At 38.7% G+C, this 72,089-nt stretch overlaps 1 non-coding gene across 1 annotated transcript; it reads left to right on the top strand.

The window, feature by feature from the left end:
• Nucleotides 1-67: 67 nt before the first annotated feature.
• Nucleotides 68-199, top strand: LOC115031389 (small nucleolar RNA SNORA17). The gene has a single exon (XR_003837029.1). It is a non-coding gene; the product is annotated as a small nucleolar RNA SNORA17 (small nucleolar RNA).
• Nucleotides 200-72,089: the final 71,890 nt, after the last annotated feature.

Below are 72,089 nucleotides of genomic sequence, written 5' to 3'. Positions count from 1 at the left end.
GGATATTTTTAAAAGTCATAAGGAAAAGTACTATTCTATAAGTTCTCTTAAAAAATATGTGCATGTCTTTTCCCCTAGAGGCTTCGCAGGTGTGACTACTGTGCCATATGTGTGTCAGTAGGTGACAGAGAGGAGAGAGGCTATGCCTACACTCAGTGATCTGACCTATGAACATCTGAATGATTTACAGCCTAACATTCTCTGGAAAAAAAATGAGCCTGAGAAGACTACCAGTCTGGCAACTTGAAGGCCCAGATGGGCTCCCAGGATGGGGAGCAAGGTGGAAACCAGAAGACACAGCCTGTCTCAGTGAGCCTGAGACAGACAATCCTCACCACTCAGGCAGGCCAGATAGCAAGCCCCAGACAGCTACCTGGCCAGTGCTGGTCCAGATAGAGAGGTAGCCACCAGTCCAGCATTGCGCAGTCCTCTGAGGGTAGGCCATTCCCAAGATGACACCTGTCAGGCACCGTAACTCACAAGCAGGGTATAGTACTTCTGAGACCACGCCTGAGATGAGAGCAGATACTCAGAGATCCCAGTATCCCCTAGGAGGAGAAAGGAAGTAGTAGAGAAATGGAAGAGAAAGAGAAGCAGAAGCATGGAGGCACAATAAAGAGAGGCAGAAGTGGGGACTCAAGGGTAGTGAGGAATAGCTGTTGATAATATCTAAGATCATGGTGGGGTTCTGGCCTGTGCTGCCACTGAAGTGGGGGGGGGGCACATCTGGATCTGTGGCCCTACAGTAGCAGGAGTTTGTTACTACCAAAGACCAGGAAGATATCCTGGTCTGGAGACATGTGACATGTGAGGGCTGTGCGGAACTGGTCCACCCCTCACCTGTTCATTGTGGGAGAGCTGACCCTGCCCTCGGCCAGCTTGTGGTACTCCTGATAGCAGGCTCTGAATATTGTAGCAATTGCTGGTCACTAGGCCCCAGGACATGAGCACGGGAGAGCTGGTGTTTCCCATGTGGTGGAGTAGATGAGGGAAAGATGCCCTCTTTCCCCCATGACCGTTACCACCTATGGTAGGTAGACCAGGCCCTGGAATCATGGGAGAAGGAGAGCTGTCCCTGCCCCTCACTAGCTGCAGCAGTGTAGAGAGAAAACTCTGTACCTCTCCTGAACAGCACAGTATAGCTGACACCGGTGGCAGGGTCGCTGGTGAGCTGCCCCCTGACACTTGTCTGCTTTATAGTGACATGAGCAAGGGACACATGCCCCTCTCCTCACCCTTTGCTACCTATGTCAGAAGGAGAGCAGGTTGATAGGTCCTTAGACTAACAAAGCAGACCCTTCACCTCATCTGGGCCACAGTAGAGCTGGACCTGAATTCAGGGGTTGTGGGTGAGCTAGCCCTGCCTGTTGTCTGCTGTGCATTGGTTGGGAGAGATCCCCTCCCCTCCCTTTTGCCCTTGCCACCAGCAGTGGGTGGAAGACTTGGCTCCAATGTCATGAGAGCTGTCCCTGCACCTCACCTGCTGCAGCATTCAGGAGAGCAAGCCCTACCTATGGCCTGGGCAGCACAGGAGAGCTGGCCCTAGCTGTGGGGTGTTGCAGGAGTGTTGGCCCCGAGGCATGAGTACTAAGAGCCAGTGCTGCCTTTTGTCTGCTGGGCTATGTAGATGCCCTCCTCTCCTCCCTTGCCATCTATGGAAGGCAGGAGAGTTGGTCCCAGGGTCATGATATTAGAAGAACTGGTGATGTCCCTTGCAAGTTGCAACACTCAGGAGAGCAGGCCCTGCTTGGGCAGTAGGATAGAGCTGGCACTGTTTGCAGGAGTTGCTGATGAGCCTTCCTTGAGGTCATGAGAGTGGGAAAGCCCTGGATCCAGGTCTTTGAATTGGTCTGGCCCAACATCTACCCCATTGATGAGCCGTTGGAATGCATGAAGATGTGGTCCTACAGATATAAAACTTCAGTATCTCCATGACACAGGGCAACAACAGAATATCCAAAAGAAGTCCCAGTGAGGTTCCAATCATGAAACCTTAGATAGGGTAGCAGAAGCCAGAGGCCTTGTACCAAATCAATGATACCTTGCAATGAAGATTTGTAAGCAAAGAAATGTAGACAAAGGGTATAGTAGGATATACTGTGCCACACTACTGTTTCCCCAGTTGGAGGAGAGTTGCAAGGGAGGGATGAGGGAAGGGAGAGATGAGTAGGATTGGGGTATATGATGTGAAGTCCACAGAGAATAAATAAAAAGTTAAAGAAAAAAAGAACAGAAAAAAGATGCATAGGTATGTATATATACATATATAGACACTTTATATAAATATATATGTCTGTTTATGTTTGTGTAAGTATGTGAGAGAGAAGAAGAAGAAGATGAGGAGGAGGAGGAGGAGGAGGAGGAGGAGGAAGAGGGAGAGAAGGAAAGAGGCAGTGGGGTTGGGATGAGACTATCACCTATAGTCTCAGGCATTTGAATGCTTGGTCCCTAATTAGCCGTGGCACTTTTTGGATATTCTTAGGAAGTACAGTTTTGTTTGAGGGAGTATGTCACTGTGGTGACTTTGAGATTAAAAATCTCAGCATTCTCAGTTCAGTACCTGTGCTCTCTGTTTGTAGTCTGAGATGTGTGTCTTCAGCTGCAAGATGCAGCTGCCTCCACTCTACCCTTATGCCACATGAGCTGATCATGCTCTCCCTAAAAGCCATATAGTATCTGGCAAAGCTCCCAATGTCAGGCAGGAGCCTTTGACTTTTTGGTCAGAGAAGTCTAAGAGACACCACAACCAATATAAGCTATTGTCATTTCCCTTGGATGCATTCCAAAACTAGATGGTCAAGTTGATTGATGAAAACACTGTACATTTGTACATTTTGAACACAGGACTTGGGATTTAGCTGTAACTAACATGGAATGTTTCCCTGTGAGGAATAGCTGTCACAGTATTGGAAGTTATTTAATCTGCTAAAGGAAAGGAGAGTCAACAGTCCCACTCATGTGAACCACAATATGACTACCCATGAACCACAGTAATGACTGCTCTGACAAGATATCTACAATTGTGTACTAGAGGCACTTTTTATCCTGAGGAGAACCAAGAGCTGTCAACTAGAGTTAAGGCCCACATTATGGTAGACAATTTATGCCTGTTACCATAAACGTAGGTAGATATCTATTTGGAGAGGTTATAGACCTGAGGGTAGAACTTACTACTGCCATTTTACCAAATCAATATAATGTGGTTGCACTCTAAATACTTATCCTTATAACAACAGGTAAGTGTAGCTCTCTGCTTCTCATCAGATTCTTTTTGCAACAGATAAGACACAATTCTACAACTGATAAAATGACTAAAAATGAGTGGCTGTGGGGTACAGAATCCCAGTCAACATAATTACAATGCAACCTCTACATATACTTAAGGCTCAGTGAAATTTGAAGATGCAGAAGATGGAAAGAGTGTAAGAGCCAGAAAATGTGACATTTGCTGGTGTTCTCAGGACATGACAGTGAGGTTGAATTCATGAAACAAGCCAATATAGTTGCCTGAACAAGACATGCTAGTATGGGTGGGAGAAACTTCTCAAGGTCCAATATTTTGATGAAGAGCTACAGGCCATCAATGGCTACAAGAGAATGAGAGTGATTCAGTTACTTTTTTTCAGAGATGATGTCTCTGGTAGATTATCCAGTTCCATTTGAACACATCTCAACACATATGCATGGAAAAAGACTAAATTGGCTCAGTGCAGCATACATACATATGTATATATACCTATGTGACTATAATAATTAAAGAAGAGGTCACACATTTAGGAGGGAGTTTGTGGACATAGGAGGAGTGTGAGTAGGGAGAAGGAAGGATGCAATGATGCAACTACAGTATCATATATGAAGTTCTCAAAGAATTAAGTGACAGCATGGACTTTGGGGGCTACTTTTCGTGCATGTTTCAGTGGCTATTTTTTCCCAACAGAGGCATATCTTCATTTTCAAAATCTAAGGTTCCAAAAGTTATTTTTAACCTATGGGTAGGTATTACTCTTTGTCATTTTACTTCATATTAATTTTTAAAAAATGAGCACATCACATCTCACTTTTTCTACCTATTATTTCTACTGATATCCTATGGCTGACATCCCATTCTCTGCAAGCTACTTGATTTGGATTTCTGCAATCCTCTTATATTATGACCAAATATGGTGGCCTGGAACATATCTAGATTAAACAACCCTTTAGCTCCTCCTGAGACTAAACACTGATTGCTTATATGAGTGAGCATAAATGTGTACAGTGAAGATTTTGGCATATTAAAGGTTTCCTGTTAAAATTTATCCATAGGATTAAGATAACTAAACCCTTAGTTCTGAATTGAAAAAAAAAAAAGTGAAAATGGGAAGAAGAAATATTGCTCAATTTCCCACTGAATATTAACTTCAAATAAAATAAAAGGCATGTTGATGCAGGACAGATACTTTTAGTTAATGGCTCATGCTTTTTGATTTGTATTAGTAATGTGGAAATCATGGTGGACAGGCAGAGAGAAACTCAGGGTGGGACATTGCTATGATATACTACACTGTCTCTTTAACCTTCAGAAAAACAAGCACCGCCCCCCCCCCCAACATGGGCACTAATACCATACTGCAATTTATGTCCTCATCTTAATTTTACAAAATCATTAATTTTTTATTTATAAATATCAGCACTGATTTTTTTAGCAGCCCATTCAATTGTTTTCCAATAGGTTTGCACATTACAGTAGTTTAGGGAAATGAAATGTTTTCTATCATGAAATATTATACTTCTCTAAATCAAGATTTATTACAGCTACAGAAAACCTCCACCTGGGGGAATTTTTCTGTCACACAAGTCAAAGAAGTTCTATTTGTTCTGCCTAGTTTAGCTTTTCTCTCTACTCTGCCGGATAAAAAAAAATGAGGTGACAGGAGAAGACATTAATACTCACAGATCCATTTCCCTATAAGTGGAAATTGGTAGCCGTTATGTTCCTTTGGAAAGGGAATCCTTTTTTTAAAAGGTGACAATAATAAATAAGACTAATAACAGTAACAGTAGCTCATTTGTCTTGTATTTTTATGTACTTTAGTTTTATTTATAGTTGAATGAATCAAGAAGAAAAGGTTCATAATGTCTCTGCTAACATAGGTTAGGTAGGAAAAAAACTAAATTATTTAATTGCTTATTAAATTTACCATAATCGACCCCATTAATAATTAGCCAAGCTTTAATATTCTTAAAGCTTCAAATTTGTTGTTTGATTTAGAGCAATGACCTTGGGAGACAGTTTTACATGACAAACAGTAACAGATGAAGAAACCCCATCAGATACAGTTTTTCTTCTGGGTATGTAGTCAGTCGACTGAAGACCAGTCCTTTTTAATTTGACCTTAAGGAATAATTTCTCTAAATGGAGAGAGTAGAGTCCTGACTACCAGAGGCTGAGAAGGGTAAGGAGGCTGATAGGAGCCACATTCATATTTACATAAGAGGATTAAGTTCTTCTATTCTATGGCACAGAAGGGCAACTATATTTAATGATTTACTAAAATGCATCACAATACCTAGCAGAGAGGATTTTGAATATTCCCATTACAAAGCAACAGTATATGTTTGATATGATGGATATGCTAATTACCCTGAATGGATTGTGCAACGTGAGTGCACGTGTCAATTTATCACACTGAAGTCCCATGACTGTATAATTATTCTATCAATTAAAAAATGCAAATATTTATATATTTATCTTAAAATAAAATGTATTAAAAATCTCAGTGGAATGTCAACAACAATTTTGATGAAGAATATAAAAGCTTTAATAGAATAAAAACAATTCTAAATGACTTAGTATATTCGTTGTTTTCTTATTTGTAGTGTTTGGGTACATTTTAGAAAAGCAATATGGAATGAAGTGGAGTTTCTGAGAAGTGATGACAGTATTGTTTTAAAGTCAAGATGAAAGTGAATCATACCTGCTGTGAGAGATTGCACTGTGTCTCTTCAAAGGACAAATTCTGCTAGGTAAGAATGAAAACAGTAAAATAGTAATTAGTTCAAATGTCCCTGTGTCTCCTATATGCTTTGGCATACTTACTATTTTTAAGTAATTGTTTCATGTTATATAATTTAAGCTACTATAAGGCACTCCATATTTAAGATGATAGATAATTAGAAATAGCAAATATTTCATAATTTTTATGAATGTTATATCCCAAGTGTATTTTCCTGAATTTGGTAAAACTAGCAAATGAGAAAAATCAGATTCCACTCTCTCCACAGTTTTGACCTACTTGTTAATGGTCAGTTCAGGATGGGCTTCCTCTTGCACTATCCGCATCCTGTAGTTCTTGTTTATCTGTAAGCCCTCCTCTGCAGATTTCAGGCTTGCTACCAGAGATGAGATCTGATTTTCATTCTATTTTTATTTTGACTTCTCAGCCAGATCCACGGTTATGTTAGTGTGTTTATCTTGCTTACACAGCATTTTCCTCTCTCCCTTGATAGTTTTGAATCTTGTCAAACTAGTATACATTCATCAGTCCTCAGATGAAAATCTTTCATCTAGTATTCAAGACATTTTACAACATAGACTAAAGCTAAGTCATTTGTTGATTTCTTACGTTTTCTTACATTATATTCCATCCAACTTTGTCTTCCAGTGGACAAAGAAAATGGAGTCTTTTCTTTTGGCAGTTTTTCTTTCAATTGTCTCTATGTTTCTATTGACCAAGCCCTGCCTCTGAAGCCTTGTAACTATTAAGTCATATGTTTGCAGAACTGTCCCTGCTTTTGAATTCAACCTGTCTTGTCTTATGGTCTCTACTTCACTATTAAACTATGTATTTTGTTAGTTTTTTTTTTTTTGAAATTATAATTCGATTATAACATTTCCCCCTTTCCTCCCTTCAAACCCTGTTGGGTCTGGCATAGCCTTGTTGAGGATAGAGGACAGAATGACATGGTACCTGCCCCTGGGACTGGGCCAGCAGACATGGGCCTCCAAGAGTGTGGTTGGCTGCCATGGGCATAAGGCTTGTTTGTATAATAATTTATATATTTTAATTCTTCCTTTAAGAAATGTCCTCCGTGTTAACATTGATGACTCCATGATAATCAGAGACAGCAGGAGTCCAGGAGGTGAAGGTGTGGCTAATGTCCTATGAAAATCATAAACGCTGGGACCTTTAGGATAGCCCTTAAGGCTGTGGAAAAGAACTCTAAAAACAAGTTTGAAATTATATAATTTCTCAGCTATGAAAAATATAAGGGTGCAATATGAATTATATGAGGGGCATTAGGAGTCTGAAAAAAAAAAACAGAGGCAACTATACCATGAGCCAACTTGTCAGAAAGATAATAAGGAAGGAGATAATGAGGTTTATGGAGTGCTGATCACATGAGATCCCATTCAGTTAAGGTCTTTTCTTTTCTTTTCTTTTCTTTTCTTTTCTTTTCTTTTCTTTTCTTTTCTTTTCTTTTTTTTTCTTTTCTTTTCTTTTCTTTTCTTTTCTTTTCTTTTCTTTTCTTTTTTCCTTACAAAGGCAAACAAATTGTTAAGTTCAGGATCAGCCTGGGACAGAGCAAAGTTAGACCCAGGTGTTGTAGAAATGGTAATTTCAGGATAGGATCCTACCCAGCTAGCTTATTGTCTGTGAAGAACAGAGGCAAGCAGACCTCTTTTGCAATGTTAAAAGAAAATATGTGCTTGCTGTTCCCTAAGAATTAAGGGGCTGGGGTCATGAGATGCTGATTCATAGGATAATCAAAAAGGGAACCTGGAGTAAAGATTGAATTGATATGTAAAATAAAAAACTCGACTTTTGATCTGCAAGAGATGAGCTATCCAGAGAAGTTTGTAGAATAGCAAGAAAGATCTGCTTGGAGAACTTTCTCTGGCAGAACACAGAGAGAACTGTCTAGAGATCTCCAGAGAAAGCTGATCAGAGAAAGAGCAGGCTGAAAAACTGTCTCTAGTAGAGCATAGGCAGCCAGCTTGGACCCAGGATTTGACTTTGAGTCAATTGCTTCACTTTTCTCAGAACCTCTCTCCAAGCTGAGGTTTGGTCCTTGACATAAACCTCATAAACCCTTTTCCAGTTCTCCTTCAGATTTGTGCCTCTTTTTTTTCACTAGCTGTTATTGCATGCATTTGTGTGTGTGTACATGTATATGTTCCTAAATAAAAACTGATATCCAGTTTATATAATTAAAACAAACTGAGCAGTTCTTTAGAAGGACACGTCTTGTGTATTTTTCATGTTCCTTCTTTGAACATATCCTAGAGATCTTCAGGGCTGCAGTTATGCATTTCTGAAATGATGCTACTTAGGAAAATTCAATATATTGATTTTATTAATCTAAAAAGGTATTGTGACACTGAAAGACCCACAACGTGAGGACTCCCCCACGTTCTGACTCAGGAGAGGCGACACCCCAAATCACACAAGAAACGGTCTTGCTGCAACTGCAAGAGGATTTTTATTCAAGAGCGCTCTAGGGCCCATGGTCATACACCACGCAGGGGTAGAGGACCATGGCGCCCCGAGTAGCTGAGTAAGGGGGTATTTAAAGGAAGAAACCACAACTCAAGGAGGTGGGGAGGGCGTTGTTGGAAAATACCAAAAATACCAGTTAAGCGTCACAAGGAAGTATAAAGTCACAAATGTCACAAGGAATACCTGGTAATTGTGAGGGTTATTTCTCAAGACAGTTTCTAAGAGCCCCTAACAATCTAAGAGCCCCTAAAGATAGCACATTTGCATTGCAGGTTCCAGCAATGGTCAGGGTGGGTCAGGGTGACTTTCTTTGAATGAACACTCTTTGAACCCAGGAAGCGGGTGGGTGGAGGAAGGAATGTCGCTATCTGTTTTATGACCAGCACCTGGAGCACTAAGCCACAAAGACTACACTCCCAAGCCTGAGCCCAAAAGCCTCGAATTTTGCTATACTTCTTCAACACCCTTGTTAGATCTCAGACTTCTCACACTCTGAGATAATATATGGAACTTAGAAGATCATGAAGATACTTTCAAATAAGATGTTTTAGTAAAATCCTTAGCAGTACTGACCTGATATTGCTATTGGCCTAAAATCAATAGCAAGGACAATACCGGTTTTGATTGAATACATTTATGGGACTGATTAATCTAAACACAGAAAACATTCAGAAGCTACACAAGGAATTCTACTGCTAGAACAAAATTAATATACTTAATTTAGCTATTTGTTTTATTCCTATTAATGCTGACAATGTACTATTTTCCTGAACTTTTTGTATGGTTTAACATAATGTGTGTGTTCTGTACCCTACCAGTAAAAAGAAGTATTCCAGATGTTTCAATACATTGTCAAAACGTACCTGTGATTTAACATACTAGAAGGTATATATCTCCTTGACTACCTTTTGCACGTGGAGAATTTTTTTGACTACTTGTAAATAGTCTTGGTGTAGAAATAAAGTGCTTGTGTATGCTGTTGGCACAGTGAGTTTCACATCGGCCATCAGCCAATCAGTAAAGGTAGAAACTTGAAAGTATATGTCTCAAAATAGGGGAAAGTGCAACTGGAGCCAAAAGCTTACACCAAAAGAAAGGCCCAATAAGGAATTATTTTAAATTCAGATATTGCATTGGCAATTTTCTCATAATTCCATTAAGCTTACCTCCTGTTATTTGGACAATCTGCAACACTGTTATAAACCCACTGTTTTCTGAAACAGAAAAGATAAATGTGATACACAGATTCAACAGAAAGGTTTTACTCCTGGGCTGGCTGGGTATTGATTTTGGAAGCTTCCTTATGAATGACTAAATAGGTTGGCAAGGGGGGCGGGCAGGGGTTGCCATACAGGGCAAAGGAAAACATTTCTTAGAATACAAACTGAAAAATGTCCAAGCCTAGCTTTGCCCAGACACAGATAAAGAGCTGCTAAGTGTAGGTGTTCATTTATATTCTTTTGAATCCATAGTAAGCTAAGCAGGAGTACATGGAATAATGTATGCAAATTGTATAGCACTCTGCACACAAGTACCTGGACACTTAATAAATATTAGTAATTATTGGTAAATATTAATAAAAATGGCATAGTTATGAAGCTATTGTAAAAAAATAAAGATTTTATTATTTTTAATGACTAGGTATTTGAGTTATTATTAACATAAACAATGGTATAATATATAAATGTAGCACAATTTACTCTCTCATATGCTTTTTCAAATAGAAACATAACATAAATCATATATACAATTTAAAATTTTAAAATTTTCTGATAACTATATTAAAGAAATGGAAAGGGGAAAATTAATTTTAGTATTGGTTTAAATATTGCATTTAACTCAGTGTCCCTAAACCTATTTCAATGTTGAGTTGATACAAATCATTGTAAAGATACATTGTGTTTTCTTTCTAAAGAAATGAGTGTTTGAAGATAGCATGTGTCTTAGCTAGGGCTTTATTACTGTGAAGTGACAAAATAACCAAACAACTTTTATAAAGGAAAATATTTAATTGGGCCTTTCTTACAGTTTCAGAGGTTGTCCATCATTGCCATGGAAGGAAGTATGTCAGCAGGCAGGCAGACATGGTGCTGGAAAGTAGCTTAGAGTTCTTCACAGGATCTTCAGGCAGCAGGAAGAAACAGTGAGCCACTAGGTGTGGCTTGAGCTTCTGAAACCTCCAAACCCACCTCCCAGTGACACACTCTTCCTCCAACAAGGCCACACCTACTCTAACCTCCTAACAGTGCCATTGCTTATGGGCCTTTTATTCAAACCACCACAGCATGTATTTGACACTTGCAGGACATCTCATGTTTAAATAGCCCCACATAAAAATTTCATAGCCATCTGTGACTACACAGTCTCCTATGTAGATCTGTTTACAAATGAACATTTTTAAAAAATTATTTATTTATTTTATGTTTATGGGTACACTGTTGCTATCTAAAGACAGACCAGAAGAGGGCATCAGATCCCATTACAGATGGTTGTGAGCCACCATGTGGTTGCTGGGAATTGAACTCAGGACCTCTGGAAGAGCAGTCAGTGCTCTTAACTGCTGAGCCACCTCTCCAGCCCAAATGAACATTTTTTAATGTGAATTCTTTTCTTCCCAATATGAAGATATTCATGATATTTAATGCCCATAGGAATTTGAAGCATTATTCTACACCAAAAGTACAATGGAGGGAAATTTAAAATGTCTATAAAACTGAATTTATCTGCACTATTTCCCACCCCACCCCACCCCTGGAATGAAGGCATATAGAAGTCAGGTGGTACTCCCAGTGTAGTCACACAGAAGTGAAAGTTCTCATTTTGATATTTAAAATGACTTATTTATAAAAGCGCATAGAGTGCATAAGGCTTTGAACAGAGCTAATAAATAAGCCTTACTCTCGGTTTGAGCATAGAACCATTGAGAACATAGTTATACCTGCCGAGGACCAGCTGCCCAGCTGCAAGCTGATAGCCCGTGTTCTGCATGAGATGGCTTTTCAAATCTCTCTCTCTCTCTCTCTCTGTGTGTGTGTGTGTGTGGTATGTGAGTGTTATGCTTGAGACAGCTTTTCAGACTGTTCTCTCTCACCCTGTGTCTGTGTTCTGCTCCAGATGGGTTTTTCTTACTATTCTAAAAATAACTCTGGTTAAGACAGCTCTCTCTGCCAGTAAAAGTTCTAAAAGCTCTCTGGATAGCTCATGGGTTTTCTGACCTAAGTCAGAAAAGCTGATAAAAAAATTCTCTGACCAAGTCAGAAATACTACTAGAAAAATTCTAAAAGTAATTCTTGGGTTTTATGATCAAAATCAGGAAGCCGGAAAACATAAAAGAACTGTGTTCACTTTCTAAGCAATTCTTGGGATTTCCAACCAAGGCCAGAAATCCTGTTTTAAAAAGTTCTTTTTTTTTTTTTTTTTTGGTTTTTCGAGACAGGGTTTCTCTGTGTAGCCCTGGCTGTCCTGGAACTCACTTTGTAGACCAGGCTGGCCTCGAACTCAGAAATCTGCCTGCCTCTGCCTCCCGAGTGCTGGGATTAAAGGCGTGCGCCACCACGCCCGGCTAAAAGTTCTAAAAGAGCTATGGAAAATTATAAAAAGAGTCGTACTAGTTCTCCATGGATTTTTCCAACCAAAATCAGAAATTCTGCTAAGAGAAATATTCTTGAGGAGCTGTTGTTGCTCTCCAGAGATTTCTGGACAGTTCAGCTTTCACTAGAGAAAATTCTAAAGAATTGCTATCACTTTCTGCTGGCTCATCTCATGCAGACTGAAAGCCCAGTTTTTGTTTTTTTTTTTTTTTTTTTAATTTATATATCAATTCAGTTACTTATTCCAGGTTCCCTCTTGATCATCCCATAAATCAGCATTCCATGACCTTAACCCCTTAACTCTTAGGAAAAGAACAGTAAATGTCTATTTTTTCATCACAAATGAATTCACATCTTCCTAAACTTAGATGGGTGGGAAATTGTCCTGAAATTACCATTCTGATCACTCCTGGTCCAAAATTCATTCTGTCCCAGCTTGTTCTTGAACTTGCAAATCTACTGCCATTGTATCTGCATGTCTTTGTATCTTTCTGACAAGCTGGTTCATAGTCCAATTTCCTCTGTTTTTCTAGGTCCATGAATTCCCTCATATAATTCAGATTTCATTTTTATATTTTTCATAGCTGAGAAATTATATATTTTCAAACTAATAGTTTTAGAGTTCTTTCCTACTGATTTATCATCCCCTCCTTCCGAAGGAAGGAGATAATGTTTGTTACCTTTCCCCTCAGATATTTGGTTAGAATGTGAGCTATCAGCTTACCATCACACTTACCATCAAGGAGTGTACCAGCCTCCAGAGGCAACCAAGTTGAGGGCCCTGAAGATTTGAATCTCTTCTCTGAACAGGTGTCAACCAATCTGGGAGCACATTTACAAATGGTATCTTGCTGTCAGCCCATGACGCCTGGTTGTTTTTTCTAATCTTCATGGAAAAAGGTTTCATCCATTGGGATAATTGTAGCTTTTTAACATATTTCACTGTAATTAGTGAATCTGCATGTCAGTGTTTTCTTGCATATTCCCTGATTGAGTTGGAGACCGTTTTACTTCTCCCCATGACCCGTCAAAGATAAAGAATTTGTTTACTGTAAATTGCACACCGCTCACTCCTATGTGCCATCTGCCGCACTTAACTGCACGGTGCTACTGTTTTCTATTAATAGCTCTTTGAACTTAAGAAAAAAATAATCAGAGGTGTTAATCAGAAATGTTAGGGGAATATTTACCCTATCAAGCTTTGCTTCTTGGTGGGATTTTCATTTTGTTGTGTTAAAAAGATATTGCATTTCTGTCTAATAGGTTATAGTGAAGCAGGGTTCAGAGAGCCAATCTGGGTGGCTGTCATCTAACATAATTGTGAAAGATGTAGATATAAGGAAGGCAGGAGGTCTTTTTGTGTGTTTGTTTGTATCAGAAAGTAATTTAAGTCTTTAACATGGATCTTATGGTCAGGTCACAGGTCAGGTTTGTGAAGTTCCTCAGTGGAACTGCCTCATCTCCTTTGCTGTGCTATCTCCTTGCTTCAACTTAATAATAATAAGAGATGCCATGCTTTTTTTTTTTTTGATTATTCCAAATACCCACATTATTGGTCAAGGTTCTGTAGAAGAACAAACCCAATAGAATGAATAAATATTATAAAAAGAGGCTTTATGAGATTAGGAGCTGGGTACTTCAAGCATGGCTGTCTGTACATGAGAGGAGCACAGAAGTTGCTGAATTTGCTGGTAGTTACTAAATTCACAAGAGTATGTGTCCCAGCTAAAGGACTGGAAGATCCCCAAAAGGCCGCTTATCTATGTGTCCAGGTTTCTCCTGTCCCGGAAGGATGGCAGCACCAACAATTATTATGGAATAGATGGATTCATCAGCAAGAAGCAAAGGCAGGTATGTAAGTACACTGTCTTTTCCTCCGAGGTCTTCAGGAAAGTGATGCCTATTCTGGGAGAAGGTCTGTCAATGAATCCTTTCTTGCAATGCCCTAATAGATCTGCTCTGAAACATTTGTTTTTTAATTGATTCCCTATTCAACCAAGTTGACATCAAGATTCAATTAATCATCATAGCTGCCATATTGGAAAAAATAAAACACAAAGTTACCTTGGAGCATTATTAACAAACGGGCCTTGAATGCTAATGTCTCTATAAATCCAGGTCCTCCTTGAAGTAAACAGACTGCTAGAGGTTATGTAGCAATCACAACATTGAATAGTTGCTACAGGTTTCCTTGGACAGAATTTATCATAGCCCCTCAGAGAATCCCATCACCTTCCAGTAGGTTATCTACTGCCAAGCAATAAGCATAGTTAAATTTTTCTTTATAGAGTGAAATAAAGTAAAAATGGGGCTGAAAGGTGGTTATGTGGGCAAATTGACACACAGGAAGGAAGAAAAGAACTGACTTATGCAATTTTTTTTTCTGACGTTCATACCTGTGCCAATGCATATGTATGCACAGACAGAAAATAAATAAATAAATAAATAAATAAATAAATAAATAAATAAATAAACGAATGAATGAATGAATAAATAATGCCAACAAAATCAGAAAACTCCTCCACATTTCCACTTCTTTCCTTGGGAACACTGGTTTTTACTTTTGTTTTATTACGTTCATCTTAGAGGGCACTGTGTGATGGAGGGAAGCCAGCTGGCTGGATCTGAAGGGCAGGTTGAATTCCTTTTTCAACATTTAATATTTATGTTCTCACATATATCTACAAACATTTGAGGATATTGATGTTACGACTTTATTTTGTTATCTCTGAGTCATTGCGCTGCCAGAGCCCTCATTTAACTAACTGTGATGAAAGAGCATCCCAGATAGCCTGTCCTGTAGAGGACAAGCTGTAAACTTTGCCTTTGAAATTTATCTTTTGTACTTTGATATTTTTGTTACGAAATGTACCCTGTGCTTCACAAGCTTGTGAATAAAATGGGATCGCCTTTATATTTATGACTACATTTCAGTGGCTTTAAAACCCAACCTAGCCTTCCAGCAAGTTTCCCTTCCCAGATTTCCCCAAGACCTTTTGGGAATGCTAACCCCTAACCTTGAGCCAGTTATGTTAGAAGCTCAAACCCAATGGTTTTATGTAGCAGGCATACCCCCATCAGGAGCTCTGGGCCTTTTGGAGCCCCTCTCTTCAGTTGCTGAGAACAGCTTTACGACTCTAGGAGATTCGTAGGGACAAGACTTATTAAATATCTTCCTCCTAGTCTTTATGCCTTCTGTGCTGAACTCACTCACTCCTTCTTTGGTTCTTCATCCAGTGACTTGGTTTCCTCTTAGTGAGGAAGACAGTGTTCCTTTCCTTAGGTTAAACTCAGAAATGAAAGACCCAGAGCCCACTACATGGGCCACAGATTTTATCATTTATGATGCTTTGATCGTCTACATGCTTTCTAGGTCAGTTCGCATCACTGTAACAAAATATCATAGTCGCAAGGCTAATAAATAAAACAGGTCTGTGTTTATCCATTCTGAAGGCTGCAAGTCTCAGATCAGGGTATCAATATAGTTAAATTCTGTTAATTCTCCCTTAAATACAGAGTAGTATCCCACAGCTTCATGTAGAAAAAAAAAAGGTTAAGGGAATTTTCTGAGGGCTCTTCATAAAGACAATAATTCCATTTTTGAGGAACTGGCTGTCAAAGACTAATTACTTCTTAAGGGTACCAACTCCTAATATTACCTCATTTTTGTATTAGGGTTTCCAGCCCCACTTTGGGGTGGGGGATAGAAACATATGATCCATCGCAAAAGCACATATATAGGCATTTGTTAAGACACACATCACATGGACTGGACAAGGGCGTGTTTCAAAAATAACCAAAAAGGGGTCCAGAAGCACATTTCCAACTGGAAAAAAGTACAGACAACTTTCTTTTCATCAGAAGCTTTCAATCTCAAGCATTCTTTTCTCCTTTGCAAAAAATAAGTGATTTAGTTCTTTGAGTTTTATTGTTGATGATGATATTGCAAAGATAAAGAATAATAACCATGGTGCAGATTATTCTCCATGAGACTCTTCTTTTATTACATAGATTTGTGAGATTAAAATGTTACTTTGATTAAATGTTTCTTCCTTTGTCTTGAAATACTCCTGGCTACTGAAGGAAGAAATGACAGCTAATTTCTGTCATTGGCTATATCTAATCATAGTTATTTACTAAGCAAATCTCTTGCAAATATTTATCTTCTTTGTGGTAGAATATTTTGATATTGAGAATTAGTGAATTATTTTACCTGAAATATTATGATATGTATGTATATAATATTTATATATATTGCATACTATGAAAAAAGGAGAACAATAGAAGTGCAAAGGTTAAGGTCATGTTATTTGAAGAATGGGTATGGACAATCAGTAGTCTAGTGCCTTCAAATTTAGAATGATAATTATCTTTTTAAAATGACATGAATTTAGCTAATAGATCTGAAAATTATGTAGTAAGTTTTCCTTGATCCCCTTTATTTTAATCCTCCACATTGGGGTATTTTTATTTAGCTAATATCTACTACAATTCAGGTATGGATTAGAGAGATTTGGACTTCAGAGAGATTACATATAATCCTTATACATTGTTTTGTTTGGATGGTTATGTTGTCTTGTGGTAGTAGGAATTAAATCCAGGACCTTATGCATGCTAAAGAAGAGTTCTCCTACTAAACAATTGTCTTAGTTTCTGTTTTGGTGCTGTGAACAGCCACCATAACCAAGTCAACTCTTATAAAGGAAACCTTTTTTTTTTTTTTTTCTTTTTCCAAGACAGTGTTTCTCTGTATAGCCCTGGCTGTCTTGGAACTCACTCTGTAGACCAGGCTGGCCTTGAAATCAGAAATCCACCTGCCTCTGCCTCCCAAGTTCTGGGATTAAAGGCATGTCCCACCAATGCCAGGCAAAGGAAAACTTTTAATTGGGATTGGCTTACAGGTTTAGAGGTTCAGTCCATTATCATTGTAACAGGAGCATGGCAGCATCCAGAAGGACATGGGGCTGGGGGAACTGAAAGTTCTCTATCTTCATCCAAAGGAAGCCACAAGCAGACTAGCTCCCACATGGCTAGGAAGATGGTCTCAAAGCCCATCCCCTATAGTGACACACTTATTCCAACAAGGCCACACCTTCTAATCATGCCACTTGCTGGGCCAAGCATATTCAAACCATCACAGAAATATTCCCAGGCTTCTTTTTACTTCTTATTTGAAACAGGGTCTCATTAAACTGCACAAGCTGGCCTTGAACTCATTCTACAGCCCAGACAGTTGTTGAGTTTACAATCTTCCTGCCTTAGCCTCCCGAATAGCTGAGATTGCACCAGTGCAGGTGCAATCCTTGTTTTTAAGGAATTCATGATCAGAAGAAAATATGCACATAAATTGTGTGGGTGCACACTATGCTATCAAGAATATGAGTGGGTTGAGATTTCATCACAGTGTAATGATTAATGAGTGATCCTGTTACTGCTTCCTACATGATAGCAAAAGACATATAGGTTCTGAGTCAGAGAAAAGTATATATAGCTCATAGTACAACTCCCAAGGTAATCTCTCCTGTAGATTTCTTAGCTACCCACAAAGGTCCCTAAGAGTGAGGTGACAGGTAAATGTGCACCCTCTTGGTTTTTATTATTACTGAAAAGCTGTAAGGTGTGAGAAACTCAAGCTAAGAGAGGCTGTTAGCAAAGTTTCTCAACTTTCACTTAACAGGCCAAATTATTATTATTGTTAAAATATGTTAGGGAACCATTTCCTTTCCTTACTTCAGAAGGAAAAATACATATTATAATTAGTTGTTGAAAATGCCTTTTAAAAAACATACCCTAAGAACAAATCTTTCAATATCCTTGATCAAATAGAAATAAACCCATGCAGAATGTTATTCCCAACTTTTTTTTTCTTTTTTTGATTTTTGGAGACACGGTTTCTCTGTGTAGTCTTGGTTGTTCTGGAACTCACTCTGTAGACCAGGCTGGCCTCGAACTCAGAAATTCACCTGCCTCTGCCTCCCAAGTGCTGGTATTAAAGGCGTGTGCCACCACCGCCTGGCTGATATTCCCAATTTTTAACAGTTAATAGTGGGATATATTTTGTAGAAGATCCATACCTGTGCTTCCATGATGGTATGATAGAATGGGTTAAGAAAAACGCTTTCTCCCCAGGTCAAAGAAAAATCTCAGAAGTTTTAATAGTTTATCTTTTACCTTCTGTAGGAAATATATCTATATGAAGGTCGAGTCCAAACAAATACAAATATGGAGACAGAATTATAGAGCTGAAATCTATTTAGACTCATATAATTGGTTGGCTCTTCTCTTCTCTTCTCTCCTCTCCTCTCCTCTCCTCTCCTCTCCTCTCCTCTCCTCTCCTCTCCTCTCCTCTCCTCTCCTCTCCTCTCCTCTCCTCTCCTCTCCTCTCCTCTCCTCTCCTCTCCTCTCCTCTCCTCTCCTCTCCTCTCCTCTCCTCTCCTCTCCTCTCCTCTCCTCTCCTCTCCTCCCCTCCTCTCCTCTCCTCTCCTCTCCTCTCCTCTCCTCTCCTCTCCTCTCTCCTCCCCTCCCCTCCCCTCCCCTCCCCTCCCCTCCCCTCCCCTCCCCTCCCCTCCCCTCCCCTCCCCTCCCCTCCCCTCCCCTCCCCTCCCCTCCCCTCCCCTCCCCTCCCCTCTCTCCTCTCCCTCTCCTCTCCTTCTCCTCCCTCTCCCTCTCCTCCCCCTCTTCTTCCTCCTGATCCCTCTCCTGACCCCTCTCCTTCTACTCCCCCTTCTCCTCTTCTTCCTCCTCCTTCTTCCTCTTCTTGAAAATGCCCCCCTTTTCCCCATCAGTCACTCCAGTGACCATGTGTACTCTTTGCTGAAAATGCAGGACAAATCTATGGCCCCTTCTTTAAATTGTTCACAGAATGGTGACCATGAGGATTAATGTTCAAGCACTTGTACTATGCTAAGGAAAGGTTTTACACTGAAGGAACTTCAAAGTGCTGTGATGAGGGACCTTGATCCAGCAAGAGTATCACAAATGAATTCCCTATGAGAAAATTATTGAGCCAGGTACTGAATGTTGAGTATGGGGTATCTAGGGAAAGAATGGGTTTGGAGGAGGGTATGCTGAAGTTATATGTCAGACAAATCCAAGGTTTTGTGTGCCATGCTAAGGAGTCTGGAGTTTGTTCCAATCAGTAACAGGGAACTTCCTAAGAATATTTATTAGGAGATTGTTGTGATCAGATTTGTGTTTTAGGATAGTTGCTTAAGATCAGTGGGGAGAAAGTACTGAAGAAGTGGAATCAGTGGAAATATTGTTACACTGACTGATGCAAGAGACTGAAGAGGCTCTGCCTCTTATTGTTTCAATGATTAATAGCCATTCTTGGTCACAGAAGCAACACCAGTAGAACTAGTAGATGATGGAGAAAAGTGGGCATGAACAGGAATTTGAAAATGATTTTGAGATTGGTGGCCAGTCAAATGGGGCAGACTGGCTGTCATAAATACAAGAACTTAGTAACAAACCTGAGATTAGTTCTTGCTGGGACATGCTGGGACTCTTGAATTCATAATAATTGGGGCATATAGACTTATAAGCTTTTTACTCATCTACTTACTGCTTATCCAATATTTATTCTAAATATCCTCATATTGTGGTTCAGTTTTGAAGTCAAAATGTTGCCTTTATGTGAAATTAATTTAATTAAATGTTTCAGCCATGAAAGTGGTTTTTGAGAGATGTGCTTTTGTTCTTCCCATTGTTGGAGTGCACTGATAGACAAATGTGCACATAATTCTTGGGGTTCTTATATTCTTGGGGCAAAGTACATCCTGCATCTGTTATACATGGAAATCATAGATTCACAGTTCAATGAAGTATTAGGTATCTCTGGTGGTTTGAACAGGAATGGCCCCCATAGACTCAGATTTGAATGCTTGTTCATCACAAAGTGGCATGGTCCTGTTGGAGGAAGTGTGTCATTGGGGATGGGATTTGAAGTTTCAAAAGCTCAATACAGGCCCAGTGTCTCTTTCCTTGCCCGATGCCTGTCCATCTGGGTGTAGAATTCTCAACTACTCTCCAGCATCATATCTGCCTTTATGCTGTCACACTTCCCGCCATGATGATAATGGACTAAACCTCTAAGCTGTAAGCCAGCCCCAGTTAAATGTTTTTCTTTAACATTGTTGTGGTTATAGTGTCTCTTCACAGCAATAAAAACAGCGGTTAAGACAGTATCATATTCACATTTTTATATAAAGTGTTTTGGTTGAAGCTCACACTCATCTCCTTGCTCCTCTCCTGTGCCATTCTCATCGGATCTCCCCAGTCTGACTTTTTACTTTTCCTTACAAGTGTTCTCTTCCTTTCACTGCTCTTACCTCTTCTTGCTGTTTCTCAGTCTCCATTCCAGATGTTTACCTGTGCTTATACCCATTTATGTACATACATATAGATGTTATAAACCAGGCTCTGTGTATATGAGAAAACATGTATTTCTTGCCTTTTTGGTCTCCTCTATTGATACTGTACTTCCCAGCTCCATCTATTTTCCTAATCTATTGTTCTTCACAACTGTGTAAGATTCCACTATATACATGGATAACATTTTCATTATCTATTCATCTTTTTTAAAATTTAAAGTTTTATTTTTGTTTTTAAACAATGTATATTAATGTGTGAGTTTTACATGTACCTGTGCATGTGTTTACCTTCATAGGCCAGAAGAGGCCTTCAGATCCTTAACAGAGGGAGTTACAGCCTGACTTAGACACCGAGAACTGAACTCTGGTACCTACAAAAGCAATATACCCTCTTAACCTCTGAACTGTCTCTCCAGCCCATTATTCATCTGTTAATGGGCACACATGCTTTTGGGGAGCACATTCAACCAGATTATCTGGAATTATGCCAGTCCTCACTATGGTAAAAATTCTCAATCATCTCTCCATTTAGTTAGTTTTTAATTTATGTTTCAATATTTGTTTTTCTTTTTTAACTTGGGTCTTACAGCTTTAGTGTTAGGTATTTCCTGGATTATTTAAAGCTCTTTTGTAAATAGGGTTATTGAGGTTATAGTTTAAAGAAGCTATTGCTAATACATAAGAAAACTATTCATTTTGCACTTGATCTGTCTACATTACCAAAGCCTTCTTTTACTACTTATTAAGAAGAATAATTATATTGTCTTTGAAATATAATAGTAGATTTGAAAATAGTCTCTGTACATTGACTGTTAGTGCACTGAGTTGAAATAGTAACGGGGTGGACACTCGTATCTTTCCTGATTCTAGTGCAAATGTTTCTAATTCTTCATGTATAATAAAGTCTTTCCTGAGGTTCTGGTTAATATGTTTTCCTTTTTTTTCCAAGTGTCTCTGGGGGAATTTTGTTAATATTTGAACACATATTGAGTCTTATTATAGGGTTTGAATGAGTTACTGTGTTACAATTGTGGTTTTGTTTAAATCAGAAATCATTTAATAATTTAAACTTCATTGGAATACTTTTGGCTACATTTTCATTTTATGCATACTTGGCTCCAGTGACTTACATTTTGTTGATGTAAATGTCATGGCTAGTATTTGTGAATGTTTGTTTGTTTGTTTTCTCAAAAGAAGTGGATGTCTTCTAATTAGGGTTAAGATTTTTCACATAACCTAGTTAGACTAGAATTGTTCATCTGTTATCTTATTCCAATATATTCTTGGTTAGTGTCTGTTCAGTCTCTTTCTTACTTAGTAAGGTAGTTAGTTAGCTACCGTGCTTGTAGAGGGCTCTAAGATAGCACCAGGGAAACCAGAAGTGTACAACACACACTACTTTCTATTCAGTGGAGGGGATGTGCCCATGTTTTGGCCTGGACAGCTGGAAGTGGATGTAATTTATAACCTGGTGATCTTTGCTCTCTCTAGTGTCAGACCTCACCCAAATCTCACAGACATTTACCCCAGACTCTTAAGCATTGTTTCTCAGTCAGCAGAACTTATTCTTATGAAAGAGGTCTCATGTACTTTGCAAAAGAGTTTCCTATTATGCTCACCCTAGATGCTGCCTTTCTACACCTTTACGCTGAGCTTTCTCAGTAGAACTTATTCTTATGGCAGAGGTAACAGGTACCTTGAAAAGTACATGTCTTCTGGATTTTTATATTTTTCTGAGATCCCATAAGTCTTAGCTTTATTCTTTAAAGGACTTTACTAGTTTATAAAATTATTATTTTTTTTCATGACAGGCTTTCATTCTGGAGTCCAGTCTCGCACAGCATTCACTCTGTAGCCAGGGATGGCCATGAATGTCAACCATTTTGACACAGCCTACTGAATGCTGGGATTAAAGGTATGAACGATGATTTCCACTTTATAAAACACATGTTGACAACAGCATTTTATGAGAATGAAAATCTACTTTGATTTATGTGGTGGCTTTTACTTTACTCTTCTTGAGTGGATATAATGCTCTACCTATTTTTATGATGTAGCACTTATTCAACAATGCATAATGATTTTCCTTGCTTCAAATTTTGTTGTTTAATAGGATTTCCATTGCTTCTTAATTGTGGATTGGTCCACTTTTTCTTTTAGAAATACTAATTATTAAATATAAGTAGCTCTTAGGTACATTGTCACTTTGAAACTATTGTACATGAAGCATTTCTTTCCACATTCATTTATAAATTCTGTTAATAGACAAAAGGAAATTATTTTGTTTATGTATACAACATCTAGTTAACCTATCAAATTATCTTTATTTTAGAAATGTTCCAATTTTACTTTGTACTATGTATCTATAGATTTTAAAGTACACAACAATACCATCAAACCTACGAAATAGCTTTAAGTCTTCTACTTCAATTTCATGCATATTCTTCTACATACAATTTTCTAGGGAAAATTGTAATTAAAGACAATAGTGACTACTTTTTATAAACATTTAAATTTTTTGGTAATTTGAAATTGTAATTGATTTTGTTATTCTATCATTTAGGCTTTTAATAAGCAGTTATTGAATTGTGTTAGAATCTTTGAAAGACCACTGGTTGCATTGGTATATATCTCTAATCAATGACTTAATCCAGGAATGGATCATAATTACATTATTATAAGCTTGTGTTATAGTTCAGAAGTGGAAGTTGGTCACTGGGGGTGTGCCTCTGAAGGCAAGGGTTAACTTCTCCTTGGCTTTCTGGACCCTGTGGCCCAAGCAGCTCTTGCTTCTGCAGGTCCCTTCGGCATGATGTTTTGCTTTCCCTCAGGCTTGAAAACAGACAGAAGCCTGTGAATATCCGAACCACGACATCTTTCCTACTTGTAAATTGTTTCCCCCAATAGTGGAATGTGGAATAATACAAACATCCACTTACCAAAAATGCTTTGCATGACTGTCACTGCCACTCCTCATCCAGCATCTGACCTTACACTTGGTGCATTTAGAAGTGAATTTCAAACTCCACACAGTTCCTCCGAATATTCCATCATGACTATCATTAACTACAGTTTGACATGTTTATTGTTTTGTTCTTTTTATATAAAATAAAATGAACAGATTATAATAGTGTGTTCAGTTTGTAACATAATGCATTAGAAATTAATATAAACAAGCACCCGTGAAGATCAAAACTACGGTTATTAACTCAAAAGGTGTTCTGTTGTATTCAACGCTCAGATTATTTTGATAAGCGATTATTTTGTTGGTTTGTTTTTCATCAAAATTATTTGGTCCAGTTTTAGAGCTTAATATAAATGGAAACATGCCTATGCCATCTTTCATAGTGAGCTTTAAAAAATAAACATTTTATATGTATACATTTTGTTACATTAACTTTTCTCTATTTTTTTATATTACTATTTAATATAGTTTATTCATGCTCTTGTCTTTAGATGTTGGAACAGTTAACTAGACGCAATTGTACTGTTCTTGACCAAGTGTTTTCCTACTATCCCCAGCTTCCTGTATCCACTAGGGTCTTGAGACATTCTGTGAGGGGAAAAAAAAAGCCTACTGTGGTTACTTTTAAAATTTGATTTATATAAAAAGCATATAACAATTTTTAAATAAGGGAAATCAATTCACATTTGGTGAATATTTATTTTCTGGATTTTATTGTTTTTAATTTATTTTATTGGATATTTTATTTATTTATATTTCAAATGTCATTCCCTTTCCCAGTTTTCCCTTCAGAAACCCCTTATTCCATCCTCCTTCCCCCTGCTTCTATGAGGGTGCTCACCTACCCACCCACTCCTGCCTCTCCACCCTGGCATTACCCTACACTAGGGCATTGAGCCTTCCCAAGATCAAGGGCCTCTCCTCTCATTGATGTCCAACATATTTTCAAGTTCCATCCATTTGCCTGCAAATTTCATGAAATCATTGTTTTTAATAGCTGAGTAGTATTCCATTGTGTAAATGTACCATATTTTCTGTATCCATTCCTCTGTTGAGGGACATCTGGGTTCTTTCCAGCTTCTAGCTATTATAAATAAGGCTACTATGAATATAGTGGCGCATGTGTCCTTGTTATATGTTGGAGCATCTTCTGGATATATGCCCAGGAGTGGAATAGCTTGGTCCTCAGGTAGTACTATGTCCGATTTTCTGAGGAATTGCTAGGCTGATTTCCAGAGTGATTGTACCAATTTGCAATTCCACCATGAGTAGAGAAATGCTCCTCTTTCTTCGCATCCTCGCCAGCATTTTCTTTCACCTGGGTTTTTTATCTTAGTCATTCTGACTGGTATGAGGTGGGATCTCAGGGTTGTTTTGATTTGCATTTCCTTGATGACTAAGGATGTTGAACATTTCTTTAGGTGCTTCTTGTCCATTCAGTATTCCTCAGTTGAGAATTCTCTGTTTTGCTCTGTTCCCCATTTTTAAATAAGGTTATTTGGTTCTCTGAAGCCTCTATCCCTATCACATAGTTCAGGCCAGTTACAAGTCATCCTTGCAGAGAGAATGTTTTATTGACTAGCTTTTTACTCCTTTTAAAATACGTAAATACTTACCATTACGTGAAATGATCTTTGTTTATATGCTTGCTTGACTAAGGAAGAAATCTTTATCCTGTGGTTAATCTGTAGATAAAATTGCTTTGAGCTTTAATTCAGTTATCTATCGCCTGCCTTACAGTGATATATCGTTAGTGTTTAAAGTGGTGTACAACTACTCCACAGGGAACATAAACATTGACAGTCTAAAGAGAAATCTTCTTCAGACCAGCACCTACTATATAATCTTTCTTAAAATTGATGTGCTCAGAAATCCATTGTTCGCATTCTTTTTTAATTGCCATCCATCACTAGTCTCTACATTACATTTTTATGTATATCCTGTGATATCAAAGATGTTATTACTTGGAAATGTTAACACTCAGGTGGGAAAGGGGAGCAGTTTTGGGGCAGCAGATAGTCTTGTAATCCAGGTTAAGCTGGATTGTTTTTAATATAATGAAAGATTGGTTGTAATTAAATACACAGGCTGCTCTTGCAGGGATGCAGGTTTGGTTCCCAGCACCTATGTGTCTACTCACATCCCTCTGTAACTCCAGTTCCAAGGGATGCAACACTTTCTCTGGCCTCCTCAAGCAAGCATGTAGTACACATACACACATGTAGGCCAAAGATTCATACACTCATAAATAATAAATAAATATTTTAAAGCCATTTGTCCATATACAGCTTTCAGATAATTTAGAAACTTCAAATAATTGCACATCTTTATAGGCAAGTCAATCCACTTCCTCTTCTGACTTCTGTGAAGTAGTCTGACATCTAAGAAGTTAAGCAAGCAAGCAAACAAAAATACTAAAGACCCATAAAATTGAAAGCAGATGGAAGATGGTGGACTCAAAAGTACACGATGTGTGTAAGAAGTGTGTGTGTGCAGCTAGTGCATTTTGCTAGGACTGAGTGTAATGTAACTAAGTGTAAACCTTTGCTGGGTTACCCGCATTCCAGAAGAGCAGTTAGAATAAGAAGTCCTGACATTCTGAAATATCAAAAGCACACATCAGGCCAGAAGTGGGAACAGTGATAGTATAGCAGAATTCGGAGGGAAAAAAACCCCACAAGTTCAGATGCACAGAAACTGTAACTGGCTTTGCTGTATCATAGCTATTCTCTTCCCATCTTGAACCCATTGCATTTGAAAATGTGAAGTTGAGAGTAGCAACAGACAGGCTGCTCCCTTCTAGCTCCCTCTCAAGCTCTGCGTCCATGTGATACATGATATTCAGTTTCTATGATATCATTCTATGATATTCAGTTTCTCTTGGCACCTTAAACACCCATTCTTTTCCCCATTCTTTCTGTTCAGTAGACATGGTCCAGTTTTCTCTTTCATTTACTGGCTCAGTTTTATTCTACAACATTTAGAGGGTATTTGTCATGCCACATGACAATTTATAGATAACCTTGGAATTATCTTCCCTTGAAACCAGCAACTGCTATATTAGTTATTTTGGTGTGCATTTAAGAAGGACAATTTATCGTCCGCATTTTCATCTTTATGTTAGTTTGGGTGTGTGCATGTGTATGTGTGTACACATAACATGCATGTGGGTGCTCCTGGAGGTTAGAAGAATGTATTGGATCCCCTGAGTTGTAGCTAGAGACAGTTGTGTGCTGCCTGTCATGGTTTCTGATCACTCTGGATCCTCTGGAAGAGCAGCAGCAAGCAGTTAACCACCAAGCCATCTCTCTAGTACCTTAACATTGTCATTTTTTAAATGACAGTAATATATTTAAAGTAAAAGCTTCTTTTGTAAAAAAAAAAATGCTAGTATATAGCATGGAGTAATCAGTTATGCCCACAGACCAAGAATTTTATAGGCTTGTTAAACAGGAGGTCATTTCGGTGATTTCTCTTGAGGGAAATATCCATAGGTAAAAGAGTGGTGAGGAGTTAGGGAGACAGAATAGTGGATAAAGCACTTGCTTCACAAGCGTAAGCATCAGTGTGGAGCCACAGCACTCATATAAAAAGGCAGGTGGGCATGATAGCTGCTCTGTTACCCCAGTGCTCAGATAGTGGGGACTGGGGATCGCTGAGGCAAGCTAGCTAACTTGAATAGGGAAATTTGCAAGCCTAGATTTAACAAGAGACCCTGCCTTAGTAAATAAAGTGAGAACAATGGCAGATGATACCTGTAGTCAACTTCTGACCTATCAAGCATGCACTTGCACTCACACACACACAGACAGATGCACACACACATACACACACACACACACACACACACACACACACACACTATACTACACACAAACAAACATATATGCAAAAAGAAAAGAGTAGTAAGATTAAAAACTGAAATGGCGTTATTCATTTTATACTATATAATTATATATGTTTGGATTCAATTTTTAATTTAGATTAAAATTTTATACCAATGCATAGTTCTGAAACGTTTCATTTCTGCATTTCTCTGCTTGTTATATTTTTATTAGGTGTTTAGTGTATGAATAATACTTTTCTCCATTGGAATGCGTTGGGGGATCTGCTTTCTTTTTAATTTTTTTGCAAATACTTTGAAGTGTCTGGTCTTAGAATTTTCTTTGTCAGGTTTTCAAGTACAAATTTAATCTCCTTAATAATTACAGGGTTACACAGGTTATGTGTGAGTTTTACTAGCTTGTGCCTTTCAAGGAATTTGTCCACTTTCTTCTAACATGTTGACTTTACTAATTCTGACCTCTGTGTCCCAGGCTTACACACCCTGTCACAGAAGTTAGTGTAGACAGTCATGGGTCACACCATCTATTTGCCATTTCTCAAGGATTACTGTCTTTCCTTGCTGGGATCTGCAGTCATGAAAACCCGTTACATTCTTTGTTTCTTTAGATTGTTTCAGGCAGGAGTGAAATCCCGGTTTCTGTATCTTCATTTTGGCCGGAAGAAGGAGGCTTGATTCATGCAATTTCAATCTAGGTATAACATTTTCCTGGTGTTCAATTACCTTACTATCACTGTGTTCTCTTAAGTTCATGACTCTGGGCATGCTCTGTTCACCAGGAAGTATTATATAGTCACTATGTTACATTCAAATTTAGAACTCCTTCCATGAATAAAATTAATCTAGGTTTAATTGAGTCCCTTTTAACCTTTCTTATTTTCTCCTAGTAGACTGCAAGTAGGTGGAACATTTCTCTTTTAACTTTCCATCACTGGTATCTGGGCCACAGTCTCCATTGCCAGAGGAAGTCTGTATTTCAAAGGAGTACCCGAAATGATTACAGACTTTTAACTATCTTCTCAGTTTCATAAGACTTGGGGTTTATTCTTGAGAATATAACAATAAGTGCCTTTGGATAAAACCACAGGTATCCACAAACAAGAGATTAGTGACAGCACTGTACTGCTCTCTCATAGGTCCTGTAGGCATGTCAGGTGTGTAAACATTACTATGCGCAGGTGGTTGGTCATTTTGGGGTAGCTGATTGTAGTTATAAAGTATTAGAAAGTAGCTCAAAAGTCTATAAAGCTGAGTAGACCATAGGTTTCAGCAGTTAGGAAAATACTGTACAAATACACACATGGGGTAGAAAGACCACGAGACAAGAACTCTTCTGAAGAACTTTATGTCCAAGGCAAGTTGTACACATGAAGACTACTCTTAACTTTGCGATCTAACTGCTCTTGTTGAAGAAGCCATATATAGTTTATTTTTCTTTAATCTTAATACTTTTGAATATTTATATTTTCAAGATAGAGCTACATCAAATAATACTAACATGACACTATGTAGGCTTAAATTACTAGTTTAAAATTTATTTTTCACACTGAGTAATTGATTTTCTTTTATCCTTATGTATTAACTTGTATTAATTACACAAAACAATGGGTTTCCTCATTTCACGTCTTCACATACATATATAGTGCTTCTTTGAATGGACCCTCAGTTACCCTTACCAAGCATGCTTTAAGGCTGTACTGTCACGATTAATTTTATCCTCTTCAAGTCAATATTCAGAGGGAAAATGTGTTCATGAGTAAGAACTTAATGGTAAAATTTGTTGTGTGGTGCCCAGCTATTTTTGCTTGATATTATTGCAAGTGCTCCTAATTTCTAAGTAGCTCATCCTCTGTTACAAGGATCGGTTTCTATTTATTTTAATTACATTTTCAAGCCTTGGGTCTTAAAGTTAATTAAGTCTAAAGTCTTACAGTTAATTAAGAGTCTTACAATACACCTTAAGTTGGCATTAAAGAACAGTACATCTACTTAGTATGAAACATTTAACCTACACTTTTACTCAGAACAAGCCAATAAGGTAAGTGGTTTTAGGGAATGTGTAATTATGCCTAAAACTCATAGCCATAATGTTTAAATATTTTCTTTATTTTAACTCAATATAACTTTACATATTTTCACATGCCTAATATCCCACAATTACAGTGTAATTAATAATTACTTATCTGATGTACATGGCATAAGTTGTTACTGATTAATTAGGCCCCCTCTCCCAATATGAATTAGTGAGACAAGAACTAAAATGTTTGTGGTTTTCCACATTGTTATATTCAATTTGCTCCAATATTTACCATAATTTAGTTTTGAATATTCTCATTTTACATAGAATATTTACTTCTAAAAGCTATATCAATAATTTGATTATTCATATACTAAAATTAAATATAAACAACTGTAAAACATTATAGCAGATTTTTAAAGGATAGCTTGGAGTCTTACTGTTTTTGATCATAGTAACTGATCTATATCCTACTAACTGAAATTACTCATTTGAGACCACCTTTCCCATGGAAGGGGATCATGGCTACTTTTAGAACGCATCATGAACATTTCCCCAGTACAGAAGTAGTCTAGAGATTATTATTTTTACATAGACATTAATTTTCCCAAGCATTCATTATTTCACAAATATGAAAGCACATGTAATATTTCTGACATTTCTTAGAAACTTTGAATAAAATTTGAACTAATCAAGATATCTCTGAGATCTCCACATTTGCATGAATCTCCTTAACTGTTAGCTTTCCCAAACCAAATGTGCTGCTCTCCTTTGAGTCTCATACAAAGTGTCTCTTCATTGATTAATTTTAGCTTTCTCCTAAGTTGTCAATTTTAGCATTGTTATGTTAGGATCACGGCTATCAGAATACTGTGCAAGTTAACGATACAGCCAGACCTAGTTACCTGATTCTGTTGCTCCCAAGTTTCGTACAAAGCATCCTTTACTTCACGAAGGTGGAGAGAGGGAAGGCAGACAAGAAGATTCCTGGAAACCTGCTGGTTACTAAGGGAACTCCAAAGTGAATATGAAACTTTCTCATACTACAGATAAAAGGGAGCAGAGGGACAACACTTGAAATTTTCCTATTAGCTTCACATACCTGCCATATGTCATATGCATGTGTATTCACACACATGTGTACATACCCATGTACACACACAAGCAAGTTCTTTAAAATTGAAGGATAGTTTGTCACCTGGTGATAGCTACCTAAAGCTCTACTGTAAACTCAAAGTTTTCTCACTTTTTATAGCTTCCTGTTACTTATTTTCTCTCCCACTCAGTAGGCTTCCTCCCCACTTCATTGATTGTTTCCTTTGTATTTAGTTTTATGAGGTCCCAACTGTCAATTGTTGCTCTTAATTCTTGAGGGAATAGAATGCTGTTCAGAAGGTTCTTATAGATTCTCATGGAACATAAATGCAAAGTCTGACAGTAGCTTCTTATCTCCATAAAAGATCCCACACAACTTCAACCAATTGTGACATAGTCATGGTGTCCCCAATGAATCCTAGAATGCAGTAAGAAGCATTGAGCAGAACTTTTAGGTGCCATGTCTGTCTCTTAGGTTCCCATCTCTCTACAGGTCAAATCATTACATCACCAGTAAGTCACAAATTGCACACCAAACTATAAGTTTTGTCTTTTTAATGGAGAATTGACTCAAAAGAAATCATTTTGTGTAATGACTTGTGGGTGGTCACCTTTTAGAATGATTGAATAATGCCCCCAAAGATGCCCAAACAGTGATTCCTGGCTCCTTTGATATATTTTTACAGTGGGAAGGTATTTCACTGATGAACAAAAGATCATAGTACTTAAAATACAAATTATTCTGGGGAATCTGGATGATATAATTTGTCTTCTTAAAGAACCAGAGAAGGAGGATACAAAGCTGAAAGGAAATTCAGAGATGCTGAAGTCCTAAAAGAATTTGATGTAAGATAATGGCCTCAAGAGGGGTAGGCAGAAGAATTGAAGTGTGCAAACCAGAATAACAGAGTTGTGAGAAACTCCAGTAGATAATGAGCAAGGTGGTGGTGTGTGTATGTGTGTGTAGAGACAGTGATAGGGAGTTGGTTCTCTTTTCATCTTGTTGCTCTCTTACTGTTTCTACTGAACCATGTGTACTAGGCTAGCTGGTCTGCGAGCCTTCCAGGTGATTCTCCTGTCTGTACTTCCATCCCACTTTGGAAGTGCTGGGATTATGCATCTAGCTTTTATGTGTTCAGCAATTGAACTGAGGTCATCAGGCTTGCCCAGTAAGTAGGTAAGTGCTTGTAACCTCTGAGTCTCAGTAATTGCACTTATTATTTTTTTAAAAATCATGAAAATATACTATTTTTGAGATGCTAATTTATGGTGATATGATGGCAGCAATATAAAACAAATACAATGAAATTTTAACTTTGACATATCAACTCTCAGAATAGGTCCAGTCTTTCAAATCTGAGTAAAATCTTCCAGTAGATGCCCCACAGTAGAAGGCTAGGATGACACAAAGGATCTTCTCATTTCACAGTCCCACTATTTGGCCTCCTATGTTCTGTTGTTGCAGTGTGAAAATTGCTCCTGATAGGTCATTGAAAACCATCCTGAAATCTTTTCTGACATTCATTTTGAGCATGTATCAATATTTTATTATATTTTCCCTGTAATAGAAAAGTCACTTTTGATATTAATGTAATTACAACACTCTCCTCTTTCCTTCCTCCAAACTCTCACAAATATTCCCTCCCAGACTCCTTCAAATACATGCCCTCTTCTTTCATTAAGTATTATTGCATGTATACACTGAAGTACATTCCTAAATATAACATGTTCAGTCCACATAATGCTACCTGTATGTATGTTATCGGGGACTACTGCTTGGCACTGGGCAACCAGTGCTGTGTTCTTCCATAAGGAAGACCACCTCTCCCGCTTCCAACCAGCCTCTGTTGCCCATAGGTTCTCCTAAAAAGTTGAAGCCTCCTGGGCTTGCTCCCATCCTCTTTAGCATGTTCATTGGTGTTGTCCGTGTTCAGGTCATGTTTGGGCAGTCATGTTGATGTGACTGATGAGCCTAGCTTCTGCAATTGCTAAAAGACAAAATCTTACTCTATACTCCTTGTTCCACTGGCTTTTATACTCTTTCTACCTGCTTTTCTGCAATGGTCCCTGAGATTTAGCCACAGCAGTTGTATTGTAAATATATCCATTGGGATTGAACTCCATGCTTTGCATTTTGATTGGCTGTGATTTTCTTTAGTGGTCTCTATCTGTTGCAAAGAACACTTTCTTTGCTGAGGAGGGAAGACTACACCTACCTGTGCGTATGACAAATGTTCATAGATTTTTTTTATTAGATATTTTCTCAATTTACATTTCAAATGCTATCCCGAAAGTTCCCTATACCCTCCCCATGCCCTGCTCCCCTACCCGCCCACTCCCACTTCTTGGCCCTGGCATTCCCCTGTATTGGGGCATATAAAGTTTGCAATATCAAGGGGCCTCTCTTCCCAATGTTGGCCAACTAGGCCATCTACTGCTACATATGTAGCTAGAGACACAAACTCTGGGGGTTCTGGTTAGTTCATATTGTTGTTCCTTTTATAGGGTTGCAGACCCCTCAGCTCCATGGGTACTTTCTCTAGCTTCTCCATTGGGGGCCCTCCCCTGGGCACTCAGAACTCAGAATATGTTCCAACTGGTAATAAGAACATGTGCTCCACTATGTTCATAGCAGCCTTATTTATAATAGCCAGAAGCTGGAAAGAACCCAGATGTCCCTCAACAGAGGAATGGATACAGAAAATGTGATACATTTACACAATGGAGTACTACTCAGCTATTAAAAACAATGAATTTATGAAATTCTTGGGCAAATGGATGTATCTGGAGGATGTCATCCTTTCTGAGGTAACCCAATCACAAAAGAAGTCTCTAAATATGCACTCACTGATAAGTGGATATTAGCACAGAATATTAAAATACCCAAGAAACAATTTGAAAAACACAAGAAAATCAAGAAGAAGGAAGACCAATGTGTGGATACTTCATTCCTCCTTAGAATAGGGAACAAAATACCCATGAAAGAAGTTACAGAGACAAAGTTTGGAGCGAAGACAAAAGGATGGACTATCCACAGACTACCCCACCTGGGGATCCATTTCATAATCAGCCACCAAACCCAGACACTATTGCATATGCCAGCAAGAGTTTGCTGAAGTGACCCTGATATAGCTTTCTCATATGAGGCTATGCCAGTAGCTGGCAAACACAGAAGTAGATGCTCACAGTCATTTTTTTAATAGAACCTCCTTTATTTTTTCTTTTTATTAGATTTTTTCTTTACATTTCAAATGTTATCCCCTTTCCTAGTTTCCTCTCTGAAAACCCCACATCCTCTCCCCCTCCCCCTGTTCACCAACCCACCCACTCCCACTTCCTAGCCCTGGTATTCCCCTATACTGGTGCATAGAACCTTCACAGGACCAAGGGCCTCTCCTCCCATTGATGACTAAATAGGCCATCCTCTGCTACATAAGCAGCTAGAGCCATAAATCCCACCATGTGTTTCCTTTGGTTAGTGGTTTAGTCCCAGAGAGCTCTGGGGGTACTGGTTAGTTCATATTGTTGTTCCTCCTATGGGGCGGCAAACCTGTCAGCTCCTTGGGTCCTTTCACTAGCTCCTTCATTGGGGTCCCTGTGCTCTGTCCAATGGATGGCTGTAAGCATCCACTTCTGTGTTTGTCAGGCACTGGCAGAGCCTCTCAGGAGGCAGATATATCAGCCTCCTGTCAGCAAGCTCCTGTTGGCATCCACAGTAGTGTCTGGTTTTGGTGGTTGTTTATGGGATGGATCCCCAGGTGGGGCAGTCTATGGGTGGCCATTCCTTCAGTCTCTGTTTCACACTTTGTCTCTGTAACTCCTTCCATGGGTATTTTGTTCCCCCTTCTAAAAAGGATCAAAGTATTCCTTCTTGAGTTTCATGTGTTTTGTGAATTGTATCTTGGGTATTCTGGGCTAGTATCCACTTATCAGTGAGTGCATATAATGTGTGTTCTTTTGTGATTGGGTTATCTCACTCAGGATGATATCCACTGGATCCATCAATTTGTCTAAGAATTTCATAAATTCACTGTGTTTAATAGCTGAGTAGTACTCCATTGTGTAAATGTATGAAAATTCCTCTGTTGAGGAACATCTGGGTTCTTTCCAGCTTCTGGCTATTATAAATAAGACTGCTATGATCATAGTAGAGCATGTGTCCTTATTATATGTTGGAGCATCTTCTGGGTATATGCCCAGGAGTGGTATAGCTGGGTCCTTAGGTAGTACTATGTTCAATTTCCTGAGGAACCGCCAAACTGATTTCCAGAGTGGTTGTAGCAGTTTGCAATCCCATCAGCAATGGAGGAGTGTTCCTCTTTCTCCACATCCTCATCAGCATCTGCTGTCACCTGAATTTTTGATCTTAGCCATTCTGACTGGTGTGAAGTAGAATCTCAGGGTTGTTTTGATTTGCATTTCCCTGATGACTAAGGATGTTGAACATTTTTTTTTTATGTGTTCCTCAGACATTAGGTATTCCTCAGTTGAGAATCCTTGAAGAGCCTTGAACATATGGGCACAGGGGAAAATTTTCTGAACAGAATACCAATGGCTTGTACTGTAAGATCAAGAATTAACAAATGGGACCTCATAAAATTGCAAAGCTTCTGTAAGGCAAAGGACACTGTCAATAAGACAAAAAGGCAACCAACAGATTGGGAAAGGATCTTTACCAATCCTAAATCCAATAGAGGGCTAATATCCAATATATACAAAGAACTCAAGAAGTTAGACTCCAGAAAACCAAATAACCCTACTTATAGATTGTTTTTAGGGATTGTTTTGGTTAATAAGTTAGTAGTTATAGAAGTCTTGATTTTGATTTTTAATTCAGTCTTCTGCCTTCCTTACTCACATTCTTTTATCTACTCTTGCTTCATATCCCATATCATGCACTACTTGCTCACAGATGCCTACTATGGTCTTCGTCTTTAATTCTTGACAATATCACCAATAGCTTTATAATATTATTCACTCTCCAACCATTAATTCTTCTTACACCTACAAATGTAGATTTAAAAAAAATATTATTTCAACAATGACCTCATATAGTAAAGTTCAAGGCCCCTACCAGAGAGTATGGATGGTTTTGTTCACCAATACATATTTAGAGGTTGGCAATGCTGACCACATAGTAAGTATTAGTAAATGCCTTAAATAAATAAATCAATACTATGCCAGTAAAATATGGTGAAATACATAAAATCCTTGATAGGGAATTGAGACTCTTCCCTACACAGTGATGCACTTGCTAAGACTGGTAAAATGAGATGAGAATACTTAAAGTCCTTGCTCTAGTTCAAAGTACACAAAAAGAATATTTGGACTGATTTAGAGAGGCCCTATTTTTGTGAGAAACTAGTACAACTGGAGAAAATTTGTTACTTTGCAAACTTATTAAGGGTAAATGAAGATTATATGAGAGGTTATGTTCTTAGAGTTTTCTCTACTTTTTAAATAAAAGAAAAAATGTCTTAAAAAAAGATAAATTTTTACCAACACCAAGCATCAACTGTAGAATTCAAATTCCAATGAGAGTATGTTTGTACTGAAAATTTGGCTTCCATGATAACAAATAGGATAACATACCTAGCTGTTAAGATCCCTGAACACTAGCTGGGGTTTCTGGGGCTCTTGATTCTGGTAGTTTTTTCTTCCAAGTATGAAATATTCCTTCAGCTCACCTTGCTTCCTTTTTTTCTTCTACACCCTCCATTCTTTTGGACACTCACTTATTTCTTCAGTGAAGAGCTGTAAAATACCATAGTGTTTAGGAAAAAAATACCTCTTTGTAAATGTTTTTCTTTGTTTCTTTAGTTGGGAGCCAAAAATACCACGTTTCTGTTTTGGGAGCAACAAAAAGAGCTTCTGAAAAATGTGGATGGATAGCTGAGACAGGGTGGCAGTATTTTTTAGAAACAGTTTTATAGCACCAGATGGTCTAGTATATTCTCAAACAAATATGTCACCTATAATTTGATGAATACCTTCCAAGGTAAAATAGTTTTTTTCAGCAGGGAACAGATGGTATCAGTCAAAAGCATATCGAGACACTTTAAGAAAAACTTGATGGTTCAAATGATTTAACCAACAAGATCTCTGTGTTTCAGGGATTGAAATTTGTCTTCTACAAATAATTCGACCTTTTCCCCAAGCTTCACTCCATGGAGAATTGAACTAAACATGTTTACTTGATATTTGCAATAATGGCAAATACTCCAAAGCTGCTTTCTGGCTGTGTTTTCAAGTATTTATTACTTTAGGCTTGAGGAGAAACAAAACAAAACAAAACAAAACAAAACAAAACAAAACAAAACAAAACAAAACAAAACAAATCTATGTGTTTCAAAACAGCACAGACTTTGTGCTCAGACCTGAAACGATTTTAATGAGACTGAATTCTCATTACAGTGGTTTAAGGTAATGTGAATGGATTTTCTTTGTTTTTTTTTTTTTTTTCTTAAAGATGCAAACAGATGAACATCATAGTGACAAGAAAGACATCTATGGGGCTGGGGAGATGACTCAGCAGGTAAGAGCACTTGCTACATGTGTGCAGACCTGAATTCAAATCCCAGCCTCCATGTAAAATCCACATGTAGTTTCAAGCCCTTAGGACCTCAGTGCTGTGGGTTGTGGAAGGGATGAGGCACGAGGGTTTGTGTTTTTTTTCTGGCAGCCAGTTCCAGGTTCTAGCATAGTTCCAGGTTCAGAAAGACATCCTGTCTCAATACTGTATGGCAGAGAGTGAGACCAAAACTCTCACTGTCCTCCACACAGAAATGAACATATATCACACATACACACACATACACGCACATGCACACACACAAGCACACACACACCCACCCACATGCACATACACATACACACAATCTTGTAAAACTAAAGTGTGGACTATTAAAGAGTAATTATGAGTCTTTTATTTTGCTCTAGCTGTGGACATATAATATAACAGCAAATTCCCAACATTCTGGTATGCTAGTGAGATCTAGACAGACATTGACTGGGCGGAAGGTCCAGGAAAACAAGATTATTATACACGTACCTAATATCCCTGTTCAAACCTAAGTGAGATCTGCTAATTTATCCTTTAACTGTGTATTTATGAGTGTAGTTACAGACTGGGATTGAGTAGGGAAAGCTGAGGAATGTGACCACCCTTATCATATGCAACTTGTATGTGATAAATGTGTCTATTGCTCTCTGACTGACATATTTTGAAGTGTGGCTACATCTTCAGTAGGTTGGAAATTCTAATGATTTTGTGCTTTTAGAATGTCACCACTATTTTTATATTTTTTATCATTATAAGTGAAAGACTCCACATTAAATTATGTCTTTTTAGATGAAGCACCTAACCCTCAAGAGACTGGAGGCTCCAGGGAATTTAGAGGTCAGGTGAGGTGGGGGGGGGCATCCACGTGGAGATGGGGTGGGGAGGAGATGTGGGATGTGGAGCAGTCAGAGGGTGAATGGGGAGGGAGGGGGAAATGAAATATGGAGTGTAAAAAATGAATTACAAATAAAATAAAATTTAAAAAATATGTCTCTTTAAATGTAATGGTATTAAAATTTGTTCACAAGAATGGTGATGGAGATCACAAAATCATGGGAAAGCAATAATCTCACAATTCTACAGTACCAACTTTAAAAGTAAAGTGAATTAAAAATTTTGTTTTAAAGATGTTGGGGAAATAACTTAAAAAATAGAGATACCAGATGGTAAAATACCCAGAGGGAGCTGCCTTTGCTTATTACATCTATTACCACACTCCAGGAGGAATATTGGTCTCACTTTAGAGAAGAATTTTATTAATATAATAGTCTAACCTTTTGGTAATTGTGAAGGCTGGCAAAACTGATTGAATCCATGAGGTTACCAGTCAAAACTATCATTTATTTTTCTCCTAGAGCATAAGGTTGGGGACTTGGTCAAGACTTTAAAGGAAGGACGAAATTGCTTTTGGTGTCTTCAGTTTGGGAGAAATTGGACAGGTCTGATTTCATCAAATATTTATTCAAGGGCCAGAAGGATGTCTCAGTGGATAAAATCACTTACCACTAACCCTGATGACTGAGTTTGATTTCTAGAATTCACGAGAGAGAGAGAGAGAGAGAGAGAGAGAGAGAGAGAGAGAGAGAGAGAGAGGGAGAGAGAACTGATTTCTGCTAGTTTTCCTCTGACCTCCATGTTCATGTGTGAACACACACACACATGTATGCACACATGTACACACACATACAAATAATAAGATTTTAAAATTTAATTAATATTTTTGACATATTTGAATCAGAAAACTACCAAGATAATCTCACTATCTATAAGAGCAGAATTTAATCATCAATCCATTTTCAGGATTTATAAGAAACTAAGCCAAATTTGAATCTGATATGCCCCAGGAATACTTGGGAAAGTAATAGATTCTAGACCAGACTCAGCTTAGTTACTGTTTTGGCTTAAGTGACAAAATTTTAATTTATCTGCCTAAGATGAAAAAGAAATAGACTTTCTTTAGGGAAATAACACTACTCGGCTGGGTATTAAGCTCAATGGTACAGTGCCCCCTTTTGTGCCCGTTGCCCTGGATGTAATCTCCATCACTGCACAATAAAAATAAGCCATAGGTGCCTGTAACAATTATTTCACCCATATCCCAGATGCACTAAAATTATGAGAATTTGAAATATAGAATAATATGAGTAGTAAGTAGGCATTAAAATTAGACTCCCACCTAATGCATTTACTGGCTGAATAGAAGACAGACTTCAGAAAATAAATAGAATCAGAATATTGCCACAAGTATTACTGCACCTTCAAAGACCAATAAATCGTGTCTGAATTTTAGGAAATGTTTAGAAAACCACTGTTCTAGTTTTGTTTCTGTGGCAGTTATAATCTGACAAAGCAAGTTCTGTGAAAGGGGCTATTTTAGCTCACAGTGTAGGCTATTGTCTATAATTATGGGGAAATCAAGACAGCAAGAACTTGAAGCAGCTAGTCACACGAACAGCCCAGGTCAGACAGAATGAATGCATGCATGCTTACCCCTAAATTTGCTTTATTCACTCTCATATGGCCCAGGACCCAAATCCAGTGACTGGTACCACCCACAGTAGCCTGGGTCTCCCCATATCATGTAGCATAATTTATACACTTCCTCATTGATATGTCCACAGGCCAACTTAATCTAGTCACTTCTGCATTGAGACTCTCTTTCAAGGTAAGTTTAGCTTGTATGTTAACAAAACTAATGAGCATAATATTAATTATTAAGGATTAATTGTTAATTTTATGACATTGTATTGGATAATGCTAACAGGATGGATTATTTTATCTGTTAATTAATTTATAATCTATTAATTAAATTAATTACAAGAGTAATTAAAAATTAATAGCATCATGTATTATTGTTTAATACATTATGTTCTTTAAGGTACTTAAACTTCATTTAATACTCACAATAACCTTCTAAAGTGTTATGGACCAAAATGTTCGCCAGGTAAGTCTCCTATTTATTGTCAGTTAATCCTTATTCTTCACAGGCTTTTTTGTTTCTAATTATAATCAGTTACTTAGATAAGAATTTGTAATTGAGCTATTGAGAAATATCTCTAGACTGTAATTTTTCTGAGCTGCCTAAAAGGATTAGAACACTAGAATTTTAATGTTCTAAAAGGAACATTAAAAATATCTAACATGTTGGGACTTTTCACATCCTTTCCCCCCCCCCCGCCCCCCCCCGCCTTTGGTTTTTTGAGACAGGGTTTCTCTGTATAGCCCTGGCTGTCCTGGAACTCACTTTGTAGACCAGGTTGGTCTCGAACTTAGAAATCCGCCTGCCTCTGCCCCCCCACCCCCACCCCCACGAGTGCTGGGATTAAAGGCGTGCACTACCACGCCCAGCTGATTTTTCACATTCTTAAGTGACTTAAGTAGTAGTATTAGAATCATGAAGGCACTTACAGGATTGGAAATAGACTTAGTGAATAAGTAGGAATCAGAATATATATATATATATATATACTCAAAGCTTATGTAAAATGCTTACATAGTGAAGATTTGCTGTCCAGTCTGTGGCGCCATTGAAACATACTTGGCTACTGAGGTGCTAACATCATCAGTGGATTAATCCTGATTTCATAGCTGAGTTGGGGGGCAATGTTAGGAGGGAGATCCCCTTGAAAGAAGTATGATCACTGAGGTGTCCCTTGAGAGAACCTCATTCTCGACCCTTGTGCTCCTTCTGCTTCCCAGCTCCCAGGAGGCAAGCATGTCTGTTCTCCCGCAGGCCCATGGTGATGGCGCTAATGAAGCGCAGGCTAAATCCTCCAGATTTGTGGAGCAGTTTGGTTTTGTCCTTTAAGCTGATGTGTCTAAGATATTTTGTTACAGTGAGAAAAAGCTAACTGACACAAGGATGATTTTTTTTTTTCAAGGATGAAATGAGGTTACTTAACGTGTAACAGGGCTACATATATAAAACAGGTGTTTATTTTAAAATCATAGTTTGCTGCCAAAATTCTACTTTAGGAATGAAGAGTTTATTCTCAAATTCTGGGTAGGCTGCCAACAGATAAATCAGCTGTCAGCTCATTTCGGATCGTCAGACTTATTTGTCTCTTTTCTAAGCTGCTAATTTATATAGCCTTGAAACCTCTTTCCTTTTTATGAGTTTGTCTCCAGAACAGCAGTTCTCAACCTGTGGGTCACAACCCCTTTGGCAATTCTCTATCTCCAAAAATATTTACATTGTGATTACATGTCACTCATAAGAGTAGCAAAATTACAGTTATGAAGAAGCAACAAAATTAGTTTTATGGTTAGGTGTCACCACAACATGAAGAACTGTATTAATGGGTTCATTCGGAAGAATGAGAACCACTGATCTAGAAGGACATGTTTACAGTAGCAGTAGAATTGAACACTCTATATATTTTCTTTACAAGAACTTTGCTGAGCCCTTTAGTTCTCCAGAGAAAATCTTTTATACACCACACTGGCCCATTAGACACTATGTCAAGAATCTGAACTGCAGCCTGTCTGTAGTTCAGGATGCCTTCTGAAAGTTCACAGTGTGCAAATGCAATTGAAGTTTGCAAATGTCTTCAGGTTTAGTTTCTTGTTATCTTGGAAGCCACCACCAAATCTTCTGTAAGACCCGAATCTTTAGGTGAGATATGAGAATATATATAGGCACACCCACTCTCCATGGGAACTATGCAACCTGAAGTATAGAAAAATCAAAACATTATGCTGACCAAAATAAGAATAACTTGAGGTTTAGAAGAAATCAAGATTTATTTGTAAATCGGTTTCTTTTTTCCCCTTATTACCTAATAAAATATCTCAAAATTTGAAACTATCTACAATATCCATTGAATGATTATTCCTCCAATAATTAATATTTTCTCATAGTGCCTTGAGGAAAGTTAAGATTGATATTTAGGAAAGTTAAGATTGCTATAATTGCAGTGCAAAGAGAAAAAAAAATCAATAGCTATTCAGTTTTTTTACTTCCCAGGCTAGCTGTTGAAGCACAGACCAGAAATCAATATTTTCACAAGACAAAATCTGGCTTTTTAAAAGCTGAGTTTGATTGAAAGGGAAATGGTCACTTGAGAAATAAAAGGGAAGAGTCTGGAAGACGCAGGCCCTGACATTGGGACTATGATAACAGAACAGAAAGAATCAAGAAAGAGACAACTACCCTATGCTCTCAGGGACAAGAAGAACAACAGCTGATGTATTTGTTAAGAACTGGAGTTGGCCACTTGGTGGGCTGGGGGTGGGGGGGGGTGAGCCTTAACAGAAGGTGGGTCAGTCAACTTATGAAGATGTGTTCCAGGCTGGAATTGATATGAATTCTTTGGGCTTTGTCTTTCTGTCTTGGCTCTCTGACTTTTATCCTTATGATGACTTCATGGTCACATGAAGGCTGTGACAAAAAGAAGCAGAATCAATGAAAAGCACAGGGAAAGAAGAGTGGTTGGAAGTACATGAAGACTTTAGGGGTTGAAGTTGTTCCTAGAATACCTACAGCAGTCTGAGAAATATGCATCTTCCTCCCCTTCCCCACCCCCTCCTCAAAGTAAGCTTCCCTAAGAACAGAATGACATTAGGCTGAGGGTGGAGGAATAAAAAGTTAAGTGGAATATTAGTTAGAGATAGATTAGTAAGACCAAAGACAGGTCCTTTCTGGGTTGTGACATGGACAGAAGCTAAGGACAAAGCTTTTTCTTTTTCTTTTTCTTTTTCTTTTTCTTTTTCTTTTTCTTTTTCTTTTTCTTTTTCTTTTTCTTTTTCTTTTTCTTTTTCTTTTTCTTTTTCTTTTTCTTTTTCTTTCTTTCTTTCTTTCTTTCTTTTTTTCTTTCTTTTTTTCTTTCTTTATTATTGGGTATTTATTTCATTTACATTTCCAATGCTATCCCAAAAGTCCCCCACACCCTCCCACACCCACTTCCCCACCCACCCACTTCCACATCTTGGCCCTGGTGTTCCCCTGTACTGAGGCATATAAAGTCTGCACGACCAATGGGCCTCTCTTTCCACTGATGGCCGACTAGGCCATCTTCTGATACATATGTAGCTAGAGATACGAGCTCTGGGGGGGGGGGAGTGGGTGGGTACTGGTTAGTTCATATTGTTGTTCCACCTATAGGGTTGGAGATTCCCCCAGCTCCCTGAGTACTTCCTCCAGCTCCTCTATTGGGAGCCCTGTGATCCATCCAATAGCTGACTGTGAGTATCCACTTCTGTATTTGCTAGGCCCCAGCATAGTCTCACAAGAGACAGATATATCAGGGTCCTTTCAGCAAAATCTTGCTAGTGTATGCAATGGTGTTAGCGTTTGGAGGCTGATTATGGGATGGATCCCCAGGTATGGCAGTCTCTAGATGATCCATCCTTTTGTCTCAGCTCCAAACTCTATCTCTGTAGCTCCTTCCATTGGGTGCCTTGTTCCCATTTCCAAGAAGGGGCAAAGTATCCACACCTTGGTCTTTGTTGTTCCCTAGCTTCATGTGTTTCACAAATTGTATCTTATATCTTGGGTATTCTAAGTTTCTGGGCTAATATCCACTTATCAGAGAGTACATATCATGTGAGTACTTTTGTGATTGGGTTACCTCACTCAAGGATTATGCTCTCCAGGTCCAGCCATTTGCCTAGGAATTTCATAAATGCATTCTTTTTAGTAGCTGAGTAGTACTCCATTGTGTAAATGTACACCATTTTCTGTATCCATTCCTATGTTGAGGGGCATCTGGGTTCTTTCCAGCTTCTGGCTATTATAAATGAGGCTGCTATGAACATAGTGGAGCATGTGTCCTTCTTACCGGTTGGAACATCTTCTGGATATATGCCCAGGAGAGGTATTGCGGGATCCTCCAGTAGTACTATGTCCAATTTTTTGAGGAACTGCCAGACTGATTTCTAGAGTGGTTGTACAAGCTTGCAATCCCACAAATAATGGAGGAGTGTTCCTCTTTCTCCACATCCTCGCCAGCATCTGCTGTCACCTGAATTTTTGATCTTAGCCATTCTGACTGGTGTGAGGTGGAATCTCAGAATTGTTTTGATTTGCATTTCCCTGATGATTAAGGATGCTGAACATTTTTTTTAGGTGCTTCTCAGCCATTCGGTATTCCTCAGGTGAGAATTCTTTGATTAGCTCTGAGCCCTATTTTTTAATGGGGTTATTTGATTTTCTGGAGTCCACCTTCTTGAGTTCTTTATATAAATTGGATATTAGTCACCTATCTGATTTAGGATAGGTAAAGATTCTTTCCCAATCTGTTGGTGGCCTTTTTGTCTTATTGACGGTGTCTTTTGCCTTACAGAAGCTTTGCAATTTTATGAGGTCCCATTTGTTGATTCTCTATCTTATAGCCATTGCTGTTCTATTCAGGATTTTTTCCCCTGTGCCCATATCTTCAAGGCTTTCCCCCACTTTCTCTTCTATAAGTTTCAGTGTCTCTGGTTTTATGTGGAGTTCCTTAATCCATTTGACCTTAGTACAAGGAGATAGGAATGGATCAATTCACATTCTTTTACGTGATAACCGCCAGTTGTGCCAGCACCATTTGTTGAAAATGCTGTCTTTTTTCCACTGGATGGTTTTAGCTCCCTTGTCAAAGATCAAGTGACCATAGGTGTGTGGGTTCATTTCTGGGTCTTCACATTCTTTTACGTGATAACCGCCAGTTGTGCCAGCACCATTTGTTGAAAATGCTGTCTTTTTTCCACTGGATGGTTTTAGCTCCCTTGTCAAAGATCAAGTGACCATAGGTGTGTGGGTTTCTGGGTCTTCAATTCTATTCCATTGGTCTTCTTGTCTGTCGCTATACCAGTACTATGCAGGTTTTTTTTTTTTTTTATCACAATTGCTCTGTAGTACAGCTTTAGGTCAGGCATGGTGATTCCACCAGAGGGTCTTTTATCCTTGAGAAGAATTTTTCCTACCATAGGTTTTTTTGTTATTTCAGATGAATTTGGAGATTGCTCTTTCCAATTCCTTGAAGAATTGAGTTGGAATTTTGATGGGGATTGCATTGAATCTGTAGATTGTTTTTGGCAAGATAGCCATTTTTACTATATTGATCCTGCCAATCCATGAGCATGGGAGATCTTTCCATCTTTTGAGATTTCTTTAATTTCTTTCTTTAGAGACTTGAAGTCCTTAACATACAGATCTTTCACTTCCTTAGAGTCACGCCAAGGTATTTTATATTATTTGACTATTGAGAAGGGTGTTGTTTCCCTAATTTCTTTATCAGCCTGTTCATCCTTTGTGTAGAGAAAGGGCATTGACTTGTTTGAGTTAATTTTATATCCAGATACTTAATTGAACCTGTTTATCAGGTTTAGGAGTTCTCTGGTGGTATTTTTAGGGTCACTTATATATACTATCATATCATCTGCAAAAAGTGATATTTTGACTTCTTCCTTTCCAATTTGTATCCCCTTGATCTCTTTTGTTTTGAATTGCTCTGGCTAGGACATAAAGTACAATATTGAATAGGTAGGGAGAAAGTGGGCAGCCTTGTCTAGTCCCTGATTTTAGTGGGATTGCTTCCAGCTTCTCACCATTTACTTTGATGCTGGCTACTGGTTTGCTGTAGATTGCTTTTATTATGTTTAGGTATGGGCCTTGAATTCCTGATCTTTCCAAGACTTTTATCATGAATGGGTGTTGGATTTTGTCAAATGCCTCTCAGCATCTAACAAGATGATCATGTGGTTTTTGTCTTTGAGTTTGTTTATATACTGGATTACGTTGATGGATTTCCGTATATTGAACCATCCTTGCATCCTTGGGAAGAAACCTAATTGGTCAGGATGGATGATTGTTTTGATGTGTTCTTGGATTAGGTTAGCGAGATTTTTATTGAGTATTTTTGCATCGATATCCATAAGGGAAATTGGTATGAAGTTCTCTATCTTTGTTGGATCTTTCTGTGGTTTAGGTATCAGAGTAATTGTGGCTTCATAGAATGAATTGGGTAGAGTACCTTCTGCTTCTATTTTGTGCAATAGTTTGTGAAGAACTGGAATTAGATCTTCTTTAAGGTCTGATAGAACTCTGCACTAAACCCATCTGGTCCTGGGCTTTTTTTGGTTGGGAGACTATTAATGACTACTTCTATTTCTTTAGAGGATATAGGGCTGTTTAGATCATTAACCTGATCTTGATTCAACTTTGGTACCTGGTATCTGTCTAGGAACTTCTCCATTTCATCCAGGTTCTCCAGTTTTGTTGAATATAGCCTTTTGTAGAAGGATCTGATGGTGTTTTGGATTTCTTCAGGATCTGTGGTTATGTCTCCCTTTTCATTTCTGATTTTGTTAATTAGGATGCTGTCCCTGTGCCCTTTAGTGAGTCTGGCTAAGGGTTTATCTATCATGTTGATTTTCTCAAAGAACCAGCTCCTTGATTGGTTGATTCTTTGAATAGTTCTTCTTGTTTCCACTTGGTTGATTTCGCCCCTGAGTTTGATTATTTCCTGCAGACTACTCCTCTTGGGTGAATTTGCTTTCTTTTGTTCTAGAGCTTTTAGGTGCGTTGTCAAGCTGCTAGTGTGTACTCTCTCTAGTTTATTTTTGGAGGCACTCAGAGCTATGAGTTTTCCTCTTAGAAATGCTTTCATTGTGTCCCATAGGTTTGGGTATGTTTTGGCTTCATTTTCATTAAACTCTAAACAGTCCTTAATTTCTTTCTTTATTCCTTCCTTGACCAAGGTATAATTGAGAAGAGTGTTGTTCAGTTTCCACGTGAATGTTGACTTTTCATTATTTATGTTGTTATTGAAGATCAGCCTTAGTCCATGGTGATCTGATAGGATGCATGGGACAATTTCAATATTTTTGTATCTGTTGAGGCCTGTTTTGTGACCAATTATATGGTCAGGTTTGGAGAAAGTACCATGAGGTGCGGAGAAGAAGGTATATCCTTTTGTTTTAGGATAAAATGTTCTGTAGATATCTGTTAAATCCATTTGTTTCATAACTTCTGTTAGTTTCACTGTGTCCCTGTTTAGTTTCTGTTTCCATAATCTGTCCATTGATGAAAGTGGTGTGTTGAAGTCTCCCACTATTATTGTGTGAGGTGCAATGTGTTTGAGTTTTACTAAAGTTTCTTTAATGAATGTGGCTGCTCTTGTATTTGGAGCATAGATATTCAGAATTGAGAGTTCCTCTTGGAAGATTTTATCTTTGATGAGTATGAAGTGCCCCTCCTTGTCTTTTTTGATGACTTTGGGTTGGAAGTCGATTTTATTAGATAATAGAATGGATACTCCAGCTTGTTTCTTCATACCATTTGCTTGGAAAATTGTTTTCCAGCCTTTCATTCTGAGGTAGTGTCTGTCTTTTTCCCTCAGATGGGTTTCCTGTACGCAGCAAAATGTTGGGTCCTGTTTGTGTAGCCAGTCTGTTAATCTATGTGCTTTTATGGAGGAGTTGAGTCCGTTGACATTAAGAGATACAAGGAAAAGTAATTGTTATTTCCTATTATTTTTGTTGTTAAAGTTGGCATTCTGTTCTTGTGGCTGTCTTTTCTTAGGTTTGTTGAAGGATTACTTTCTTGCTTTTTCTAGGACTTGGTTTCCATCCTTGTATTTTTTTTTCTGTTATTATCCTTTGAAGGGCTGGATTTGTGTAAAGATAATGTGTAAATTTGGTTTTGTCATGGAATACTTTGGTTTCTCCATCTATGGTAATTGAAAGTTTGGCTGGGTATAGTAGCCTGGGCTGGCATTTGTGTTCTTTTAGTGTCTGTATAACATCTGTCCAGGCTCTTCTGGCTTTCATAGTCTCTGGTGAAAAATCTGGTGTAATTCTGATAGGCCTGCCTTCATGTGTTACTTGACCTTTTCCCCTTACTGCTTTTAATATTCTATCTTTATTTAGATCATTTGTTGTTCTGCTTATTATGTGTCAGGAGGAATTTCTTTTCTGGTCCAGTCTATTTAGAGTTCTGTAGGCTTCTTGTGTGTTCATGGACATCTCTTTCTTTAGGTTTGGGAAATTTTCTTCTATAATTTTGTTGAAGATATTTGCTGGCCCTTTAAGTTGAAAATCTTCTTTCTCATCTACTCCTATTATCCATAGGTTTGGTCTCCTCATTGTGGAACACATCCTGGATTTCTTGGATGTTTTGAGTTAGGATCTTTTTGCGTTTTGCATTTTCTTTGATTGTTATGCCCATGTTCTCTATGGAATCTTCTGCACCTGAGATTTTCTCTTCCATCTCTTGTATTCTGTTGCTGATGTTCGCATCTATGGTCCCAGGTTTCTTTCCTAGGGTTTCTATCTCCAGCGTTGCCTCACTTTGGGTTTTCTTCATTGTGTCCTAGGTCTAGTATGGTTTTGTTCATTTCCATCACCTGTTTGGATGTGTTTTCCTCTTTTTCTTTAAGGACTTGTAACTCTTTAGCAGTGTTCTGAATTTCTTTAAGTGAGTTATTAAAGTCCTTCTTGATGTCCTCTACCATCATCATGAGATATGCCTTTAAATCCGGGTCTAGCTTTTCGGGTATGTTGGGGTACCCAGGACTGGCTGAGGTGGGAGTGCTGGGTTCTGATGATGGTGAGTGTTCTTGGTTTCTGTTAGTAAGATTCTTACATCTGGTAATCTCTGGAGTCAGTTGTTTTAGTTGCCTCTAGTTAGTGTTTGTTTCTTTCGTGATTTTGTTAGCCTCTACCAGCAGACTTGGGAGACTAGCTCTCTCCTGAGTTTCAGTGATTAGAGCACTCTCTGCAGGCAAGCTTTCTTCTTGCAGAGAAGGTACACAGATATCTGTTGATTGGATTTGCCTCCTGGCAGAAGATGAAGGCCTGAAACAGGGCCTGTCCAGAAGCTGTTAGCTTCTGTCGTCCACACTCTCACCTGTGCAGACTAGTCTTGTTGGGATCCTGGAAGGAAGATGGCTCCTGTGGATGCTCCCGCAATGGCCTCCCTGGCCAGGCAGACACCTCTCCTCTGGCAGGGAAGGTGCCCGGATCAAAGCTTTTTCTTGATGCTTGATCCTTGCTGATTTCTCTTTCGCCCAGCCCCTGGGGGAGGGGGGTTATTCCAGTTATACCTTCTTCTGCATTTTCCAGATGTATGTAAGTTGTACATTTACAACTGGCCTTCTCAATGGTGAAAAGTCAAGCATGGGAAACTAAGCATGGGCTTCACAGCATTTCAAGCAGGCCATAGCAGAAGGGATGGAAGGCAAAAGTGTTAGCAGTGGCCCCTGAGCTGGGCTGCATAGGAATAAATAGGTGACCCCTAGTCACCTCTCTGCTGATAATTTATGCACAAATAGAGTAGGATACCTTTGTTATGATTAAGTCTTTCCTTAAGCTCCTCATTGCCTAATTTCAGTTTTAATGAATTATAGTGACAAGATAGATGGGAAAATAAGAAGAAAGGAACTTTTAAGTAAAGCTGTCATTATGCTACACATGTCATTAATTCAAGACATTTATTATAAGAAGACACTTTGGAATATCCACCAATGCCTTGGGGAACCACCACCATTGCTTTTAGCCTTGTGCCTGTGAGCATGTCTGATTACCTCCATTGGGTTTATATCACTAATAACATTGTTGTATTTCTCTCATGGGGGATTGCAGTAGTGTATATTTCTGTGCTGCCTGTTTTTGTTTTGGGGAATATTGAGGAAACAAGATGTTGCCTTCACCAGGTTATCTTATGGGAAAACACTGTAAATGAGGAATGCCCCATGAAACATGAGACAAAAAGAATTATAGAGTTGAATAAATATAAACTGTTTAAACTTACTTCCAGATGCCCCAGTGTATGGGGATGCTGGAGCAGTGGGGCAGGAGAATGTGTGTGTGTGGGTGAGCACCCTCATACAGGCAAAGGGGAGGGGGGGAGGACAGATGTGGGATGTGGGGTTGGTGGAAGGGTAACTGGGAAGTGGGATATCATTTGAGATGTAAACGGATGAAATGATGAGAGAGAGAGAGAGAGAGAGAGAGAGAGAGAGAGAGAGAGAGAGAGAGAGAGAGGAAAAAACTTACTTCCACAGATAAAGGAATGAGAGAGTAAATATTCTTTCTTCCTGGCCCCCCAAACACATTAGATGGATACTACCCGAAGTGTGCACCTTTATGATGCTGTTCATTTGATTCATGATTCATAAGGCTCCTTTGTAGGAAAGCTGGCTGCTGTCTGTGCCAACACACTGACTTTTCAGATAGGCTGGAGCCATAATTCTCAGTGCTCTGACTGGAGCAGCAGGGCACACCAAGGGAATTTTAATGCAGAGACTCTCAAAGTAAAAGTAAAATTTGATAAAAAGAAGCTCACAGGCAATTCTGCTTGTGAAAATAAAAGGAGCAATGGTGGGGGAGGGGCAGGGAGCAGCATTGTCTGGTCTCAGTTACATTTTGAGAAAAAAAAAATAAAATAAAAGCTGGCCCTTTCACTCAAACCATTGAAATGCCTCCGTGCTTCCCTCAGAAAAATAGCATTACCACCGTAGATGAGAAGCATAGTCCAGTGCTTCATTTTTAATGGGAACCAGGATCCTCTGATTCTGATTACTTATTGCAGGTTTCATCCTCTGAGGATCTTGCTACAGCTCAGGATACGTTGGGGCAGTTGGAGGATGGAGTGGCCGCATGTTTATATTCTTCTTGACACAATCCCAGGAGTGTTAGATTCGACAATCACAGAGAAGTTTGCTCTCCATTTGTTTTGATGAGTAGCGCAATTCACACAACACCAATAAATCCTCTAAATGGTTGTTCTTATATAATGGGCTTTTACTCTTTTTGGTGACATAATCAGAGAGGTGAATCATGGCTAGTAGGGTAGAATAAAGCAGTGTAAGTCAAGGGGACACCATGATTTTAGTTTTTATATCCTTCTGGGCTTAAATAAGAGCTCTATAAGGAGTGTTTTCAGAAGTCGTTATAGATTCTCTCCGTCAAAGATGAACATATTCATAAGTTTCATGTTTAGCATATAGGAAAGAGGTGCAAAGATAAGCAATATTCTGGGTGAGTATTCCATTTGTGTTCAGCATAAATGGAATTGTTATGAGAGGCTGTTTCTGGAATCTTTATTGGGTATTATTTGGCTTTGGGTAGTAGATACCCAATTATTATTGCAGATGGAGAGGAAGTGAGTATTTGCCAGAGCTCAAAAATGCTAGGTCAACTTGCTTTGTCAGTTTTCTCCTTGACTTGGGGACTGAGCAATTGGTCATTGACCTTTATTTTCCTTGCTCAAGAGTAATAATGAGGATGGAGAGCTAGATCTGTCCTTAAAGTATTTGCCAAACAAGTGTGAGGAGGAGCTATGTTTGTTACTAAGAGCCCATGCTAAAAAATAAGCATAAAGTGAAACCAGATGTGGTGGTATGTGCTTCTAATTCCAGGGCTGAGAGGCAGGCACCAGGGATCACCAGGGCTGGTTGGCTACCCAGCCTAGCCAGGTTTTGAGTTGAAGGCCAAAAGAAATAACATGGCTCAAGAAGGAAAAGCAAAATCGTCCCAAAAGCAATGCCCAATACTGTCATTTAGTTTCTCCACACACAAATTGGCACACATATCAGCACATATATGAACATGCATACAGAAAATCATAAAAACTTTGACACATAACATTTTTGCCTTTAAAATTTCAAAACAATACCTGTGACAATCGTTAAAGGACAAATACCTTGTTGCAGATATGAAAAGCTCTTAGGATCTGAGAGTGTTTGCTGACTTACCCACCAGTTTACAATATCTCATGATCCACACTCTTTTTTGCTGTTGTTAATTGTCTATGACTTTTATACCAGGAAGGTTGAATGCCCTCCAGAAATTAAGCAGCCCTGTACTGCCAGGCCAATTTGCTTGATTTCTAACATTGATTGAGCCCAGCTGCTCCTTTACCAACCTGGGAGTGGAGGGGAAGAGCTGGGAGAAACATCTGACTCCTCTCTGGAGATCTTTTCTTCTCTCCTACGTTATTGGTGAGTGGAGAGAAAAGATTATGTCTTCTATGGCAGGTCTATGTTTGACAGAGGTTTTTGGTACTGGGGTCTTTAAAGGAATGATAAAAATAACAATTTCTATCTGGCCATGCTCAGGGTATTGAGCCACAAGTAAATAATGGTTAATTACATAGAAACTGCTGTGTGGAAAAACTAAATCACATTCACACATGATGCCAAAGAATGCAGATAATAGTAACACATAATATCCAATTAAGTATGCTATTCAGTGGTGCTGTCCTTCCTGCCCTGCAGTTGATGTGTGATAAAAATGGCTCTGATATTAGGTGTTCATGTCAGACAGAAATGTTCCATAATTGAGAATTTTCTATTTGGCTAACGAGCAGCTGAAATACACAAGAAAAAACAAACATATAAAAAACTGTTTCAAGAAATCCAAAAAGAATACTTATTAAAAGCACCAATACCACCAAGTTATCTCAGAATAAAGGTGGCCTTTAGATCATATTGCTATCTTGCTTTGCTTGGCTTCTCTCTGCCTCTATATCCTGAATGCATGATCTCCACCTCTGACCCAGATCCCATCATTTAGACATAATTTTGCAACAGCAACCAATTGGGCATTGACAGATGCAATCACTGTAGCTCTTTTTAATTCTTAGTATAAAGTTTACTATACTACCTCTATTTTCAACTCATGCTAATCACCTTCTTACACTTCTGACATTTATTTATTTATTCATTATTCTTTTCTTACATGCTATATCCTGAGCATAGTTTTCCCTCCTTTTCTTCCCACAGTCTCTCCCGACTTCCCACCTATGTGAGATCCCTACAGGATCCCTGACCTCAGTGAGTCCTCCTGAATCTGGTCAGTAGATTCTGGGGTTGTTTTTCCTGGTGGTGTGTCCCTGATCCCTCTGGTTCCTCTCCTTCCTCAGCAGGATTTCTGGATCTCTGCCTGAAGTCTGCCTGTGGTACTCCTCTGGATGAAGTCTCTCAGGTTTTTTTGATGATGATTTCCCTAGTCTTGGTTCTAGAATACTAGCAGGAAAGAAAAACTGTTGTGGAAGGTTTTGTGGTAGGTTGGTGTTCCAATGCCTCCACTTGATGCCTTGCCTGGTTATAGGAGATGCCCGGCTCAGTCTTTGTGTTTCCTATTTCTAGGAGTCTTGTTAAGGTTACTCTTGTAGATTCCGTGGAGTTTCTATTGCCTGAGGTTTCTGACCTTGCCCACAAAATGGCTCCCAACTCCAGAAACTTCTTTCAGTATTGTCTCCCCCCTACCCCACACATACACTTAATCTCTCCTGTTCCCAACATCACCTGAGAAATCTATTCTATTTTCCCTTCTGAAGGAGAGCTAAAGTCAAGTCAGAAATAAAAGAAATAAATTAAAAATTTCCAAGAATTAAATGAAAATAAATGTACAACATACCAAAACTTATGGGATATTATAAAAGCATGCTAAGAGGAAAGTTCAAAATGCTAAATGCTTCATAAAGAAATTGGAGAGATCTTCTTCTAGCAACATACCAGCATACCTGAAAGCTCTTGAAACACATCCAAGAGGAGTCGATGGCAGAAAGTAATAAAACTGAGGGCTGAAGTCAATAAAATAGAAACTAAAAATAAGAAGAATTAATGGAATAAAGAATTAGTTCTGTGAGAAAATCAACACTGACAAACTCTTATCCAAGCTAACTAAATGAAACAAAGAGAATATTCAAATTAACAAAACCAGAAACAAGTGGGACATAACAAAAGACAATAAGGAAAGTCAAAGAATCATTAGGTCATACTTCAAAAATGTATAGTCCACAAAATAGGAAAAGCTAAAAGAAATGGACACTTTTCTCAATAGATACTACTTACCAAAGTTAAGATACAAAAAACAGCATAAGTACACCTATCACCCCTAAGGAAACAGAGCCATTCATTAACATTCTCCATCTCTTCCCCCAAAGCCCAGGACCAGATGGTTTTAGAGCAAAGTTTTACCAGACTTTCAAAGATGATCTAATACCAATACTCATCAAATAACTCCACAAAATAGAAACAGAAAGAACATTGCCAAATTTATTTTATGAGGCCACAGCCACCTTGATACTCAAATCACACAAGACTCAACAGAGGAAGACTCACAGACTCTTTTCCCTCATAAACACTGATGCAAAAATACTCAGTAAAATACTTATAAACTGAATCGGAACACATCAAAAAGATCATCCACCATGATCAAGTAGGCTCATTCCCAAGGTGTAGGGGTGGTTCAACACATGGAAATCTGTCAATGTAATCCACCATGTAAACAAACCGAAAGAAAAATAAATGACATGATTATCTCATTAGATGCTGAAAAAGTCTATGGCAAAACCTAACACCCTTTCGTGATTATAGTCTTGAGGAGATTATGGATCCAAGAGTTATAGTCAAGTATAATCAAGGTAGTGATGTACAACAAGCCTGTAGCCAATATCAAATGAAATAGAGCCTCAAAGCAATGCCCAGGTATCTATGACAGCTGGGAAACAAACTTAAAGCATGAACCTGTGTGTGTGTGTGTGTGTGTGTGTGTAACTTTATATTCATCAGAGCCTCACCTAAGAGGAAGGTTGAGCTGAAGATAGCAACAAAGCTCTGCCCATCTCATTCTCTAAATTAAGTCTGGAGAAAACAAGATCCAGAATGAGAGGAAGTTTACACCACCGATTCCATAAGACAGGAGTTTCTTGAACTTATAAGTATAATATAGTTCAAGACATTCTGCCTAAAGCCCCTTTGAGGGGTTATTTCTCTGGAAGGTTTTTGGGAAAAACATTTCAGCTAGGAAAAAAAAATGTGTTTGATGGAAGTCTCTAGGTAGAATGACTTAATTCAAGAAAATTGAGATCGTGATGACAGAGCACATTCTCTGAAACAAAGTGGGAGATTTTTGAATGCTAGGTTGAGCCATCAGGAAATTCTAGAGGACATTAATGGGATGGAGCTGTTCTATGTGCTTAGCGTTTTCTAGGCAGGCTGCTGTGGTAGTGGCACTAACAGGAACAGCCTGTAAGCAGCTTTAAGATGGTAGACATCACTTGGCGGCAAAGCTACAGCTTCCATTTTGTTAGAGGAATAAGATTTTTTAAAAATCAAATTGCCTTCTAAATAAATATGTGTATCCCTATAGACTACTGTTGCTCTCAGCTTTAGTCGGAAAGGTTTCTTGTGCACTGTGCAATAGTACAGAGATTCATAACTTGTCAAAGTGCGCATAATAAATGACAGGTGAGTTCTAAGTCTGGACGTCTAGAGGTGGTGAGGCTGCCCGGTGGGAAAAGCCTTGCCATCTTGATGACCAAAATTTGATTTCTGGACCCCTTGTAAAATTAGAAGGGCAGAGATAACTTCTGAACTCTGTGTGTATACTCTGATATGTATATATCCACTGCAACCATCTGTACCCTCAATAAATTTAAAAAACTTAAATGGAGTATCAATAAAGATCCCACCTAGACTCAGAATAAGATAAAAAGAGTCTAAGAATATGAGGATTGATTGAGTGTTGTGGAATTCTTTATACTGGCCATGACATGGCCATGACATTCCTTTATAGCATCTATGATTCACCTGCACAAGGTACTGTCTATAATCATCTTATCCTGAAAGGGAGGCACATCCATGAGGCATTATCTATTGCTGAGATTTATAGACAGTTATTGGTTGTTAGAGGAGGACCTTGATATAGCCACTTCCCATTCTCCTTCAGTTATCTTCTTTAAGGAACACTAACAAAACTATCAGGCTAAACACAAAAAGACAAGAAAACAGCAGGGCTCAATGGGAGGAAGGAAGATCAGGGGAGTGTGGAGAGGATGAGAGGGTATTGGTGCTTAATACAGCCAAAGCAGATATAATCATAGACACCATATACAGTTGTGAAAATGGCATAATGAAACATTATGATATACAATTAGTATGTGGTAATAAAATATTTGTAAAATGCAGTGGCAATCACTGAAAAGACACACTATGAGACTGAGAGGAAACAGCTTGTGAGAACGTATAAAGTGATTCTGCAAATCTCAGAAGATTCTGGGGTTGTTTGCAAGACTGTGTGTGATGAAGGCAGTGTAAGGCTGGTGGTGTGTGGGTCACAGTTAGAGATGTCATCTCACAGTCTGTGACTGACAAGTCTGGGGAAGCACAGAGTATTGAAGTGAAACCTTTTTAACCTGACTTTGAAGTTGTCACACCTTCATTCCCATAGTGTTTGTACTGTGACATCTTGAAGCTTTGTACTTCATGACAAGAGTGCTGAGGTAGAGTGGAAATACTATTAGACAAACAGTGAAAAGGTCTGAGAATGCTTTGTGTTCTCGCAGATATGAGCTAAACAGACAGATGAGTCATCCGTCCTTGAAATACCTTATTGGAAATTGGATACAATTTTATCAGAAGTGAACTGATGTCTGTGGCATCCTTAGTAAATCACTGAGAATGGCAGGTCTTTCTTTGACCTGGGATATCTTGTTCATTATTTAGTCTCAGCCCTAGTGTGACTCCATCATGTCCCTTGGGAGTCACTGTAACTTTTTGCAGCCAGACCATTTCTCTTAAGCTTTTGTTTTTGCTAAATCACCCTGGTTTCTGCTAATTTATGCATCATAAACATGGTTCACATTGAACTTTTCCCTTCTCAATTCTTCATCGTGTTTTATCTGTCCTACAGTCCTCAAGTATTCAAGCTGGACTTCCTTTTGTAAAGTTATATTTTACCATATTTGTAAAACAAGTTGTCACAAAAGATACATATGGAGTCATATCTCTTATGCCTCACCTGAACACACAAGTGTAACCAGTGTCCTTTGCTCACCACTGCCAAATCGTCTCATGCTTTTGTTGGTAGTTTTTATGTTCTTTATGCATCTGTTCAAAGCTGTCAAATTTACTGCCGGGTATCAATACCTGTTGTTGTTTTTCTTTGTGATAATTCAGTTTACTTTATAGAACACTAATATAAATTGCTGAATTCTGTAGTTTTTTGATGGAAAGTGTGGGTGCTAATAAGAAAAGCAAATCACCACTGGATGGGAAGTTAAATATTTGTTTACCAGATTGAAAAAAAATCCTAGCTTTAAAAATAAATTATGTGTTCTTCCATTTAATTTTCAGGACAAAAAAATAATTTCAGGAGGACAATCTAAAGATGCAGTTGTGGTTGCTTTGTTATTTGGCCCTTGTTCTGTAGTAATTTAGTCTGAACAAGACCCAAGTGTGTGCTATTCTTTGGCTTTATAGCCTTCTAACCATAGGCACTGATGGCATCCACGATTATGGATTAAATAGGCCAACTCTCGTCAGTAATTTGTTACAGAAGTCCCACAGAGATACCTATGGTGTTGCTGAACAATGATGTTGCAGTGTGTTATTTTGCTGGAGGAAAAGCTATAGCATTCAAACACAGAGTTGAGAGCTTGATACTGCAAGCCTCGTCTCTATTCACTACAAATTAAGCCTTGAGTGCACTGCCCAGTATTGCAATTAGCATCTGGATTCAGATCAAACTTTAATTTGTGCAATTGAAGATTACTTTACCCTTGAGTAAGAAATATGGTCAGTCATATCTCACCTTTGTTATATAAGTTTGCCTGGGGTTGCTAAATCATGGCTGTACTCTGCTACTGTGTACAACCAGTGGTCTCTTAGAAATTTCAGCAGAAAAAGCTCTCAAGAAAAATGTAAGAACCTTTCAACCTGTGGTTATCTCCAGGAGACTAGTTTTTGGTATAGTTATTCAATTGTCTTCAAACAAATACACGTTTCTTCAGCTCTCCTTGGTGTGGTTTAAATGAATGCACATTCCTAGTAGATTTTTAAGCCTTATGTTTCCAATTTCACTTGGTGTATGTGGGGGAAGAGGTTTTTGGGGAAATTCAAAGTGTTTTTTAAAATAACATGGGAAAATTAGATATGATCAATGAGATAGTAATTTGCTAATCCAGGATTCTTAAGTAACAGAAAATATATTTTTTTCAAAGCAGCCAATAGATAGCTTTTCTGTTTATTTGTGATGATTTTTCACAACTTGAAGGTAATGTATATACACTTAAGTGAAACTAGGTCTTTGTGCAGAAGCAACAGGAGTCAGCTGTGTTTCCACGAGGGTCAGAAATTACCTCTTGTAGGATAACTCAGGTTTGTGATTTGTTTCTGTAAACAAAGTATTACTGGTGGACTGCCAAGCCCATGTAGATATGCATGCCCTGTGGCTGATTTATGTAGAAATGCATGCCCTGTGGCTGATTTGTGCAGATATATAGTCTGTAAAACTTAAAATACTTACTCTCTGTCTCTTTGTAGGAAATTCTTATAACCCCTAATTTACATCATTACCTTTATATTGTAGGACCAGAAATAATTTTACACAGTCTAACAAAAGCAATAACAGTTCTCATATATGAAAAACTGCTGGACCTAGGACCTTTCCATCCCTTGGACTCTGGCCCAAGACTCGCGATAACTACAAACTACAACATCTATTTCTCAGATTGCTTGGCTCCTCTTTTGGTCTGGGACTGTGGCATCCACCATCTGGGTTTGATAGACAGTATTGTTACGGTGGTTCTTGTAGTCTGATTTTTCTTTTTTGAGTGGAAAATTCACTATATAGCTATCCCATGCTAGGATCTATCTCATGCTCTTCTAGGCCCGTCTTCCCAGTGTTGGGGATCATAGGTGTGTGACATCAAGCCTGGCCTAAGGTGTGTACTGTTACTTCAATCCTTGTAGTGAGGAGGTTGTTTCTTTGGAAGCATCATACTAAAGTGTGATGATTAACTGCTTGTTGCCTACTGTGATAGTTAAGCTTGGTTGTGATAGTTAAGCTTGGTTGTTGACTTTGGAGTCAAGTAAGAGATAAGCCCATGGGCATATCTATACCTATATGTGGTTAGACACACACAGATTTGGATCATGTTATGTGTGGGAAGACCCACCCTAAATGTGGGCTCCATTTTGGTGGTAGCAAAATAAAAATGTATGCAATGGGAAAGAAAAGCTTTGATTTTTCTTTCCTGCTGTCTCTTGTGCTGCCTTAGCCATGCTGTCAAATGATTTGCCCTGTTCACTCAGTCCTTGCTGCTGAGATCATGTACCCTGTTCACATACTGCTGCACGCTTTAGTGAGGCCAGAACCAAGCATCTTCAGGCATCCTATATGGACTGAAAATTCTTGGCTCTCCAGGAGTCTTCTAACCACTTTTCATGGGGGTGAGACTGCTGAAGCACAGACCTTGATCAATTGATCAGCTACCATATTCTACGCATCTCCAGTGTGAAGATAGGCATTGCTGCAATACTAAAATTGTTGCTCATGACAGTATTGTTAGCATTTCTTTTAGGCTCTACCCAACAGTTACCTAGGAGCAGCCAGGTAGGAGCCTGGCTTGCTATAAAAAGGCTGTTCTCTCTCTGACTCTCTCTCTCTCTCTCTCCCTCTCTCTCTCTCTCTCTCTCTCTCTCTCTCTCTCTCTCTCTCTCTCTCTCTCTCTCCTTTCTCCCCCCTCCTCTCTTTCTCTTTCCTCTTCCCCTCCCTCCCTCCCCTTCCTTCCTTCCCTTCGCCCTCCATGTTCCCGGCCAGTGTTTCCTTCTTTCTATCTCTGTCCTTCTCTGTCTCCTTTCTTTCTCTGCCTACACTCCCTTCTCACCCTCTTCCATTGCTTCCACTCTGCAATTGTATTTGTATTTGTATTGCCATTCTCTTTATATCACATACCACAGCTACTGTCAGGGCATTTCCTGATGCCACAGCTCTCCATTGGGTTTCATAGCCTCATAACTCTCTCTTATTTGGGGCTTGAGTAGATTTTAGACCTCTGTGAATTCAGAGAGCCTCCTTAAGCTATGTTAAGCAGACCATTTATTAAGCTGTTATCTATCAAATTTTTGGGGTTTTCTTGCATTTTCTATACAAACTGTCCCATTTGTTTTTGATTTGTTTGCAGTAAGTAGGAAGGTGACATTTTGGGTGGGGAGCATAATTCGGGCCAGGGCCAAGAGAGAGAGCTTGACACCAGCTTCAACACACTTGTGATGTGGCATAAACTTCAGCTTCAGTGCCTCCTGCCCCTGTATTTTGAGTAGGGGAACTGCTTGCTGACTCCATGTAACCAACACTTATTATATTATTTCTTTCTTTTCATAACATTTCAACATATTATATCAGAACTAATGAAAGGTGTGAAAGTGAAGATGTCCCTTAGTTCAATCACTCACAAACACTGCACACATTTTGGTGTATGTTCCTTTAAAATCATATAAAGGCTGTCAACATTGTAATTTTATATCTGGAGAGGGGATACAAACTGTACAAAAATACAAAAGATAAAATGAGAGAAAGGGCCTGAAGCCATCTTATTAATAATTGTCATATCTATATATCTCTCATAAGTCAAGCATTTCTAAAATAAACAGATAAAAAACTTTAGAAGAGAAAGAAAAAAATGTGAGGTCCTTCTATAAACAAAACAAAACAAAACAAAACAAAACAAACAAACAAAAAACAAAATAAAACAACAATAACAAAAAAACATTGGGCTAAGAAAAAAACTGTGAGTTTCAAAGTATTTCTAACGGTTAATTTTTTAGCAGAAGTATTTCCACAGAGACAACAGACACATAAATGAGGGTAAATACATTTGTGAAATTCTTGTGTAAAATGATATTTAAGATACACTATGGGATAAAATCAATGCTTATATGATCTCTTTATATTAAAAATAAAGAATAATTATACAGTTAAATAAATGCACATAGGATGTTTTTAGATGGTGGGTTCTTTTAGCTGAAATATGAACTATTATTAATAATATTTGATTGCAAAAAAGGGAGAATATTTAGTATCATAGGGAAATTTGCTTTTCATTACATTTGACTTGTATTTTTTTATATTTACATATTACTTATTAAACTGAAATCATTTGGGAAATAGAACATGATTGTATCTTAATTGAGCATTAAGCATTAAGAAAATACAAAATTTCTAAATCAGAGATAAAAAGATAATGAAATAAAATCATGATTGAGTTTTTCCATGGCTATAAGTGTGAAGGGAGTTGGTAAGGCAACTTAAATTCTAAAATGTTTCACCGAGAGTGCAGAGGATAAAATATTTGCTGGATAATCCTGGCAATGTGATTTGGGCGCCTGGAATCCTCACAAAGATGGAAGAACAGGAACGACTCTACCAGGTTGTCTTGGGTCTTCTACATGCATACCATGCCTCAAATGCTTACAAATACAAAAAGTTTTTTTTAAAGTAATAACATATAGAAGTAAAATTAACATGATAGAAATACTAGAGATACAGATCAAATCACATCTTCTGAGAAGTTGTTTGTGACTTAAAGTATATCTTTTAACAATCCTTCCAGAACTTGGGGAAATGATGAGAAAGAAGGCTGTAACATGAGAAGACAAAATTTAATTTCAATTTTAGAACTACTTCTAGGATAGAACAAGCTGAAAAGGTCAAACTGAATGAAGATGTAATAGCATAAATCCTTTCTGGAATGAAGAGTGAAATTCTGCATTGTAATATAAACAATGCAACACAGGAAGGTGCTGAATGGGGGAGAAAACCTGATAGATTTGCTTCCCAAAGGAATCTTGGAATCAAGAAATGATACCTTTGTAAGTTTCCTGCATTTTCTATTTGCTTAATGTGAATCCCAGACTTGGACTTAAAGGAAGAAAGTAGCTCAGATTAAAAAAAAGAACAAGGATCATATATTTAAACAAGTAGTCCAAAGATATCACTCATTTCTCTAGCCAAAGGATCAAAGTTCAGTCTTTTTGTTTTGTTTTGTTTTGTTTTGTTTTGTTTTTGACATTTAACATTAATCAAATGCCTGTCAAGATGCAACTTTAGTAGGAAATGTTTATTTTAGCTCATTGTTTAGAGATATATTCCATCATGGCAGACAAGGCATGGTATAGATCAATGGTTGTTCATGGTGAAAAGAGGGTGGTTGCTCATAACTCCATGGATCAGAACTCAGAGAGGGCAGAGCAAAAGACCTCAGGTAGCTTTTTATTTATTCCCTTCTTATTCAGTCTAGAAACTCAGGCCAAGGGATGGTGCCACCCAAATTCATAATGGGCCTTATTTTAAAAGTATGCTTTAAAAAAGCCCTCATATACTGGTGAGGATGTGGAGAAAGAGGAACACTTCTCCATTACTGGTGGGATTGCAAGCTTGTACAACCACTCTAGAAATCAGTCTGGCAGTTCCTCAGAAAACTGGACATAGTACTACCGGAAGATCCAGCAAGAGAAAAGCACCGGGGCAGCTAGGGCGCAGGGTCGGCTGACACTCGCCAGCTACCCACAACACCCGCCACAGGATCTTAAGACTTCTGGTGAGTGGAACACAGCTTCTGCTCCAATCCAATTGCGCGCGGGACCTGAGACTGCATTAGTTAGGGAAGCAGAAACCGGCCTGAGTAGGGCCACAGGCCTCATCCGGCCGGATCAGCGCCAGGTAGCTGGAGCGCAGGGTTGCCTGACACCCGCCAGCTACCCACGACCCCCGCCGCAGGATTTTGGGACTGCTGGTGAGTGGAACACAGCTTCTGCTCCAGTCCAATCACGTGGGACCTGAGACTGCTCTGGTTGGGGAGAGAGAAATCCGCCCTACATAGGGCCACAAGCCTCTTCCGGTCAGAAAAGCACCGGGGCAACTGGGGCGCAGGGTCGGCTGACACTCACCAGCTACCCACAACACCCACCACAAGATCTTAAGACTTCTGGTGAGTGGAACACAGCTTCTGCTCCAATCCAATTGCACGCAGGACCAGAGACTACATTAGTTAGGGAAGCAGAAAACCGGCCTGAGTAGGACCACAGGCCTCTTCCGGCTGGACCAGCACCGGGGTACCGCCAGCTACCCATGACCCCCGCCGCAGGATTTTGAGACTGCTGGTGAGTGGAACACAGCTTCTGCTCCAATCTTTAAACAGTGACAACGATAACAACTAACCACAGAGATTACCAGATGGCGAAAGGTAAACGTAATAATCTTACTAACAGAAACCAAGACCACTCACCATCATCAGAACCCAGCACCTCCACTTCGCCCAGTCCAGGGCACCCCAACACACTGGAAAAGCTAGACACGGATCTAAAAGCATATCTCATGATGATGGTAGAGGACATCAAGAAGGACTTTAATAACTCACTTAAAGAATTACAGGAGAACATGGCTAAAGAGTTACAAGTCCTTAAAGAAAAACAGGATAATACAATCAAACAGGTAGAAGTCCTTAAAGAAAAACAGGATAACACAATCAAACAGGTAGAAGTTCTTAAAGAAAAACAGGAAAACACATCCAAACAGATGATGGAAATGAACAAAACCATACTAGACCTAAAAAGGGAAGTAGACACAATAAAGAAAACCCAAAATGAGGCAACACTGGAGATAGAAACCCTAGGAAAGAAATCTGGAACCATAGATACGAGCATCAGCAACAGAATACAAGAGATGGAAGAGAGAATCTCAGGTGCAGAAGATTCCATAGAGAACATCGGCACAACAATCAAGGAAAATGTAAAATGCAAAAAGATCCTAACTCAAAACATCCAAGAAATACAGGACACAATGAGAAGACCAAACCTACGGATAATAGGAGTGGATGAGAATGAAGATTTTCAACTCAAAGGACCAGCAAACATCTTCAACAAAATTATAGAAGAAAACTTCCCAAATCTAAAGAAAGAGATGCCCATGAACATACAAGAAGCCTACAGAACTCCAAATAGACTGGACCAGAAAAGAAATACCTCCCGACACATAATAATCAGAACAACAAATGCTCTAAATAAAGATAGAATACTAAAAGCAGTAAGAGAAAAAGGCCAAGTAACATATAAAGGCAAGCCTATCAGAATTACACCAGATTTTTCACCAGAGACTATGAAAGCCAGAAGATCCTGGACGGATGTTATACAGACACTAAAAGAACACAAATTCCAGCCCAGGCTACTATACCCAGCCAAACTCTCAATTAACATAGATGGAGAAACCAAAGTATTCCACGACAAAACCAAATTCACACATTATCTCTCCACGAATCCAGCCCTTCAAAGGATAATAACAGAAAAAAACCAATACAAGGACAGGAACCATGCCCTAGAAACAACAAGAAGGTAATCCCTCAACAAACCTAAAAGAAGACAGCCACAAGAACAGAATGCCAACTTTAACAACAAAAATAACAGGAAACAACAATTACTTTTCCTTAATATCTCTTAATATCAATGGACTCAACTCCCCGATAAAAAGACATAGACTAACAAACTGGCTACACAAACAAGACCCAACATTTTGCTGCTTACAGGAAACTCATCTCAGAGAAAAGGATAGACACTACCTCAGAATAAAAGGCTGGAAAACAATTTTCCAAGCAAATGGTATGAAGAAACAAGCTGGAGTAGCCATTCTAATATCTGATAAGATTGACTTCCAACCCAAAGTCATTAAAAAAAGACAGGGAGGGACACTTCATACTCATCAAAGGTAAAATCCTCCAAGAGGAACTATCAATCCTGAATATCTATGCTCCAAATACAAAGGCAGCCACATTCATTAAAGAAACTTTAGTAAATCTCAAAGCACACATTGCACCTCATACAATAATAGTGGGAGACTTCAACACACCACTTTCACCAATGGACAGATCATGGAAACAGAAACTAAACAGGGACACAGAGAAACTAAGAGAAATAATGAATCAAATGGATCTGGCAGATATCTACAGAACATTCTATCCTAAAACAAAAGGATATACCTTCTTCTCAGCACCTCATGGCACCTTCTCCAAAATTGACCACATAATTGGTCAGAAAACAGGCCTCAACAGATACAAAAATATTGAAATTGTCCCATGCATCCTATTAGATCACCATGGACTAAAGCTGATCTTCAATAACAAAATAAATAATAGAAAGCCAACCTTCACGTGGAAACTGAACAACACTCTTCTCAATGATACCTTGGTCAAGGAAGGAATAAAGAAAGAAATTAAGGACTTTTTAGAGTTCAATGAAAATGAAGCCACAACATACCCAAACTTATGGGACGCAATGAAAGCATTTCTAAGAGGAAAACTCATAGCTCTGAGTGCCTCCAAAAGGAAACTAGAGAGAGCACACATTAGCAGCTTTACAACACACCTAAAAGCACTAGAACAAAAAGAAGCAAATTCACCCAAGAGGAGTAGACAGCAGGAAATAATCAAACTCAGGGGTGAAATCAACCAAGTGGAAACAAGAAAAACGATTCAAAGAATCAACCAATCAAGGAGCTGGTTCTTTGAGAAAATCAACAAGATAGATAAACCCTTAGCCAGACTCACTAGAGGGCACAGGGAAAGCATCCTAATTAACAAAATCAGAAATGAAAAAGGAGACATAACAACAGATCCTGAAGACATCCAAAACACCATCAGATCCTTCTACCAAAGGCTATACTCAACAAAACTGGAGAACCTGGATGAAATGGAGAAGTTCCTAGACAGATACCAGGTACCAAAGTTGAATCAAGATCAGGTTAATGATCTAAACAGCCCTATATCCCCCAAAGAAATAGAAGCAGTCATTAATAGTCTCCCAACTAAAAAAAGCCCAGGACCAGATGGGTTTAGTGCAGAGTTCTATCAGACCTTCAAAGAAGATCTAATCCCAGTTCTTCACAAACTATTCCACAAAATAGAAACAGAAGGTACTCTACCCAACTCATTCTATGAAGCCACAATTACTCTGATACCTAAACCACAAAAAGACCCAACAAAGATAGAAAACTTCAGACCAATATCCCTTATGAATATTGATGCAAAAATCCTCAATAAAGTTCTTGCTAACCGAATCCAAGAACACATCAAAACAATCATCCATCCTGACCAAGTAGGTTTCATCCCAGGGATGCAGGGATGGTTCAATATACGGAAATCCATCAACGTAATCCAGTATATAAACAAACTCAAAGACAAAAACCACATGGTCATCTCGTTAGATGCGGAAAAAGCATTTGACAAGATCCAACACCCATTCATGATAAAAGTCTTGGAAAGATCAGGAATTCAAGGCCCATACCTAAACATGATAAAAGCAATCTACAGCAAACCAGTAGCCAACATCAAAGTAAATGGTGAGAAGCTTGAAGCAATCCCTCTAAAATCAGGGACTAGACAAGGCTGTCCACTTTCTCCATACCTATTCAACATTGTACTTGAAGTCCTAGCCAGAGCAATTCGACAACAAAAGGAGATCAAAGGGATACAAATTGGAAAAGATGAAGTCAAAATATCACTTTTTGCAGATGATATGATAGTATATATAAGTGACCCTAAAAATTCCACCAGAGAACTCCTAAGCCTGATAAACAGCTTCGGTGAAGTAGCTGGATATAAAATTAACTCAAACAAATCAATGGCCTTTCTCTACACAAAGAATAAATAGGCTGAGAAAGAAATTACGGAAACAACACCCTTCTCAATAGTCACAAATAATATAAAATATCTTGGCGTGACTCTAACTAAGGAAGTGAAAGATCTGTATGAAAAAAACTTCAAGTCTCTGAAGAAAGAAATTATAGAAGATCTCAGAAGATGGAAAGATCTCCCATGCTCATGGATTGGCAGGATCAACATTGTAAAAATGGCTATCTTGCCAAAAGCAATCTACAGATTCAATGCAATCCCCATCAAAATTCCAAATCAATTCTTCAACGAATTAGAAAGTGCAATCTGCAAATTCATCTGGAATAACAAAAAACCTAGGATAGCAAAAACTCTTCTCAAGGATAAAAGAACCTCTGGTGGAATCACCATGCCGGACCTAAAGCTCTACTACAGAGCAATTGTGATAAAAACTGCATGGTACTGGTATAGTGACAGACAAATAGACCAATGGAATAGAATTGAAGACCCAGAAATGAACCCACACACCTACGGTCACTTGATCTTCGACAAGGGAGCTAAAAACATCCAGTGGAAGAAAGACAGCATTTTCAACAAATGGTGCTGGCACAACTGGTTGTTAACATGTAGAAGAATGCGAATCGATCCATTCCTATCTCCTTGTACTAAGGTCAAGTCTAAGTGGATCAAGGAACTTCACATAAAACCAGAGACACTGAAACTTATAGAGGAGAAAGTGGGGAAAAGCCTTGAAGATATGGGCACAGGGGAAAAATTCCTGAATAAAACAGTAATGGCTTGTGCTGTAAGATCGAGAATTGACAAGTGGGACCTCATGAAACTACAAAGCTTCTGCAAGGCTAAAGACACCATCAATAAGACAAAAAAAACCACCAACAGATTGGGAAAGGATCTTCACCTATCCTAAATCAGATAAGGGACTAATATCCAATATATATAAAGAACTCAAGAAGGTGGACTCCAGAAAGTCAAATAACCCCATTAAAAAATGGGGCTCAGAACTGAACAAAGAATTCTCACCTGAGGAATACTGAATGGCAGAGAAACACCTGAAAAAATGTTCAACATCCTTAATCATCAGGGAAATGCAACTCAAAACAACCCTGAGATTCCACCTCACACCAGTCAGAATGGCTAAGATCAAAAATTCAGGTGACAGCAGATGCTGGCGAGGATGTGGAGAAAGAGGAACACTCCTCCATTGTTGGTGGGATTGCAAGCTTGTACAACCACTCTGGAAATCAGTCTGGCGGTTCCTCAGAAAATTGGACATAGTACTACCGGAGGATCCAGCAATACCTCTCCTGGGCATATATCCAGAAGATGTCCCAACCGGTAAAAAGGACACATGCTCCACTATGTTCATAGCAGCCCTATTTATAATAGCCAGAAGCTGGAAAGAACCCAGATGTCCCTCAACAGAGGAATGGATACAGAAATTATGGTACATTTACACAATGGAGTACTACTCAGCTATTAAAAAGAATGAATTTATGAAATTCCTAGCCAAATGGATGGACCTGGAGGGCATCATCTTGAGTGAAGTAACACAATCACAAAAGAACTCACACAATATGTATTCACTGATAAGTGGATATTAGCCCAAAACTTAGGATACCCAAGATATAAGATACAATTTGCTAAACGCATGAAACTCAAGAAGAATGAAGACCAAAGTGTGGACACTGTGCACCTTCTTAGAATTGGGAACAAAACACCCAGGGAAGGAGTTACAGAGACAAAGTTCGTAGCTGTGATGAAAGGATGGAACATTTAGAGACTGCCGTATCCAGGGATCCATCCCATAATCAGCTTCTAAACGCTGACTCCATTTCATACACTAGCAAGATTTTGCTGAAAGGACCCAAATATAGCTGTCTCTTGTGAGATAATGCCGGGGCCTAGCAAACACAGGAGTGGATGTTCACAGACAGCTATTGGATGTATCATAGGGCTCCCAATGGAGAAGCTAGAGAAAGTACCCAAGGAGCTAAAGGGATCTGCAACCCTATTGTTGGAACAACATGATGTACTAACCAGAACCCCGGAGCTCTTGTCTCTAGCTGCATATGTATCGAAAGATGACCTAGTCGGCCATCAATGGAAAGAGAGGCCCATTGGACTTGCAAACTTTATATGCCCCAATATAGGGGAATGCCAGGGCCAAAAGAAGGGAATGGGTGGGTAGGGAAGTGGGGGCGCTATGGGGGACTTTTGGGATAGCATTGGAAATGTAATTGAGGAAAATATGTAATAAAAATATTAAAAATAAAAAAAAAAAGATCCAGCAATACCTCTTCTGAGCATATACCCAGAAGATGTTCCAACTGGTAATAAGGACACATGCTCCACTATGTTCATAGCAGCCTTATTTATAATAGCCAGAAGCTGGAAAGAACCCAGATGTCCCTCAACCGAGGAATGGATACAGAAAATGTGGTACATTTCCACAATGGAGTACTACACAGCTATTAAAAACAATGAATTTATGAAATTCTTGGGCAAATGGATGGATCTGGAGGATATCATCCTTAGTGAGGTTACCCAATCACAAAAGAAATAACTTGATATGCACTCATAAGTAAGTGGATATTAGCCCTGAAACTTAGAATAACCAAGATAAAATTTGCAAAATACAAGAAAATCAAGAAGAAGGAACACCAATGTGTGGATACTTCATTCCCCCTTAGAATAGGGAACAAAATACCTATGGAAGGAGTTACAGAGACAAAGTTTGGAGCTAAGATGAAAGGATGGACCATCCAGAGATTACCCCTCCCAGGGATCCATTCCATAATCAGCCACCAAATGCAGACACTATTGCATATACCAGCAAGATTTTGCTGAAAGGACCCTGGTATAGCTGTCTCTTGTGAGGCTATGCCAGTGCCTGGCAAATACAGAAGTGGATCCTCACAGTCATCTATTGGATGGGACACAGGGCCCCCAATGGAGGAGCTAGAGAAAGTACCCAAGGAGCTGAAAGGGTCTGCAACCCCATAGAGGGAACAACAATATGAACTAACCAGTACCCCCCCGGAGCTCGTGTTTCTAGCTGCATATGTAGTAGAAGATGACACACTTGGCCATCATTGGGAAGAGAGGCCCCTTGGTCTTGCAAACTTTATATGTCCCAGTACAGGGGAATGCCAGGGCCAAGAAGTGGGAGTGGGTGGGTAGGAGAGCAGGGCGGGGGGGGGGAGGGTATAGGGTACTTTCGGGATAGCATTTGAAATGTAAATGAAGAAAATATCTAATAAAAAATTTTAAAAAAAGCCCTCATACATAGACACATCTAAAAGTATAAAGCCCCAGGTGTTTCTTAATCTATCAAGTTGACAATGGAAATTGACCATCTCAACCAAGAAAAGAACAGCACAGAAAGATAAAAAGCTAATGAACAATCCCACAAAAATACAAACACCTTTTGGATGAAGAAACACCATACTCTGGTCACACCTATATAAATTTTGTGCTTCTACTCACACCCACACCAACACAGGCTGAGGAGGACTCATCATTGTGAGAAAATACCCATCTCCTCTCTTGGGATAATGTTTTATACAATATGAACTGTAATCAGTGTCCCATATCCAACACTTGTAGTTAGTGGACACTGGAACTTTTAGCTCTTTATGGAAAGAATGAGACATCTCTGTTGTGTTTTATAAAAAAAGAGACTAGAATATGTTTTCATATATCCAGGTATGGTGAGGTGGAAGAGGGTGCCTCTTCCACCTGAGGTATCAACCATAGGGTTAGTATAGAATAGAGTTTAGTTAGGGCATGAGAAAGGGAGTTGGGAAGGGGGCAGGGGGAGAGAGAGAGAGAGAGAGTGAGAAAGAGAATGAGAGAGAGTGAGAGGGAGAGAGAGGAGAGAAGAGGAGAGGTTGGCCAGGAACATGTGGAGAGAGAGGGGGCAAAGGGAAGGGGAGAAAGGGATCAGGGGGAGATGTGGCAGAGAGGAAGAGAAGAAGAAGAAAAGAAGAGTGAGGAGAGGGCAACTAGTCCCTTTTTTAGTAAGCCAGGCCTACCTTGCTGTTGCCAGGTAACTGTGGGATGGAGCCTAGAAGGAATGCTAACAATCTCTAGCTCTTCCTGTAGTGGCATCACAGGGGTTCTAGGCTCTAGTGGAAAAGCTGAAATGAATGGAATTGAAAACTGAAAAGCCCAATTGGAAAATCTATCAGGTGAAGGCCATTGTTGAAGAAGAAAGGAAAATTTTTATGATATAATAGGCTAACAATTCATGTTCACCAAACCAGCCATAAAAAGAAAATGTGGAAGCAATACTTCAGACTGGAGAGAAACAAGCACAGCCAAATTCTGTAGAATGAAAACAAATGCAAGCATAATTACTGAAACACGAAATAAGAACAAACAGACAAAAACAAGACAGAAATCAATATGCACCTGTCAATACTAACTTTAAATACTGACGACCTCAACTTTCCTATCAAAAGATACAAGTTAATCAAATGGACCAAAACCAAAAGTCTATGGTCTTGTTGCTTACAAGAAATCAATATTACCTTCAAAGATAGGTGCCACCGTAGAGTGTCAAGACAGATAGGAGCCTTCCCAATGAGTGAGACAAGAAAGGAAACCAGAAATAATCTCTACAATAACAGTTGTAGAAATAGATTTTACAGTAAAACTAATAAGAAAGGCTAAAGATGGACAGTGGGTTTGGATAGGGCGAACAGTCGATCAAGAAGACATTTCAATCCTAAGCATACTCTGGCACACTCAACTTCAATTTCATAAAAGGACACAGATTAACTCCAGCTCAGTAATAGGTTATTTTAATATCCCACCTTCTCTCAATTACATGCAATCAATCACACATCAAATAGACCTGACGGATATCTAGAGAATACTCCACCCAAACCCCAAGAATCTACATTGTATTCAGCAGGACTTCTCTCAAAGACTGCATGCTGCAGCACAAATCAAATCTCAGGCAGTACAGACAAATTGGAATAACTTCATGTATTTTATCTGACCACAGTGAAATATAGGTTAAAATTACACACAAAAAAAAATAACGTGTAGTAAGTACATCAACTCCTGGAGACTAAACAGCACACTACTGAATAATGAATTGGTCAATGAAGAAATCAAGGAGAAAATGTACAGATTACTGGAATTAAATGAAAATTGCTACATTCTTAAGAAGAATTGAGCTCTTTGGCCTTTGATGCTATGAAAATGGATGGATAAGTGAAAATACTTATTGGTTGTGGAAACATGAAACCAAGTCAAGTATGGGCTTATCAGAACAAAAGGAAAGCTTACCTCTGACAATTTATTGCCCCCCCCAAAAAAAAGAAAAGAAAAAAGAAAAGAAAAACAACAACAACAACAACAACAAAAGGAAAAGACACCCCTCCTCTCTGTTACTGTTCATTCTAAAATTATTTTAACAAGTGCTGAAGATTCTTTCCAGTTCAACTCAAAAAAATATATATATATATACAGTGGGAATAAAGTGGTTTTGCTTTGCTTTGCTTTCAGGTTCATTTCTGAGGGAAACTCCTCCCTGGATACACAGTTGTGTATACTATGGGGTTTCCATGTACCTCTGAAAAAGGAGGACCTTTATGTGAATAATGAAAGGCTCCTCCTGTTGATGCATTGGTTTCTTTCATGTTGCTGTGATAAAATACTCTGACAGTAGCAACTAAAGGGAGAATGGGTTTACTTCCGATTACAGTTCCTGGGGCCAGTCCATTTTGGGAGGGGAGTCACAGTAGCAAGAGCTTGAGATGTATT

The sequence above is a fragment of the Mus caroli genome, unplaced genomic scaffold (assembly GCF_978045245.1).
Source record: "Mus caroli unplaced genomic scaffold, Mus_caroli_1 scaffold_7, whole genome shotgun sequence".
Taxonomy (NCBI): domain Eukaryota; kingdom Metazoa; phylum Chordata; class Mammalia; order Rodentia; family Muridae; genus Mus; species Mus caroli.
Note: the sequence above shows the minus strand (reverse complement) of the source record. Positions and strands in the feature narration are given on the sequence as shown.